Source organism: Pygocentrus nattereri, chromosome 27, assembly GCF_015220715.1.
Source record: "Pygocentrus nattereri isolate fPygNat1 chromosome 27, fPygNat1.pri, whole genome shotgun sequence".
Lineage (NCBI taxonomy): Eukaryota > Metazoa > Chordata > Actinopteri > Characiformes > Serrasalmidae > Pygocentrus > Pygocentrus nattereri.
This window is the reverse complement of record NC_051237.1, coordinates 19,664,480-19,736,178: the sequence shown is the minus strand read 5'-3', so window position 1 is coordinate 19,736,178 and position 71,699 is coordinate 19,664,480. Positions and strand designations below refer to the sequence as shown.

At 39.9% G+C, this 71,699-nt stretch overlaps 4 protein-coding genes and 2 non-coding genes across 7 annotated transcripts; 3 read left to right on the top strand and 3 right to left on the bottom strand.

The window, feature by feature from the left end:
* Nucleotides 1–817: 817 nt before the first annotated feature.
* Nucleotides 818–9,921, bottom strand: wbp2nl (WBP2 N-terminal like). Its single transcript, XM_017694558.2, has 8 exons — nt 9,764–9,921; nt 6,938–7,046; nt 5,080–5,218; nt 4,484–4,576; nt 3,809–3,982; nt 3,145–3,222; nt 2,937–3,022; nt 818–2,057 (listed from the first exon to the last, which is right to left on the bottom strand). Exons 1-8 carry the CDS (start codon nt 9,820–9,822, stop codon nt 2,001–2,003), a joined length of 795 nt encoding a protein of 264 aa, XP_017550047.1. The 5' UTR covers nt 9,823–9,921; the 3' UTR covers nt 818–2,000.
* A 1,562-nt stretch (nt 9,922–11,483) lies between these two features.
* rrp7a (ribosomal RNA processing 7 homolog A) lies at nt 11,484–20,559 on the bottom strand. The gene is made up of 7 exons (XM_017694557.2): nt 20,471–20,559; nt 18,578–18,720; nt 18,247–18,372; nt 16,911–17,034; nt 16,250–16,347; nt 13,061–13,268; nt 11,484–12,311 (listed from the first exon to the last, which is right to left on the bottom strand). The coding sequence occupies exons 1-7, from the start codon at nt 20,529–20,531 to the stop codon at nt 12,226–12,228; spliced, it is 846 nt and encodes a 281-aa protein (XP_017550046.1). The 5' UTR covers nt 20,532–20,559; the 3' UTR covers nt 11,484–12,225.
* Nucleotides 20,560–24,364: 3,805 nt separating this feature from the next.
* poldip3 (polymerase (DNA-directed), delta interacting protein 3) lies at nt 24,365–43,845 on the bottom strand. 2 transcript variants are annotated; one of them, XM_017683187.2, is made up of 11 exons: nt 43,830–43,845; nt 42,113–42,244; nt 39,699–39,841; nt 38,184–38,575; nt 33,058–33,114; nt 32,829–32,915; nt 31,984–32,199; nt 29,452–29,529; nt 27,554–27,683; nt 27,332–27,398; nt 24,365–26,123 (listed from the first exon to the last, which is right to left on the bottom strand). In XM_017683187.2, exons 2-11 carry the CDS (start codon nt 42,160–42,162, stop codon nt 25,907–25,909), a joined length of 1,437 nt encoding a protein of 478 aa, XP_017538676.2. In that variant the 5' UTR covers nt 42,163–42,244; nt 43,830–43,845; the 3' UTR covers nt 24,365–25,906. The 2 variants fall into 2 exon arrangements, with proteins under 2 accessions (XP_017538676.2, XP_017538675.2); XM_017683186.2 differs by lacking the exon at nt 43,830–43,845 and having other exon boundaries at nt 33,058–33,117; nt 42,113–42,248.
* Nucleotides 43,846–43,911: 66 nt separating this feature from the next.
* LOC119262612 lies at nt 43,912–44,064 on the top strand. Its single transcript, XR_005129769.1, has one exon. It is a non-coding gene; the product is annotated as a U12 minor spliceosomal RNA (small nuclear RNA).
* A 2,911-nt stretch (nt 44,065–46,975) lies between these two features.
* Nucleotides 46,976–47,128, top strand: LOC119262613. The gene has a single exon (XR_005129770.1). It is a non-coding gene; the product is annotated as a U12 minor spliceosomal RNA (small nuclear RNA).
* A 2,119-nt stretch (nt 47,129–49,247) lies between these two features.
* On the top strand, nt 49,248–70,507 carry fam234b (family with sequence similarity 234 member B). Its single transcript, XM_017683197.2, has 13 exons — nt 49,248–49,341; nt 52,838–53,296; nt 54,729–54,851; nt 60,564–60,758; nt 60,948–61,063; nt 61,203–61,353; nt 62,166–62,304; nt 63,483–63,677; nt 64,602–64,680; nt 64,794–64,955; nt 65,152–65,260; nt 67,288–67,511; nt 69,197–70,507. Exons 1-13 carry the CDS (start codon nt 49,305–49,307, stop codon nt 69,197–69,199), a joined length of 1,992 nt encoding a protein of 663 aa, XP_017538686.1. The 5' UTR covers nt 49,248–49,304; the 3' UTR covers nt 69,200–70,507.
* Nucleotides 70,508–71,699: the final 1,192 nt, after the last annotated feature.

Below are 71,699 nucleotides of genomic sequence, written 5' to 3'. Positions count from 1 at the left end.
TAACAGGATCACATTCATTCTTTTTCTCCCACCCCGTTATTAAATCTAGCATTTTCTCTCCTTTTCACTTAAAAGCAGCAAAAAGTAAACAAAATGTAAGACAAGTTTAAAGACAAATCATATACAATATATCAATGGGGCTCTAAGAGGCTTAACAAAGTTACTTCAAACAAGTGCACAGATTTTCATATTTATTTATTATTATTAAGTAATATAATATTCAACAGTTAGAAATCATGATAGAAAGCAAACGCTAAAGTTTAAGGAAAAGAAGGAGGAAGGTGTGTGTGGGGGTACACTGAATTAGAAGTCTTCCCATAGTACATTCTCAACCAAGCACACATACACATACACACCTAGCTCAATGTACCCCACTCACATTAGAAGACCGCCAAGTCACATACTATTTGAGGTCAGCCCCACCAGATCAAGGATTATTACTTAATTCTGAACAGGGGAAAATAAAGAAGTCTTTGGACTCACTGTGCTCTTTCTGCAAGCAATATTGAATACACTTCAGAAATGACATACTTAGGGCCACCTGGCAACCCTGTGGAGCTAAACCACCTATAGCAGGAAACAGCATTGGCAGGATCACTGGGAATATAAGGCTACGTTCACATTACAAGCCTCACTCCTCAATTCCAAGACCCAATCCTTCTAACTTGATGGTTCACTGGTGTAGGTAAGCCACTCAAATCTGTCACTGATGTGAACAAACCTGTGTGCTTAAACAACCTGCATGAGCAAATCCTAATGAACAACGCTGGTGAATGATCCACATGCATTATGAACAAACAAACCAGCAGAACAAGACTTTATCGCAAATTTGATTTATTCTGACCAGTTTTTAGCTGTTTATTAACAGAGCAAGTTGAAGATGAAAATTTTTCAGGTGCTTTGATTTCACACTTTACCGACTAATTTCAGGTTAGGCACTGCTGCCACATTAACACTGAAAGATGGTACATGCGCAGTGAAAAAAAAAATAACGATATAACAATTTCCAATAATGCTGAAAAAACATCTGATCTGTCACATTAAGCCAAAAAAATTGGATTTGTGCCATTTAAGCCCAGTAATGTGACCGGAGCCTAAATGTTCATTTCTGGGTTCAGTTAGATCACAATAATGTCCTGCAGTACATAAGCCTGTCCACTAGGGGGTGGAAAATCCATCGATCTGAAAGTGGTGATTTAGTTGCAAATACACAGAAACTTCAGTATAAGTTACAATGCTTATAATAATATAACGCAGTATGTTTTTGCCAGAATAAAGGTTTTGGGCTTTGAGTTGTTAAAAGCTAGGTGCACTGGTTTTACTGTGCTTTCTCACAATGATGTATTCAATGTATTTGTTTTATTATTCTGAATCATGCAAAATAAATCAGATCATAACTCCTGATAAAATGTGAAATGTCATGATGCATAAAGTCTTTCCTAACCTAATCGTAAACAATTTAAATCATTGTGAGGTTAGAGATTTACAGCCCTTCTGATCATTCAATACCAAACCAATAACTTTGTTTCTCTCTCACACACACACAAACACGCACACAGTGCATAACCCCCAACACACCTTCTCCAGGTGAATTTGCCTGTTAGCAAAAGTAGAAATTTAACATCGTTAATAAGAACTCTTCATTCAGTTAAGATTACATGCTAAATAATTATATCCACAATATCTCAATTACATCTTTGTCTCATTGCTTATAAATGTGATTAAAAACTCCAGCTTCTACATTCCAAAAGAAAACAAAAGAGGATGAAGCACTTCAATACCATGGGATGGGCCACAGACACACACACAGACACAGACAGACACACACCCAGACACGCACACAGATTTTGTATTATTGTTCTGATTCAAACACTTAGCAACTCCTAATGCCTGAATACAAGCATCACAGGAATCTGTGATAGCCAAGAGCAATAATAGTAATAATAATAATAATAATAATAATAATAATAATAATAATAATGTAAGTGGGCTCAGAGACTTCAGTTGTTTTTCTTGTCTGGCTGATTCTGAGGAGGATAGTAAGGAGGAGGCTGATCCTGAGGGTGAGACAAAGTGAGAGAAAGAGACAGAGAAAGAGAGAGAGAGATTTAGAATACATACTTAACAAGTTCTACATTGTGGCTGTAGTTTGTTATTAAGGCTGCAACAATTAGTCAGCAGTCAATTAGTCGATAACAGTCAACTGTGAAAAAGGTGTCATTAGGGCTTTGCAATATGGTAATAATAAGACATGACAATACTTTTACAATACATGATAAGCACTCATTTTTCTAAGGTAAAAAACTGGGCCACATTTAAAATCAGTACCAAAAACTCATTATGTTAAACCACACTATGTTAAACCAAATCCAGTTAATTACATTCTCTCTGGAATGCAGCTGGTCAGTGTTTTGACAATTTCTATGATATGGTCAAAAAAAACTTGCACCATAATTATTCACAATATCATTCATTTGATAACTACATGGTAATTCATATGGTCATTTAAACAGATTTGTATTCACTACAGGAAGAGTAGGGGACAAAATCGCTCCTCACGTAAGTGATGAATCTCTTTTACATCCAAGTAATGCATTAAATGTTCAATATTATTACAGAAATAGTGCACTATATAGGGAGTCAGTCGTAGTTGTAGTGTTATAGCGCTGGTGAATTCACAATAATACATATTCTGGTCCATCCAGTTCACTACATAGCAAATACCATGTGGTGAACAGTGAGTTAATGATTAAACTCTTACAAACACAGCAACATAATAATTTTTAATGATGGCATCACAAAGGGAAAAGAACTGAAGAAGGCAGAGTACTTTAACTAAATGATCAGCATAACAGAAACGAACAGCAGCTGATTAATCAAATCAGAGAAAAAATAGTCAGTTGCATCCCTAATGTGTGTGTATTGTGTGTATATACCATTGGCATGTAGACATTGTGGGGGTTGGTGGGGTTGTAATAGGCGCTACCAGCCGCTTCTTGTGCTTTAGCATTACCTGGGGCGACTACGAGAGAGAAAGAGAGAGACATTATTTGTAAGAGGTAAACAATACATAAATGTCTGTGTATGTATTTGTGTGTATGGCTGTGTGTGTATAGTGTGTTTGTGTGTATGTGTGAGAGATACCTGGAGTGTTCCAGTTCTGGGGGAGCCCAGGGTAAGGAGGAGGTGGAGCCATATAGGGCGGAGCAGTGGGGTTCATTCCTACACACACACACACACACACACACACACACACACAAAATATCAATTACACAAACACCTACTTTTGCAAAATTTATAAAGACACCTACAGAAGTGACATTCCATGTTAGGTAGTAAGAGAACTTTATTTTAACTGGATTTCACCATGTAGTTAGTTATAGTAGCAGCAACATTTAGCTAAATCCTTTCTGCTGCAGCTCACAGTTCACACAAGCATGGACAGGAAAAACATAACACTAGTATTAGTTAAATAGTATTAAACATTTAACTTGATTTGTAATTATTTTAATATCTTAATCATAATATTCCTTTTTGCTTTGGTTCAATGACTTATTTTTAGCATCATTATTAACACCCACACTGCACTATGTTATACCTGATGCAGTAGCTGGGTAAGCATGTGGGCTGTAAGTGGGCTGTGGTGCATACCTAGTGCAGTAGCTGAGTAAATGAATAGATTGTATGCAGGCTGTGCTGCATACTTGGTACAGTAGCTGGACAAGCATATGGGTTATAAGCAGACTGTACTGTTCCTGGTGCAGTAGCTGGGTAGGAGTATGGATTGTAAGCAGGCTGTGGTGTGTACCTGGTGCAGTAGCTGGGCAAGCGTATGGGTTGTAGGCAGGCTGTGGTGCATAGGAGTATGGTTGGGGTGTGTATGGATATGGTTGTGGCTGTGGCATGGCTGGACTGGCATAACCGTTCATAAATCCAGCAGGACCATATGCTCCCACACCGGCCTGTGATGGAGCCCGCGATGCTGAAACAAACACACACACACATAAGTGTGCAATAGCCCAAAATAAACAAGCATAAATTTGTTTAGAACATATACACCTTCATATATAAGTAGCCCCTTTATACTGTTATATTTCAATGATGGTCATTATATCCTTTGAGTATAAAGTGTAACAGAAGTATACATTTTATTCATATTTTGCCTAATTTATAGTAAATATTGACTGTTGATCAAAACTTAACAGTTTGAATCAGTTAGCCAGAATGACAACTAATTATATCATTTTAACATGTCTTTATTTTGGATTGAGCCAACCGGCAAAACAAAATGATTCAAGCTGTAATGAAGCTTTATTTACTAAAATCACATGATTTATCCATTTTGACCCACAGCTTGAAGGTCTGTTCAACATTTCAAACTGCATTGCTCATTACCTCCTGAATACAGATCCACAGAACTACATACTTATACAGATGACTAAGAATATATACACACTCTCTCTCACACACGCACACTCCTTACCATTTGAGGCAAGTTTAAAGAGGTGCTGGCCCAGCTCTATAGCACCCCCACTGGGGAAAGACAGTTTAAAGTTGGCCTGGCCTTCCCAGCCACCTGAATTAAAAAAAAAAAAGATGTATGTGAGGTGTGTGCACCGTTTCTCTGGGGATGTGATGGCCCCAGTATGCACTGTGGGAAGAAGGCGTGTTGGATACACCCATTCATGGCAAAGCTATTCACAAATGGCAGTGGCCTCTTTAGCAGGATAATGCACCCTGCCATGCTGCACACATTGTTCTGGAATAGTTTGAGGAACATGAAGAGTTCAGTGTGCTGCCTTGGCCTCCAAATACCCCAGATCTGAATCTGATCTAGCATCTTTGAGATGAGCTGGAACAAGTCTCATCCATGTTGGCTCCACCTTACATGGCGGAGCTTGAAACTTAAAGGACTTAATTGATCTGCCCTCAATGTCTTGGTGTTAGATATCACAGGGTACCTTGAGTGATCTCGTAAAGTCCATGCATCTGCGTGACGCAGCAGAGAACTAAAAGCACATTAGGCAGTTAGCTAAAATGTGTTTGCTAATCAGTGTATATTTACATGTGCATACTTACCGCCAGGCTCTGCTTTGATGGTGCCCTGGATGTAATTGGCAGCAAATACAGGCTGCTCAATGCTGCAGTTTTTCATGAGATAATACGGGAACATGAAGGAACAGAATTTATCCTTCAGATTACTGCTCACAAACACCATCTGGGGAAAAAAAACATACAAATGGTTTAGACAGCAAATACAACTCGATCTGAGGGTTATTTCAAAAAGCAGTATTTCTCAGTTAGCCAGATAACTTAAGCCCGAAGACGAGGACTATCCTATTGGGCTTAAGTTATCTGGCTAAACTGAGAAATCCTGCTTTGTGAAACATCTCCCTGAAGCTCAAAAAACTGATGCTGCAATGGCTGCAATGATGGCAGAACTCCAGATAGTGTATTAAGTGTAAAGTGTGTGTGATTATACTCTATTGTGAGTGTTAATTGTAGTGTTTGCGGTTAAAGAGGAAATTCACTGATTTAAATAAATAAATAATTCTACAATTGCTGACCTACAAACAAAGTTAATTAGAATGGTTTGGTGTGAAATGGTTTATTGCAGAGAACCTGTTTTCTTTACAGTGGTGGTGATAGGAATAAGTTGTCACAATGTCTACATAAAAAAAAATTAAAAAAAAACATTTCATGTACTATTAAAAAATGATGGTGAGGCAATCTAAAAATACATTTTATTTTGTTATTATTTTGCCTTATATCACCCAGTATGAAGCTATCTGCCATGAATGACATGAATAAAAAATACACTTTGGGCAAAAATTCTCTCAAAACTTTAATGAAACAATGAGACATCAGGCAGCGTCTTTCTTACTATTCCATGTAATACCTTTCTCTGACGTAGCTTTTAGACGCATTAACCTCTTCAGTGGTCTGGTTCCCATCATCACCACTGCGAACAGTTCTCAAACCACTCTAAATGAGTTTGTCTACATCTTTACCTTTCAGTTTTTCTTAGTTGCTTTAACACACATTTGTCGATTCAGAAGTCGTATTTTCAAAACTGTTAACATGATACTGAACGGAGGCCCGCTTGCTGACCAAAACAGTGCCTATTCTTTACCAACATCAATCCTCTATAAAACACTAAACACACAATACAAAAGCTAACTTTTCCATCAAGCACTACAACTAACAATCAGCAGAGTAAATTCCTTCACCCATTCGCTAAACACAGACCAAAGAAACACAAAATACAGGTTTCAGCCTTTGTTAGCGCTGTATTTCAGTGCTGTACTGTCTGTTAATCCTTTTCTGTAATACACATTTACAATGTGCCAAAGTATATTTGCTCCCTTTTTCTCACTGTCTATAGTTTTGAAACAAAGGCAAGAGTGGTGGAGCACAATACTGTCCAAAATGATACTAAACCCTACAAATAAGTATACATTAGTCAAGGGTTAGCCTGTGTCAGAGGGACCCAAATAAGGTCTCATGTACATACCTTACTGAGGAGAAATTTTCATTACAAAACAATTCAGAGAAAACAATCATACATCAGCTCATCAAATATGACTTGTCCATGACAAAAGGTGAAAGAACAGTCAAACTCACAGACATACTGCTGCATTAATAGATTTTTTTAAAACTTCAATAAGTCAATCAGACACTGTATAAATCCATAGCACATCCTTCTACTGACAAACACTGTGTCTGGGCTCCTGTTTATCATCCTTTGTGTCGATGTTTCAGTGTGCTATTCTTACTTTTTTCAAGCAGTATGAAAAAAGGCAAAAAGCCCTGTGTGTTAGTTTTGTTTTGCACAGTTATCTAATGAACTTTTGTGCTTTTCTGAGTTCTTTTACCTGGAGAGGTGTGATTTTCCTGTGTGGCGTGTATTAGCTGTAGTGTGTGTATTTGCATTTACCCTGTATGGTGTGAGATACACAGAGCCTTTCTTGGTTCCTTTGAAAACATCACTCTTGTGTGTGGCATCACTGAAGGACAGCTCCACATTCTTACAGTCTCTCAGCACACTGACACACAAAACAGATAGAGAGAAAGGATTTAAAGCCACAGTCCAGCCAAACATCAATAGAACATCTTACAGTTAAACGCTTATGTTAAGATCCTCTTTTCTCTCCTAAGAAACCAATGATCTTTCATGAATGGAATATTAAGATCTGCTTTTATTTCTTCTTAAGTCTTAAGAAAGTAATTTTCCCACTTTGGGTTACCCCAATTTAAGTAAACGGGCCAAGATATGTTTAATGTCTTAAGAGGTCAGAGACAGGACTCAAGGTCAGAATCCCGCTGATAAAAGAAAAAAACTGATAGTTCAGCTTGTTCATTTTGACGGAAACAGAATGGACAGTTGTCAAATCTATCTCATTATACTTGTTCCTCCAAAGAAAGCAAAAAAAGTCGAAAGGAAACATGAGCTTAACAGCAATGAGTGAGAGACTTGGTTACCTAACCTGGACACAGTGCTTATCTGATCGGCTAAACACTGAATAAGAGATAAGGCAGCTTGGTAACAGTTAAAGTCAGCTTTGGACAAATCACTCTTGGGCTCTGTTTGGGATTTTAAAGAATAAACCAGTGTTTTCAACTTAACCTCTGCTGCATTTGTAGTTGCTTGATGTTTACCACAGACAATCATTTCAAAACATTTCCCTGAAGTTAGAAAAGAGCTGAAACCCAACTGACTGTAAACACACATCATAGAAGCCAATAGGCAGGTGCTTTAAAGGAATAGTCCAGTTTATATCTGCTGCATCTGAGTACAGACAACGGCTGTGCCAAAATGCTTCATTATAAAGCCTGGTGAAGCAGCCTTGTCTTATGCACCAAAAATTTACAAATATTCATTATGGTAAATATTTTAAGTTCACTGATGTGACCAAGACTCATAATGGAAATACATACATACATATATAAAATGTGTGTGTGTGTGTGTGTGTGTGTGTGTGTGTGTGTGTGTGTGTGTGTGTGTATGTATGTAAAACCTGTGCCATAGATACTTGGCTGACAAAGGTCATGCAGCAAATGGTACTCCAGCATAACAAGGCTTGCCTAATCTTTACACTTTCAATTCACAGGTGTTTCTTGTCTGGATAATATTTTTATTCCTTTTACTCATTTTTATTACCATTCATCACCAGTGTGACCAGATGAAATCCAGTTCTACTTCTCTGCATAATAAGCACATCAACAAGTGCCGTTTCTGTTATACTTTCATCAGTCTACTGTGATAACGCTTTGTAATCTGTATGAATTCACACAAACATGAGTTTAAAAAAAAAAAAAAAAAAAAAAAAAAAAAGAGTCGACGGAAGGGAGATGGCAAAACTCTGATTTCTAAAATCCTTTATTGCTCAGCTAGCAGATCACTTCCACTAAGCCGGTGTTTCACAAAGCTGGAACCTTGACATTTCAGTGTTTCCCCTTTTAATTCCTCAGCTCGTTAAAGCTCTTCATGATGTTCAAAACAGTACTGCTGGAACAGAAACACTGAAATGTTTAGGCCAGAACAATTTAAATATAATCTGGATTGCAAAGCCCTTCAGGGGAAATTCCACTCACATTTCAACATTTTTAAAGAATTAAATTGTTGAAATAGGAGTGTTTTGATCTTAAAAGTGTCACTGCAGAGAAATTTACTGACTCACTGATGTTGACAGCAACAGTGGTTGCGAAGTCTAGAACGCAAACACAGCCACTTTATTTACAAACTCAGAGTAAGCAAAGGTGAGGATGGTAATTCAGTGGTAAATCTGAAAAAATAAGTTTTTCATGGACCATTTTGCCAATACCACATATGAACATTTCTGATATTCATATATTTTATTCATATATATATATATATATATATATATATATCACACAACATATTAATAAGGATTTCATGTAATAACTTTCTGTGAGTCAGCTTTTAGAGGCCCTTCAGATGTATGGTTCTGTCACCACCACTGTGAACAAACCTGACGCTGAACACTTTTGGGTTTTGTTATGATAATTGCACACAGGGAGTATTTCACAAAGCAGGATTTCGGAGTTAGCCTAATAATTTAAGTTCAAAGTTGCGGGTATTTTCCTACTTGACTAGCTTGACTTTAGGCTGGCTCAACTGAGAAATCCTGCTTTGTGAAATACTCCTGATCAGGTAATTAAGGTACGCAGAAGCGTCAGGTGCGGCCTTGAGCTGAAATTTAATCCTGTAGGAGGTCAGCGGCACAGGAGCTGCTCTAAATCAGGCAAATAGAACACCTGTCTGCTGTATTTGTGTAGACGTCTGTAGATACTGAGTAGGAAAACATAACACGTGCTTTGTAACTAGCTAGAGAATTAGAAGAGGTTTTGGCCCATCATGTTATGTATTTCACTCGTTTAATACCGTTTGTATTTACTAACATAATGCAGCAAACGAGTCTGCCTGTTTTCCAGACTCGGCTCATTCTCACATTCAGAATAAATCTATTTAACCTAATTACTATGACAGCCATTATGTCTACCTAGCAAGATCGTGAAATAAAATGAACAGTTCCGTACATATTCATAAAATACGAGTAACTGCGTCAATTTCAACCCCAGAGAGGGAAACGGTAACTTAAACACTGTCAACATGTAGGTTAATGCTAGCTGGCATTAGCTTAGCGTCAGCTAACAGTAACTTAGTTATATAAGCTGCGTTTGTCATCACATAAGGTTAGCTTGGCTAATACGTCTAAAATATACATGATATACATCTCACCTCTCGCTGTTATCAATGAGGACCCCTCCCTGTTGAGAATGATTGCGGTTCAGTGCCATATTTCTGATGTTTGTGGGGATTTGTTGAGCTCTTTCTGTTTCTGGTGAAGCGGTAGGGTGGCTAACGCTAATAGTTGAATACTTCCGCACTCGTGACTGATCAAAACAAAACGTCAGCGACTAACGGAAAAAAACCGATTTCCCTCAGCAGATTTAGCACCGGAAAGATTTATCCAAACATTTCTCTGATACATCTGGATATAGCGTGTATAAAAAACTTAAAGATGTGTTTATTGGTTTTAAGTGTAGTTTCTCTTATGTACATTTTATTTTGAATCTGATGATCCTTTTAGAGAAACACCGCTTGCACAAGACAAAATACGGTAAATGTAAGCCACTTAGTCGATTTTGGTCTTTTCATTGAGGCCCTTAAATTTCTTCGCAATAAGAAATCTGCTATTAGGAATAAGAAGGATTTGCTGGACTTGTGTTGCTACCCAGTGTTGCTGGGTTGACTTCGTGAATACAGTCTCCTCTCCCCTCCTATTGCTCCTCTACTATCGCTTACAATCAGCTTAACGCTTTAATCATTACATTCGTAGCTCTTGATTCAAGTTTTTTTTTAACCTTTATTTTACCAGGTAAAATGTTTGAGAACCAGTTCTCATTTACAAACATGACCTGGCCGAAAGGCCCCAATAAAAATAGGTCCACGGCACATAAAAACAGATACATACAAAAGCAAGTATACATACCAAAAGTAAAACATAACAAAACAAACAAAAAAATACAGATTTACATAAAACAAACCAAAAAATATGAAAAAAGCAGAAGTAAGGATAGAGAAAAATGAGTATGTATGAGTATGTGCATTATTTTTATCCATGATTATTAACAAGAGCAACAGTCTACTATTGTATGTTTAATTGTATGCTTGAAAGTGGTAAGAGGTGTTAAAATTGCAAGTCTAAGGGTGGTTTGTAAAGTATTCCAATCATTTGCTGCTGAAAAACGAAAGGAATTGCAGCCAAAGTTACTGCAGGTTTTGGGAATGGTGAGCTTGATGTATTCACTTGACCTTGTGCGATATTTATTATTGGCTACGTGAAGAAGAGATGACAGATATGGTGGTGTTATGGCCAAGATCGTCTTGTAGATGAAGTGAAACCAATGAGGGCCACCGAGTATGAAGTGAGGGCAAGCCCACCAGTTTATAGAGATCACAGTGATGAGTATTGAAAGGTGCATTAATGGTAAAGCGGATGGCAGAATGATAAAGTGTGTATAGTTTTCGAAGAACAGTGCATGATGCCATTTTATAAATGATGTCACCATAGTCCAAAATTGGAAGTATTGTCATTTTAACAAGAGTAAGCTTGGCTGCATAAGTAAAAGAGGCTTTACTACGAAAAAGAAAAGCTAGTCTAGCTTTGACTTTCTTCTGAAGGTTATTGATATGTTTGGAGAAAGAAAGAGACGAGTCCAACCAGATGCCTAAATATTTGTAAGATTGAACAAATTCCAAAGTCATGCCATTAGCACAGCTGATCTTGGGGGGGTTAGCAGCATCTTTTTTTCGACTAAAGATAATGCATTTGGTCTTATTAGTATTAAGGCGAAGATGAAGGTTTTGAAAGGACTGCTCTACTGAGGTGAGACTCAATTGTAAATAACAATTATTATAAAAAGTAAATAAAATAATTACAAATAATGAAACAAGATCAAAGAAACAAACGTTTTAATAAAACAAATTTAAGAATTATGCTTAAAGATAAAACAATGATAAGCCAACAGCATCTCAGTATACCACACAAACATCTGAAAGGACCGTTTCAGTGTATGTGCTGTGAGCTGGAATGGACCTAAACGATGAACCAGTTATCCTGTGATGAGTGGAAAGTCTTATCTGCAGCTGGAGCTCCTGACCAAATCTCCAACCCTTAAAGCAATAGTTCAGTGATCAATCACTGAACTAGCTTCAAATGTAGTCCATCAGCAAGGACATGTTTGGTATCTTAAGTCACGCACTAGAGCTACAAGGCTAATATTATCCACCATGAAAACAAGTCTGTTTGAGATTACTTAACAACTTGACATGGTGTGAGGCAAGTTAGCATAGTCCCAAGTGGTAGGGTACAAATGTATGTGTTGCTACATTAGCCTTTAGTTTAGAATCAAACATAAACGTGGTTCATTCAACATTCAGTGGGTAAGCATCATCATAATTCCATCACATGAGAACCCATGCCAAACCCACATATTACCTGGATAACCCATAACACAGTGATGACCAAAGATATTCTGTGATTTATTCAAAACAAAAACAGCACATGAGGCATGTCAGACTGCAGTTCTGCAAGGTATTTACTCTCTGTAATGTTGAACTAAGTTCGGCAGGGCTTTGGAGTGCTGTGGATAGCACGTGACGTTTGGGTTTGACAGGATGTTTGTAGGTAATGCTGTTCAATAGGGTCTGAATTTCCTCTGCGATCTGAGCAGAGCAATGCGTTGTTTGTCCTCCTCAAATTTCTTCCTCAGCTGTGCAATATCTGTGAGAGAAAAAAGGACAGGAGTTTCTTTCAATGTTTTATACACATGCGATTGGAAGAGTAGCATTTGGAGAAGGAAATGAGAACAACTTCAGCACCATAATTCTGCATTAGTAAAAGAGCTAGCACACTATTAAGACAAATACCAAACATCTAACTTAATTACAAACCTGCTGAAAATGTATGCCTTCCTTTTTTTTGTTTAAACTAGTTTTCATTTGATAATAGTCACGAGTAGTAAAATTTGCATTTTTTAACACTATTTTGAGGCTTTCTATCTCATTGTCATTGGGGATTAGGTAACAGCATCTTCCCCATTTTACTTGCTCATTAAAATAAATCAGACAATTTGGTGACAGCCACAGAGAGGCAAAAAGGGTTTTAGCAATATTAAAACACGCCAGTGAACTTTGTTTAATAGGCATGTCAGGTTTATGACATTTTAGTTGATAAATTGCCATATGAACAACTGCAGTTAACAATGTTCTTTTTCCAAAGTATGTAAGTACAAGTGGCTAAACTGGAAAATTTACTATCTGCCAATATTCCCAACAGACACAGCTTGAGCTCAAATAAACAAACATTGCTCACTCATGGTAAAAATGAAAATAGGTAAAAACTAAGTAACAGTTTCTCACAGGTTGAAGAAAATTTTTACCAACGTCCTGTAAGGCTTGTGTAAGGAATGGACCAGACAATTGTCAATTAATGGAAAAGTCTAAAACGGACTCCACATTAGTAAAACTCACGTTCTCTCTGTGTGTCTCGCCGCTGCCATGCGTAGAAGTTCAGAAGCTCTTTTCTTTTCTTCTTCTTGTCTTCCTTCTGAAGAGCCCTCTTATTTGCTACTTCACTATGTGGGCGGGCTTTAATCCCTTTGCTGCCTTTGGTCACTTTAACCCAACCCTCCTTGTCCTCCTGCTGTTGCTCCGCCTCTTTTTGCAGACGCTCCGCCTCCTGAGGGCCACAGTGATGGGTTTATAGTTTATTACAATTATTTCTTTAATCACTTATCCTTGTTTGATTAATCCACTCATCTAATCTTTGATGCTGTTATCATTCAAAGTTCCATCTGTACAGCCAGAATTTTTTTTTCTTTTATAGCATCAAGAAGCCATATCTCCACCTACACCTCCTGTAGCATACTGTAGTTTGTCATAATGACCACACTGACTGAAGCTCAGTCCTGAATGGTGCACTTGCAATCGTACAGTCCATAGTGAAGTGTACATGCAAGGACTGCAAAGCCATAAAGACCCATTTCTCAAATCGCCATTCAAAGGGGGCTCACTAGCACCCTCAATGTGCACTTAGATGATGGACGTAACAATGTGGACTCGGCCGCAGCTTATTACACAAAAGACAACAAGCGATGTCCAATCAGAGATGAAGGGTTTCTTTACAGCTGTCTGACCAACATGGTGGACACGTTCAGATGCGAGTTTAAAATGCAGTAGTTTATTAAATTGAACTTTAATTAAACTTAAGATTGAATTGTATTGTGCCATGGTACAACCCCAATTCCAATGAAGTTGGGATGTTGTGTAAAACATAAATAAAAACAGAATACGATGATTTGCAAATCCTATTCAACCTATATTCAACTGAATACACTACAATGACAAATTTAATGTTCAAATGGATAAACATTATTGTTTTTAGCAAATATTCACTCATTTTGAATTTGATGCCTGCAGCACGTTCCAAAGAAGTTGGGACAGGGGCGTGTTTACCACTATGTCACATCACCTTTCCTTTTAACAACACTCAATAAGCGTTTGGGAACTGAGGACACTGATTGTTGAAGCTTTGTAGGTGGAATTCTTTCCCATTCTTGCTTGATGTGCAACTTCAGTTGCTCAACAGTCCGGGGTCTCCGTTGTCATATTTTGCACTAATGGTGCCTGCAAGTTACCCATGCCATGGGCACTAACACACCCCCACACCATCAGAGATGCTGGCTTTTGAACTTTGCGCCAAAAACAATCTGGACAGTCCTTTTCCTCTTTGGCCCGGAGGACACAACGTCCATGATTTCCAAAAACAATTTGAAATGTGGACGCGTCAGACCACAGGACACTTTTCCACTCTGCGTCAGTCCATCTCAGATGAGCTCGGCCCAGAGAAGCCGCGGCGTTTCTGGGTGGTGTTGATATCTGGCTTTGCTTTGCATGGCAGAGTTTTAACTTGCACTTGTAGATGGAGAGACGAACTGTGTTCACTGTGACAGTGGTTTTCTGAAGCGTTCCTGAGCCCGTGTGGGAATATCCGTTACAGAATGATGATGGGTTGTAATGCAGTGCCGCCTGACGGATCGAAGGTCACGGGCATTCAGTGTTGGTTTCCTGCCTTGCCGCTTACTTGCAGAGATTTCTCCAGATTCTCTGAATCTTTTGATGATATTATGGACTGTAGATGATGAAATCCCTAAATTCCTTGCAATTGCATGTTGAGAAACGTTGTTCTTAAACTGTTGGACTATTTGCTCACGCACTTCACAAAGTGGTGAACCTCGCCCCGTCCTCGCTTGTGAACGACTGAGCCTTTCAGGGATGCTCCCTTTATACCCAATCATGACACTCACCTGTTTCCAATTAACCTGCTCACCTGTGGAATGTTCCAAACAGGTGTTCCCAGTCTTTTGTTGCCCCTGTCCCAACTTCTTTGGAACATGTTGCAGACATCAAATTCAAAATGAGTGAATATTTGCAAAAAAAAAATAGTTTATCCGTTTGAACATTAAATATCTCGTCTATGTAGTGTATTCAATTGAATATAGGTTGAAAAGGATTTACAAATTCTTTCTTATTAAAATAAATAAATATTCTGTTTTTATTTGTTTTACATAATGTCCCAACTTCATTGGAATTGGGGTTGTAGATATGGAATTAGTTCATTTAAAAAAAAATGAGGATGACTGATATGCTGGGTGCAGCACATACAAAGCCTGTACATTGCATGAGTTTGTCCCAAATGCACACATTCCAACCAAGCACCCTTGAGGTCTTTTGCCCTGTAGGTCTGCACATTGTTGACATCACCAAAGTGTAGATGTTGAGGAGGACTGCAAGACCTAGTGCACCATTTGGGACTGGGCTCTAGATGCATTTATGACACTGCAGGAATAACGCATGTTACCAAAAAGTTGATGCAGTCTTTTGGAGAAGAAGGTAACTGAAGTGATAAGTTGGTGAAAAAACAATTTTCAAATATTTAATATTTCACCACAAATGTAGTTGTAGCTAATGAAGCCAAATAGTGGAAGCCTGCACACTCATCTCAAACTACAGTTATTTGCAAGTTTGTACACCCCTGGTAAAATAACATGTTTTGTTGATCTTCTAAGTTCAGAACCCAACATCCAGAGCAACCACACTGCTGCATATTTTAATGCAGTATTACTGTTTATTTGCCAAATTTAACACATTGGGAACGTAATATTCACATTTGCATCACGTTCAGTTTATTATGGTCTTAATACTCCCAAGTCTATAGGCTGTTACACACTGAACATGTGGAGAGGGAAAAAAAAGTACACTACTTGAAGATGCAAAATATTCAGAAGCTAATCAAAATGGTACACACCTGATAATGCATGTTTTTTTTTTTTTTACTGTTCACGATGCAAAAAAACAGTAGAACAGTAATTTCCATTTTGAAAAAGTAAAAAGAGAACAGAGAATTTTACCCTCTCATCCAGGAGCTGAAACTTTATACGCACTTTCACATTCAGGTCAAAAGCTCAGTTAGGGTTACTTTTGAAGATGCTACCATATGTGACAGAGCAGAGGATAAATTAATCCTTTACACAATGTTTGCACAGTGCTGTACAAGTGCACATTATTTAAAATAATTTATCATTGCAATAAGTGTGCAATGCAAATACATGAATGTCAAAAGGTCTTTTACCACAAACAAAGTTTACGGCATAACCCTACCTCCTCTTTCTTTTTGTCGTACTTGGTCATAAATTCATCCACAGCCTCCTGTAGAGTCTCTGGCTTAACAAACAATTGTTTGTATTCATGGATCCACTCTACAAAGAAGGGTTTGGGAATTAGTTGAGCAGAATCAGGTGTTTTAAATCAGGTAAAACTCTAAACCCTGCAGACTTGTGGCCCTCACTGTGCTTGAGGTTATGCTACCTTCATGATCAAGTGGGAACATCCCTCAACCTTGTAATTCCCTCTGAGATTTTAATCAAAAAATTTCGGACTTCTCTGAGTTGCTAATTTTAACATGGCTGCTCCCACAGAACAAGTAATAACAGTTTTATTACTACTGTTTTAAACAGTTTAAACAAACTTTTGAATTTCTATTTGTTTACCATAGGCTATGTCTATGATGCTGATAAATAAAAAATAATAAAAGTTTTATTAAACTGCATGTCTGACATTTTTTGGCACTACATTAAAGTTAATTGTCAGATTTGTTACAGAAAATTTCAAGCTTCTATTTGTAATGAGCGCAGCATTAGTAAACTGAATTAGACTCTGTGGAGAGCTTATAGACTTGTAAAGCCAGTGCAGTTGTGTGTGTATAATGGAGCTGATCAGGTTGTGTAGATCAGTGATGTGTGTTTAATGCAGTATCACTCACTCTGCAGGCCTGTCTGTACAGGTTTTTCTTTGGTGGAGACAATGAGTGGCGAGTCAGGAGGATGAGCTTTAGCTGCTGCTACGCTGGAGGCGTTTTTAAACACGATGTAGCCCACCTTAAAACACTATACAATACAGTGTTTGACAATTTATCCCATTTTACTTAAACAGACAGATCAGTTCATTTCAACAATCAATATTAACTCTGTACAGATTAACAGCATATGCTCATCTATTGATATACAGTTTGTGTTAGCCATCTTCTAGCCCATTATCAGTGATTAGTTTCTGACCAAAGAGCTGCTCCTGACTGGGTATTTTTGGTTGGTGAACTGTTCTCAAGCCAGGATTGAGACTGACATGTAAAACCTCTGACAGACGCTTACCAAAGCCACACACTACCATGTCACTTCTATTTCACTACCATTTCAGTAACAGAGGTTTCCACCCAGCTGTTGAATTTAGTTCAAGTAAATAATGGAAACATCACACAAAATTATGTAAATAAGGTTTCTATCAGCTCAACAAGACAATAAAACTGCCTAAAACTCCCTACCTAGCAACATCTGAGAAGTATAGAGAAACCCTTAAGGTTGAGCAGCTGTTGTTTTGTTTTAATTTTACATTATATTCTATATTCACGTTATTTCTTCTTATCAACAAAACATGTATCCATCTCTAATGAGACGTCAAACATGTAAAATTTTACATTTTATTTAATATTAGCTATTTCTATCATTTTTTTTCAATATATCAAAATATGCATGGACACCTTAGTAGTGCAGTGCTGAGAATGGTGAACTAATTAAATTATACCTGGACAACAGCAGTCCTGCAGTCAGAAAGTAGCCACTTTAATACATTAAGATGTTGTGCATCAGGACCAGGTGTGAATTAAATTTAAAAAGTGTGATTTCTAGTAAACTGGACAATTTCAACTCAACATGGTTAAAAATAAGAATGTCCCTTGTCTCTTCTGCTTTTGTAAAGTCCCAGGAAACACAGAGTAAAATATAAAACAAGGTTAGTATGATACTAAAATTGGATTAAACGTCTTTCAAAGTTCAAAGGAGAAAAAAACAGGATAGAAATATAATAAAACACAGCTTAAAAACACTTATTAGACACATGAGAACAGTCTGAATGCGGTCTTCATTACTGTATTAAACATATGTAATTGAAAGTTCTCAGTCCAACACACTCATTCTGCTACATTCTACCCTACTGAATCAAAACAAACAATAATGCAAGCACAAAAGGGAGAAATGAGTGAAACAGGCTCTACATATGTTTAAGTTATCTAGCTTTACTGAGAAATCCCAAGTGTGCAGAGTTACCTGTTTGTGTGCAGGTCTGAAGTACTTGGACAGACTGTTAGTTTCAGGCTCTGTTGATCCAGGTTTTTCGCTCAGCTCTACAGACTGAACTGAACCAAACTGGGAAAAGAGCTCCTTCACCACACTCTAAAACACAAATGCATTACACGTTTACACAAGTGCACATTTTAAACATTCATTTTCATTTTTAATTTGTCATTTATTAGCTTTTTCATAATTGGTATCATTTGAATGACAGTCCTGTTTTGTTTTTAAAAAATCTTATTGTTTTTACAGCAAAACAAATAGAAAAAAACTTCTTGAGCAAAACACACATCTCCATATGCTTTACCTCTGAGCAGTACGGAGGAATGTTGAGGACGAAAAGCGTTCTGTCCAGCGGTCTCTTCACATTTTTCTCCGCACGTACCCGGTGCTCTTTCACACAGAGCTGATGCTGAGCTACACTGTTAGGCTGGAACTTCAGAGACAAAACTGAAGCACATAAAACATGAAATTTAACACAGGAGTACAAAACACACACACACACACACACAAATTGGTTTCACTTTCTAATCACTAGAATTAAAACGTTATTTATCTGGACAGTAAGTGTTTATTTGCTCAGAAAAACATGAACATTACAATAAATACAAATGCATTAATACAATATGTTAAATCAAGTGTGCTCCTGATATAATTGATCCAATCTGTGTGATGGCTGAAGAGGTCAAGGAGAAATCTGAAATCAAACTTTAGTCTTCAAACAAGCTCACAACAACTACTTTTCGGAAAATATTTTTTACCATTTGTAATTTCTATGTTCGTTAACATTTATTAGTTATTAGTTGTAATAACATATGGTGATTTTACTAGCAAACAGTCGTGGGGCAGTCATGGGCTGGAGGTTAGGGAGCTGGCCCTGTGACCGGAAGGTTGCCGCTTCGATCCCCAGGGCTGACAGTCCATGACTGAGGTGTCCTTGAGTAAGACACCTAACCCCCAACTGCTCCCCGGGGGCCGTGGATAGGGCTGCCCACCGCTCCGGGCAAGTGTGCTCACTGCCCCCTACTGTGTGTGTGTTCACTAGATTGTATGTGGTGTTTCACTTCATGGATGGGTTAAATGCAGAGGTGGAATTTCCCCGGTTGGGGGATCAAAAAAGTATCACTTAACTTAAACACACGAACAAACTAAATGGCTTTCAAAGCGTACACAATAACAATCTTTCTGACAGGATGGTTGACACTCGTTGAAGCTCGCACATGGATAGCTATTACATGAAATGGTTATGAATACACTGTCAGGCCTTTTCATAATATGGTTTTAGAACTATTATATAATCTTTTGGTAATACAATTTTTTTATTTATTCGTGGTGGAGAGGTACATGCGGGGCATTGTGAGGTAGAACAGTCCCTAGATAAAAGATATTTCTTACAAGCTTACTACCATTTTACAATCATAAACAACCCAGTGACTGCGTATACTCATAGATCACAGCATGTTAAATAATCTTTGCGCTGCACTGTTCTGTCTGTTTATTGTGTCTAATGTATGTTTTAATCAGCGTATTTATTGCACTGTCTCTAGTTACATTTTTTTGCACACACTGCACGTTTGCACTTGTACTTTTTTGCACCTTGTTCTTGCAATAGTAACGTGATTTCACTCCACTGTGCTTGTACATAGATGGAATGACAATAAAAGCTTGCTGACTTGACCTGACTTGATCAATATTAACGCGTAATTAGGTTCACTGGTGGTTTTGGAGAGTTGCGATCCCTGGTTCTTATCATCACCACTGTAAAGGAATCCGAAAGTTTCTCTACAGTGAAGCACTCCGCCTCAAACCGCTCCGACTTTCACTACATTTTAAATGAGCACAGCATCGATCGGAGCAGTTCCTCTTTAAGCTCCAACGCTGATGGCGATACTAAGCTTCGCCACAGTTCAACAGCATTTCAGCACTCGAGTAGCTAATCTGGACCTAAGGCTTTATTACAGTTTAAGCTGTTTTCACCAGGCTACGTTTGCTTCTTGTATCATTACTGCACTGTAGCAACACTTTTAACCTACTTCAGTGTGACTCTGGACTCCTCTACACGCAGCGGTGCTACGCTTCCTCGCTTTCTCAGTGTGTACGCCGTGTATGAACCCCCAGATATATCAAACGCATATTAAACTCTTTCATGTGTTTGTTTAACTTAGAGTTAACAATAGTTGTGTATTTAAAGTTAAATTACCTGTAAATCCCCCTAGAATCACACAAGCACCTCTCGCATGTTTCTTTTTGGGCGCCGCCATCTTCTCTGTGTATACGTCACAAACCGGACGTGGCTCTTACGAAAGCTGGGGATTGTAGTTCTTTTACTATGAGGTTACAGCCGCATGTCTGGAGTTCAATCGACCTGGTATAATAAAACGTAACAAATTTTTAACACGATGGTGTTGATTTCAGGGTAAGTTAGGTGGAAGAAATGCGAGTGTTTTTCAGTGAAAATAGGACTGATTAAATGTGTGTGTATAAATATAATTTCCCTTTAAGAACCTCAGAATGGTTGCCTCTTAATTACATAATTGATTTTAAAGTGTTGCTAATAGTTTATATACCTCTCAGTGGAATGCAATGACAAAAGATCTCTGATCTATGGGAAGAATGCAAAGCTAACAGGCCACCATTTAGCTCTTATGCTGTTCAACACCGAATGTTAATATATATATACTGCTCAAAAAAATAAAGGGAACACGCAAATAACACATCCTAGATCTGAATGAATGAAATATTCTCATTGAATACTTTGTTCTGTACAAAGTTGAATGTGCTGACAACAAAATCACACAAAAATCATCAATGGAAATCAAATTTATTAACCAATGGAGTCCTGGATTTGGAGTCACACACAAAATTAAAGTGGAAAAACACACGACAGGCTGATCCAACTTTGATGTAATGTCCTTAAAACAAGTCAAAATGAGGCTCAGTATTGTGTGTGGCCTCCACGTGCCTGTATGACCTCCCTACAACGCCTGGGCATGCTCCTGATGAGGTGGCGGATGGTCTCCTGAGGGATCTCCTCCCAGACCTGGACTAAAGCATCCGCCAACTCCTGAACAGTCTGTGGGGCAACGTGGCGCTGGTGGATGGAGCGAGACATGATATCCCAGATGTGCTCAATCGGATTCAGGTCTGGGGAACGGGCGGGCCAGTCCATAGCTTCAATGCCTTCATCTTGCAGGAACTGCTGACACACTCCAGCCACATGAGGTCTAGCACTGTCCTGCATTAGGAGGAACCCAGGGCCAACCGCACCAGCATATGGTCTCACAAGGGGTCTGAGGATTTCATCCTAATGGCAGTCAGGCTACCTCTGGCGAGCGCATGGAGGGCTGTGCGGCCCTCCAAAGAAATGCCACCCCACACCATTACTGACCCACTGCCAAACCAGTCATGCTGAAGGATGTTGCAGGCAGCAGATCGCTCTCCACGGCGTCTCCAGACTCACGTCTGTCACATGTGCTCAGTGTGAACCTGCTTTCATCTGTGAAGAGCACAGGGCGCCAGTGGCGAATTTGCCAATCCCGGTGTTCCCTGGCAAATGCCAAGCGTCCTGCACGGTGTTGGGCTGTGAGCACAACCCCCATCTGTGGACGTCGGGCCCTCATACCATCCTCATGGAGTTGGTTTCTAACTGTTTGTGCAGACACATGCACATTTGTGGCCTGCTGGAGGTCATTTTGCAGGGCTCTGGCAGTGCTCCTCCTGTTCCTCCTTGCACAAAGGCAGAGGTAGCGGTCCTGCTGCTGGGTTGCTGCCCTCCTACGGCCTCCTCCACGTCTCCTGGTCTACTGGCCTGTCTCCTGGTAGCGCCTCCAGCCTCTGGACACTACGGTGACAGACACAGCAAACCTTCTTGCCACAGCTTGCATTGATGTGCCATCCTGGATGAGCTGCACTACCTGAGCCACTTGTGTGGGTTGTAGAGTCCGTCTCCTGCTACCACGAGTGTGAAAGCACCACCAACATTCAAAAGTGACCAAAACATCAGCCAGAAAGCAGAAAGGTGCAGAGAAGTGGTCTGTGGTCCCCACCTGTAGAACCACTCCTTTATTGAGTGTGTCTTGCTAATTGCCAATAATTTCCATCTGTTGTCTGTTCCATTTGCACACCAGCTGTGAAATTGATTGTCAGTGTTGCTTCCTAAGTGGACAGTTTGATTTCACAGAAGTTTGATTTACTTGGAGTTATATTGTGTTGTTTGTGTTCCCTTTATTTTTTTGAGCAGTGTATTTACCTTGTCTGCAAATGGATGTAAAACACACTCAATAATATAATGAATCAGCAATTTCAGTAATGTAGTAATGTAATAATAGAGGATTATAATTGTAAATAACTGTGTTGTTAAATTTTTCATTTGGCCCCTAAAAAGGAACAGCCCCATCTAAACCAACCTGATGCTGGAGGATCTGTACAAAACATTTAGGGCTGGTTCCCTCCTTTTATATGCACTATGAATATGGGCTACAGCAGCGACCTGCTTACTTGTTATTGCCTGCAGTATCTAGAACGCTCGCCAAGACTGAAAACTGAACAGATTACCCCAGGTGTATAGGGGAACTCCACCAATATTTCAAATCTCCTGCCTAATAAATGATTCATTATGGAGGAACTTTCTTTAAATTTCTTTACAGTGGTGCTGTTAGGAACCATGAGTCACAATGCCTACAAAACAAAATTATTTTATTTACTATACAAAAACACATGTGAACCTTTGCATGCCCTCTACGTTGTTATATGTGATGTTGACCCTGGTAAAACAGTTAAGTCTGAAAAAAAGGTTTTCTTTGGGACTTTTTGAATAATAATTCTGACTGTAAATTTCTAAGAAAGTGGCATTTCTCATCAAATCACTCTGAATGACTTTGTTTACATCTTGAAATATTGGTGAAATTCCCCTTTAATTTGTATATACAATCACTGGCCACATTATTAAGTGTTTTATTTACTGTTGAATTGATTGTTAACCCAAATAGCTAATCAGCCAATCACATGGCCCAACTCAATGCATTTAGGCATGTAGAGGTGGTCAAGACAACTTGCTGAAGTGCAGACCGAGCATCAGAATGGGGAAGAAAGGGGATTTAAGTGACTTTGAACGTGGCGTGGTTGTTGGTGCACGGGCGGGCTGGTCTGAGTATTTCAGAAACTGCTGATCTACTGGGATTTTCACACACAACCATCTCCAGGGTTTACAGAGAACAGTCTGAACAGTCTAAAAAAGAGGAAATATCCAGTGAGCGGTCAGTTGTGTGGACGAACTTGCCTTTTTGATGTGAGAGGTCAGAGGAGAATGGGCAGACTGGTTCCAGATTATAGAAAGGCATCAGTAACTCAAATAACCAACCAAAATCTCTGAGGAATGTTTGCAACACCTTGATGAAAGAATGCCATGAAGAATTAAGGCAGTTCTGAAGGCAAAAGGGAGTCCAACCTTTTACTAGCAAAGTGTACCTAATAAAGTGGCCTGCGAGTGTATATATTGTCACAATTGGCCCCCTACCAGTCCTGCATGTGCTTTCTTTGTTTTGATTCTTCCCTGTCCTGCCCCCTTGTCTCTAGACTCTACCCTTGATTGTTCTCACCTGTGTTTACCACCTATGTCTTGTTAAACCTGCTGTATTGCCCTGTGTTTTTCCATAGCTGTTTGCTAGTCTTTGTATTGTATGGTAATATTTGGCGTCATATCTTCTGGCCTCCGTTATTTGTCCCAGTCTCAGTTTTTGTGTTTAGTCAGTATTAATTTTTGTTGTCTGACCCTCCCTCTCTCCATGTTGGCTCTTTGACCCTGGACTGTTTTGACCCTGAATCGGGATTTGCCCCTAATAAATTTTGCTTCTCTTTGCATATGCATCCACCTCATCATCGCTCCTCCACGTTTTTTACACACACACACACACATACATTTTATATATATATATATATATATATATATATATATATATATATATATATAAATAACATGTAAATATATATATATATATATATATATATATATATATATATATATATATATATATATATATATATATATAAAATTAATGTCAGATTAGGAGATGATTTCTGTCAGAGAGCAGTTGTCCAGGGTGAAACAAAGCTTTACTGAAACAAATAATGACATCACACCATCACGTACAAAGCAAAAGATTTACTGCCAAAAACAAAAATGAAGAAACAGAAAAAAAATTCCAGAAAAAAGGTGTGGCGGCAACTGGCCACAGGACAAACAGCTGTAATCCCAGTTTAACAGGTTTGGAACCGTGCCCCAAACCGCCAACACAGAAGCTCCACAGCCAGTGACGAGCAAACCATACACTATTGAGAAACCAAAGGAAGAGGAGTGGGACACAGCTGCCTCCTCCTGAACACAAAAGACTAACAGAGGCTTTATACACAGCATGTACATCAAAAATCATCGACAGCTTATCCACCGTCATGGGTATGTGTGTGTATATATAAATGAGACATTTTATTAGTGGCTGGACTATTAAAAACAAAATGTTAAAAACTAAAGGAAAAAAACAAAAAACACTTTTGGGGATTGTCATGTGGCTGTCTATCTTCAATGAGAACCAAAACTGAACAGCGCAGGACACAAACAAATCTCTGAAACATCACCCCCCCCCACCCCCCCAAAAAAACAAACAAAAAAACACACACGCAATACACTCCACATCACTGTTCCTATAGGACAATGCACAGATGATGCGCATCCATCAATGGTGTTGGCTTCTTGCTGGATATTGGGAAGGAAAGTGGTCAGATTGCCCCTGCCTGTTCTTTTCAAAATGTAGGCTGATGCTGAATTGGAGGCAATGTATACTTTACAGGTTGTACCACATGAAATGCCACGCTACCCCTATAATAATTTTTTATTTGGAACTATAGAGTTGTATGATTTGAAGACCCCAGGTCAAATTACATGTTTGATTGACAGTAAGTTAAAACATCCTCCACAGGGAACTTAAATATAGCATTTTTAATGAAAATTTCAGTGCACAATGTCTATTTCTTGCTGGGTTTAACATATTAAAAAAAAAAGTGTGGCCACATTTTTTTTATTCCCTAAAATGATAAATTCAGCAAATAAATATTGTGCATAAAAAATGCAGTGTGCATTTGTTAACGTGTTAACTTTTCTCTTTAAAACAATCAAGAAAACACAGAATTTGACCACAGCCACCCAAATTTTTGCATACAACTATTTCAAACATCAAAATAGCTGAAATACCACTAAAGTTTTCCCAAACTTTAGCCAGCCATGAGTTTTGGAGTTAATTTATAGATGTTATATTGCTCAGCAGAATGATCTGCTGTTATATAGTATTCATGTGCATTGTGTTTATATGGGGGGAGGGGGTTCAGCATTAAGTGATTTCTAATCCGTTATAAAAAATTCGACTGTAAGGAAATTTAATAGCAATTTTAGATGTTTTGAACGCAAACAGCAGATGGTAATGGCATAGGTCTGCACTTTCCCTCCCTATAAAGAAGTGTGAAGAAGTGTTTTAAATCAACTTAATATAACACAATGTGTTTTAAATTTCAGCCAGTGCTTGAGTGGTTCAGTGTATGTGCTGTGACTTGTTTTATCATGAGTAGAAAGGCCGGGTTGTTTGGTGTGTTAAATTTTGATGCGGAAGGCTGTAGGATTTGCAGTTGCTGGCTCTGTGGTGGATGTGCTCTGAGTGGAGGATTTGAACAGAGCCTTTAGGATGGTTTGTGGATCCACCTCAGCCTGGGGAGCACTGGAGCGAGAACGGGAAAGAGACGCCGGCAGACCATCCTTCTTGCTGCTGGTGGCGGCGGTCGTGCTCCCTGCAGGAGAGTCACTCAACCTCCTTCAACACAGAGAGAGAGATAAAGTTACATACATACATACATAGCCCATCTACACAATTTCATCCTTTTTATCTATTAAACTACCCAAGTTTTATTTCCCTGGATCTTTTGTTTTTTTATTATTTTATGTCATTTTATTTGTTTTCACTAATCATGTCTGTTTTGTATTATGCTTTTCCTCATTGCATTTCAGCTTCTAAGAATCATGTTCCTAATTTTAAAAAAGGGAAATATATATACACATATATCAGTACGTATTGATCCCATAATTCTGATCTGCTGTCTTCATTTAGCTGGAGATTTTATTTAGCTGAAAATTTTTAACTGAACAATACTCTGATTCAGTTTTAGCCTCTACTGGATACCAAAAGAGCGCCAAGTCTCAGCCAAAACTACCAGTTAGGAGGTCATTTAATCTTTGTTAAATTTGTTATCAGTAGTTCTTATGAAGGTTTATTACACTGTAGTTCACAGCGTAGCTAGACCCAGCTTTTCATAAGTGGTAGCCATCTGTTCCAAACAATTAACTTAACTTAGTCAGCATGAAAGCTAGCAGCCTACCTTAACTGAAGGAATGATACATTAGCTTTACTTCAGCTTTATTTTAGTGTTATTTTAGCTACATATCCTTTATTTAGTAGTTGGAAGGATCAAACATGTAGGGCTGAAACTAATCCTGCCTAATCATTAGGGGGCATTGCCAGGGAAATGCTACTGTCAATCACTATGCAATCAGACAGACCCATGGAGTTCTGAGCATGCAGCGGTTTCAGTTTTAGCACCATCAACATTACATATAAAAACTTGTGAGTGTAGGTTTACTGGTGGTTTTATACAGTAAATAAAATGGCTATACTTGTGTTGTAGACACCACAACCCCCGGTTCTTATTACCACTATGGTAAAGAAATCAAATGCTCACTGGCAAAACACACAGCTTTTTAAAAATAATTTACCCAGGTGCCTTAACATTTGCACAGTACTGTACATCCAAACATACGTGTTTTTTTTTTTCAAAATTGTGTAAAGAAATCAGAATATTATAAGGGCTATTATTTTGTTATTCTTTAATATTTAATCAAAATCCGCATGCTGAGCACTATCAATATAAATGCAGCAATATTTTTATGGCAGGAAACAAGAATTAATTGCAGTGAACTAAATTTGGACACAACTGAAAATTAAACACAATGTGGATGTGGACTCACAGCAGGATTGGTTGGTCTGATGTAATCACATTGCCCTGTATGTGCAGATTACACTTCATTGGCTGACCTGTAAAAGTCAAAACAAGAGAGATGATTATAGAGTGAAAATTCTCTCACTGTAAAATAATACTAAGATTTGAGATTATTCAAAGTAACTGAATGAGTACTGAAACTTATTTTAAAAACTCTCACAAAACAAATTACGAGTGTGTAGTTTCCTACCATCCAGACAGCGGTTGTTGTACTTCCTGTAGGCGCTGATAGCATCATCTTTCCGCACAAACACCACCTCAGCCACTCCCACCTTCACCAGCCTTGCTCTCTTCAGCGCTCCACACACACAGAACAGCTCCTACACACATGCAAATGGAGTGTGGTATTAGGAACATCAATAAACATGTGCATGTGTATAAATATGTGGGGGCAATAGGGATTAAGTGATTATCTTTACTAGGTGACTAGTCATTTAAATTGTTGTCATCACTTCATTAAAAGAAACAAATGTTCTGGAAGTCTGTATTTAGTTATGTAAAAGTATTTAGTTAGTAGCTTGTTACTAGGGGCTCGTTCTATCAGCAGATGTTTTGGTTTGAAGTGCAAGAGGCACACTGCAGAAAAATTTTCGTTGTATGTTCAGCCTCTGTGTGTGTTTCACACATACTACCTCTGTGTGGTGTGATCAATGTGGAATGTCCTGATTTTCATTCTGGCACTCGTGTTAACAGGCCAGACCATTCACGCAGGCTGCATACAGCAGCAGAGCGTCCCAGATGCAGCAAAATACATCTTATTCCGTACAAAATAAGCCTCAAGAATCAATGAAAATGAAGTAGAACAACGCACCAAGTCTTTAAAGAATTGCATTTTTATTGACGTAAGAACAATTGATTTGATTATTTATCCATTTGTTAGAACTGTACAACTTTCTTGCTGCACCACAAAATGCTGTATTTGTATAGGCTGTAGACTGTATAGCAGTCACACTGCCATGTTAGTAGCACATGAGAAACAGGCCTCAGGCACTCTGCCCACAAATTACTGTAGAAATGTACTGCTCTGTAATGTGTTTAGTGTTGCGTTATATGTCATTATATTCTGTATTGGTGTGTGCCGGTACTGTGACTGTATTAGAACATCCTTCTGTCTATTCTTGTTTATCCCTACATGGTCATGTCTGTCACACCTGTCACTTGTCATGTATAGGCTGAGCCTAATCTTGGCATCAGTCCTACTATAAAACTGCATCAGCCCAGTGTCTTACAGGCTGGCTAGGTGTCTGGTACCTGCATGCAAACGAATAAACTTCACTTCTCCAGACACACGGCTGGTCCCCGCTTAAGATAGGGTTTGGATTCTTCAGTACACAGCCTGTCTAATGTAAACGGCAAGCTAAAATCACCACAGCTGTCAGAAATTCACCATTTATAGAATATTTTAACTGGCTCTGATCTGTATACTGTTCAATGGAAAACAAATCACGCTTAAAGCTTCTAGCAAACAGTTGCATCGATTCATTAACAACCCATGCCGATGGAAGATACAGGCCCAGACTCAACCAGGAAATATTCATGATATACCATTTTAAGAAATTATTCTTGAATTGTCTTTGAAACAATAAGTAGCAAGTAAACATGATATCTGCACATTTGCCAACCACAGTTCCAACTCCGTTGCGCACACCAGAGTCTGCAGTCTGTGACTGTATGTTTTGCATGTCAGTCACACAGCCCTTTCCTATCAGAGACAAAGTTCTAGATACCTATCCAGTCTGGCTTACAAGCTTGTATTTCAGTGAACTGTTCCAAAGCTGGCTGTGCAATTGGTTTCACTGATGAATTAGTGTATTTTTTCTTAGTTTATTTTTTTATCTTAGTATTTTTCTTAGTTCTTTATATTTAGCAGAAAAACTTCTGCCTCTTCACTGCAGTTTTTCCATTCCTGTATTTCAATCAGTGTCCTCAACAAGTTGGCTGCCACCCACAGTGCCGACTAGTCAACTAGACTATGCAACCCATAGTGTGCAACATGCCTATGAGTAGTATGTCTAGTATTATAAGTATTTATGTAAAGTGAGTGACTAATGTAACATGTTTGGTTAAGTGTGCATGTTTAAAACTCACCACTATGTCCTCCTCTGTGACACGTGGGTGCAGATTATTCACTGTGATTTTGGTTCCTTCCAATGGACTGAACACCGGCTGCACATGCGCACGCGCACACACACACACACACACACACACACACACACAGAAACATGGAGTTTAGGAGCAGAGGAAATTAGAAAAGAATTAGCTTAAGCTGCGTTAACTACTGTACTGCAGTAGTAGGGGTTCGGTGCATTGTAGATCGGGCAGTGTCCGAAGGCGTGGGCCTTGGCGTTCTGATCCTCGGTTGCTGAAACTGGCTTTTGGAATTTGGAATGTTACCTCACTGGCGGGGAAGGAGCCTGAGTTGGTGCGCGAGGTTGAGAGATACCGGCTAGATATAGTCGGGCTCACCTCAACACACAGCTTGGGCTCTGGGTCCAATCTCCTTGAGAGGGGCTGGACTTTTTTCTTTTCTGGAGTTGCCCATGGTGAGAGGCGGCGGGCAGGTGTGGGCTTTCTCATAGCCCCTCGACTCGGTGCCTGTATGTTGGGGTTTTCTCCGGTGGACGAGAGGGTAGCTTCCCTACGCCTTCAGGTTGGGGAACGGGTCATGACTGTTGTCTGTGCTTATGCACCGAACAGCAGTTCAGAGGACCCAGCCTTCATAGAGTCCTTGGGAGGGGTGATTGAAAGTGCTCCTCCTGGAGATTCGATTGTCCTACTGGGGGACTTCAACGCTCACGTGGGCAACGACAGTGAGACCTGGAGGGGTGTGATTGGGAGGAATGGCCTCTCTGATCTGAACCAAAATGGTGTCACCATGTTTGAACACAAGGATGTCCATAAGTGCACATGGCACCAGGACACCCTAGGCCGCAGTTCAACGATTGACTTTGTAGTCGTGTCATCGGACTTACGGCCATGTGTTTTGGACACTCGGGTAAAGAGAGGAGCTGAGCTGTCAACTGATCACCACCTGGTGGTGAGTTGGATCAGGTAGTGGGGGAAGATGCCGGTCAGACCAGGCAAACCCAAACGTATAGAGTAAAGAAAGAGCTGAGCCACAAGGCAAGGCTCTCGATTTACTGGTCGATCTACGTTCCCACCCTCACCTATGGTCATGAGCTTTGGGTAATGACCGAAAGAACGAGATTGCGAATACAAGCGGCCGAAATGAGTTTCCTCCGCAGGGTGTCTGGACTCTCCCTTAGAGATAGGGTGAGAAGTTTGGTCATCCAGGTGGGACTCAGTGTAGAGCCACTGCTTCTCCATGTCAAGAGGAGCCAGCTGAGGTGGTTCGGGCATCTTGTTAGGATGCCTCCTGGACGCCTCCCTTGGGAGGGGTCACAGGCAAGTCCACCCGGGAGGAGACCCCGTGGAAGACCCAGGACACGCTGGCGTGCCTATATCACCCAGCTGGCCTGGAAGCGCCTCGGAATCCCCCCAGGGAGCTAGTGGAAGTGGCTGGGGAAAGGGAGGTCTGGGCCTCATTGCTTAGGATGCTGCCCCCGCGAACCGAACCGTGGGTGGATGGATGGATGGATGGATGGATGGATGGATGGATGGATGGATGGATGGATGGATGGATGGATGGATGGATGGATGGATGGATGGATGGATGGATGGGCGTTAATTAGATTCTCCTTGAGTTCCTAATAGTCCCTTTCACACATGCGCCTTTACCCGGGTATTTAATGGTATTTAAACAGGAATGGGTTGAGTGTGAATGCAATCAGAAGTAGAAATCCCAGCCAAGTTTATGCAGCACTTCACCTGCTCAAGATTGAGTTCAAAACCCAGGAAATTACCAAGAGGGCTCATGTGTCAACAGAAATGATACATCACCTGGAAATACAATGACATCTAGAACAAAGCCAGTAAAGGGGTGCTTTTGGCTTTTCGGATTAGTTTTTTTTTTTTTTTTTAAGTTTTGTGAGTGAAAACTAGGGGTCAATCAATATGTTGATACAGATTAGTGATCAAGGACACCGCTAATCAATATTTGAGGTTTACAGTATTTAATACAGCTTTGCTGCTCATAATGACAATCAGAGATACATAGTCAGCTGTCATAAGTAGCATACAAATTTTGTGCAAGGGCATCTAGATACATTACCCATGTATGATGTATATAAAGGTTATATACATTTAAAATGTACCAGAAATAATTAATTGTTGTCTTAGACACACATGAGCGAAGCAAATAACGTATCTCATTCAGTAACTGTAGTGTGTTTACAAGAATAGAAATAGAGGCTTTATAATAAGAAAATAAAATAAAATAAAAAATAATAATAATTATTATAATTATATATATATATATATATATATATATATATATATATATATATATATATATATATATATATATATAAAAATCAAAGTAATCACATTCTTCAGCAGTGACTGTGTGCATCTCACAAAAATATGTGCATGAGAAAAATGTGCACATAAGCATAACATATTGTTTAAGGGCCAAATGTGTGAATGATACAAAACTTTACCAATGAAAGTGCTGCTGTGGGTTTTGAGTATGAAAAATACTATAATGAGTGTATGTTTCACCTGTGGAGGCGCAGACTGAGTACTGCCATTTCCACTAGCTCGATGCCCAGTAACCATCGTCCTCGAGACGGGCTGCAGGGTCTGTGCGGGTGGACGGGTGCTGGGACGAGTGGGTGGCACAGCAACAGGGGTGGGAGGGGACGGGGCTGTATAAGAGTCATTCTTTACCACCTTAGTGATGGGAGTGGACATGGAGAATGATGCACCTACACTCGCCTACAGACAGACAGACACACACACAGATGAGTGAAGATTTTAGGTAGTTAGTGATAACAACAGCAACAAAAACCAAAATTTCTTTTAAAAAAATGTTCAGTGAATTTTCTGATAAAATGATTATGCCTGTCTGTTCTTCAATCCTGTATTAACAATTGCTCAAACAGTTGCTACTTCGGGGCACCAAGTGGAACTGTGTGCCTTTTCTTCAACAGCCTGAAAAAGAGAAGTCATCCGGCTATAAGGTGACCCTTAGCTGTAAGCGCTAGCTAACTTTAACCCATTTTATGGTCAGAAACTGTTGGTCATGGGTGCACACACCCAATGAATCATCCAGACCCACTCTAGAGCCCATAAAAAGGCCTTATGGATTACTCTGTGAATGCGCTATCGCTTGCACTAATTGTAATGAAATTCTAACTGAACCTTGATAAAAGTCAGGAACCACTGTTGCACCATCACTGTGACAGCAGTGAGACACAGTTTCTTACTCTCACATACTGGTGGTGAGTAAAATGGCATGTCATTTTTTTCCCAACCAACCTGCAGTTTAACTGCAGCACACACCCAGACTAATATCAAATAGTGGTGATCCAGCGTGTGTGCATACATGTGTGAGTGTGACTCACTCGTGTCTGTGCCATGTTATTGGCTGTGGTGATCTTCATCTGTTTACTAGGAATGGCACCACCATCATCATCTTCAGTGGAGAGAGCCTATAGAAAGGAAAACATACATATAAGCACTGCATTAGTGTGTCAATGCAGAGGCCCAGCTACGTACACACAAACCTGTCTGTATGCGTAAGTAAGCAGGGAGACAAGTCTACAAAGTGTGCAGGTCAGAGATAAGGCTCACCTGAGCTGCTCTGCCGGGGACATTTATACGGATTCCACTGGTCATACCCACAGGCCTCTGCTACAGAGAGACAGAGAGAGAGCGGTTAATGTAAAGAGTTCAGTGGTTAATGTAGCAAATAAATTAAAACCTGAATCATCCAGCTTGTTTAGGCTTTTTGCTTTGAAACAGGCAAACTGATTATAAAGAAGTAGATATCAAGTGAGGTATATTTGATTGTGACACACACAGATGTCTACTTTTTTTTGTTTTAATGGTAGCAACTGAAAGACAATGCTTGTATCCCTGTAATGCTTGTAACAATGCTTGTATCCCTGCAAAATGAATGACCACTAAACACATGTAACTTGGCATACTTTAGCAATAAACCAACCAAACCAAATATTAAAGATTAAATGTCACAAAAACCTAAACTCAGATGGAGACCTTAGCCACAAAAAAGCCTTAATTAGTCACAATTATTAAGAGAAGTAAAAAGATGTGCTGAGAAAGGAATAATTTAGACAAACACAATCCTGATCATCCAAGGGACGTTCAGTTATTATTTTATACCTTACACTGAAAACAAAACAATGTTAAAATTGGTTAGCTAGTTAAATACATTTTTACTAGCCCAGTTGCTGACATTGCTGCTGTCAGCTTAATCATTTAGGCAAGATAAATATTAATGCAAGTATACAGTGCCCTCCACAAATATTGGCACCCTTGGTAATTATGTGCTAAAGATATTCCTAAATACTTTTGATCTTTCCCTCTCCTTGGATCACCACCTTATCGTGGTGGAGGGGTTTGCGTGCTTGAATGATCTTAGGAGCTATGTTGTCTGGAGCAAAAGCTCCTGGTAGGGTCTCCCATGGCAAACTGGTCCTAGGTGACAGGTCAGACAAAGTGTGATCCATAATAACCCCTATGAAGACACAAAAACAGGACTTGTGTACCCTGCCCGGAACAGGGTTACCGGGGCCCCACCCTGGAGCCAGGCCTGGGGGAGGGGCTCGCCAGCGAGCGTCTGGTGGCCGGGCATTTACTCATGGAGGAGCCTGAGTTGGTGCGCGAGGTTGAGAGATACCGGCTAGATATAGTGGGGCTCACCTCAACACACAGCTTGAGCTCTGGGTCCAATCTCCTTGAGAGGGGCTGGACTTTATTCTTTTCTGGAGTTGCCCATGGTGAGAGGCGGCGGGCAGGTGTGGGCTTTCTCATAGCCCCTCGACTCGGCGCCTGTATGTTGGGGTTTTCTCCGGTGGACGAGAGGGTAGCTTCCCTACGCCTTCGGGTTGGGGAACGGGTCCTGACTGTTGTCTGTGCTTATGCACCGAACAGCAGTTCAGAGTACCCAGCCTTCTTAGAGTCCTTGGGAAGGGTGCTTGAAAGTGCTCCTCCTGGAGACTCTATTGTCCTACTGGGGGACTTCAACGCTCACGTGGGCAATGACAGTGAGACCTGGAGGGGTGTGATTGGGAGGAATGGCCTCTCTGATCTGAACCCGAGTGGTGTTCAGTTTTTGGACTTCTGCGCAAACCACAGTTTGTCCATCACGAACACCATGTTTGAACACAAGGATGTCCATAAGTGCACATGGCACCAGGACACCCTAGGCCGCAGTTCAATGATTGACTTTGTAGTCGTGTCATCGGACTTGCGGCCATGTGTTTTGGACACTCGTGTAAAAAGAGGAGCTGAGCTGTCAACTGATCACCACCTGGTGGTGAGTTGGATCAGGTGGTGGGGGAAGATGCCGGTCAGACCAGGCAAGCCCAAACGCATAGTGAGGGTTTGCTGGGAACGTCTAGCAGAAGAACCTGTCAGATTGATCTTCAACTCACACCTCCGTCAGAACTTTGACCAGATATCGGGGGAGGTGGGGGACATTGACTCAGAATGGGCCATGTTCCGTTCCTCCATTGCTGAAGCGGCTGACTGTAGCTGTGGCCGTAAGGTAGTTGGTGCCTGTCGGGGCGGTAATCCTCGAACCCGGTCGTGGACACCCCAGGTGAGAGATGCCGTCAAGCTGAAGAAGGAGTCCTACCGGGCATGGTTGGCCTGTGGGACACCAGAGGCAGCTGGCAGGTATCGACAGGCCAAGCGATCTGCGGCTTCAGTTGTCGCCAAGGCAAAAACCCGTGTATGGGAGGAGTTTGGTGAGGCCTTGGAAACTGACTTTAAGTCGGCTCCGAAAAGATTCTGGCAAAGTCGCTAAGGTAGTTAAGAAGCTCCTTGGTGGCAAGGCTCCAGGGGTGGATGAGATCCGCCCTGAGTTCCTCAAGGCTCTGGATGTTGTGGGGCTGTCTTGGCTGACACGCCTTTTCAACATTGCGTGGACATCGGGGGCGGTGCCACTGGATTGGCAGACTGGGGTGGTGGTGCCTCTTTTTAAAAAAGGGGACCGGAGGGTGTGTTCCAACTACAGGGGAATCACACTCCTCAGCCTCCCTGGCAAGGTCTATGCAGGGGTACTGGAGAAGAGAGTCCGGCTCATAGTTGAACCTCGGATCCAGGAGGAACAGTGCGGGTTCCGCCCTGGTCGTGGAACACTGGACCAACTCTTCACCCTCTCCAGGATTCTGGAGGGTTCATGGGAGTTTGCCCAACCAGTCCACATGTGCTTTGTGGATCTGGAGAAGGCATTCGACTGTGTTCCCCGGGGTATTCTGTGGGAGGTGCTTCGGGAGTACGGGGTACATGGCTCTTTGCTACGAGCCATTCAGGCCCTGTACAAACAAAGCTGGAGTTTGGTTCGCATAGCCGGCAGTAAGTCAGACTCGTTCCCAGTGAGAGTTGGACTCCGTCAGGGCTGCCCTTTGTCACCGATTCTATTCATAATTTTTATGGATAGAATTTCTATGCGCAGTCAAGGGATGGAGGGTGTCCGGTTTGGTGACCTCAGGGTCACATCGCTGCTGTTTGCAGATGATGTGGTCCTATTGGGGACATCAGGCCGCGAACTTCAGCTTTCGCTGGATCGGTTTGCAGCCGAGTGTGAAGCGGCTGGGATGAGAATCAGTACCTCTAAATCCGAGACCATGGTTCTCAGGCGGAAAAGGGTGGAGAGCCCTCTCTGGGTCGGGGATAGGCTCTTGCCTCAAGTGGAGGAGTTCAAGTATCTCGGGGTCTTGTTCACGAGTGATGGTACAAGGGAGCGGGAGATTGACAGGCGGATTGGTGCTGGGTCAGCAGTGATGCGGGCTCTTTACCGGTCTGTTGTGGTAAAGAAAGAGCTGAGCCATAAGGCAAGGCTCTCGATTTACCGGTCGATCTACGTTCCCACCCTCACCTATGGTCATGAGCTTTGGGTAATGACCGAAAGAATAAGATCGCGAATACAAGCGGCCGAAATGAGTTTCCTCCGCAGGGTGTCTGGACTCTCCCTTAGAGATAGGGTGAGAAGTTCAGTCATCCGGGAGGGACTTGGAGTAGAGCCACTGCTTCTTCACGTCGAGAGGAGCCAGCTGAGGTGGTTCGGGCATCTGGTTAGGATGCCTCCTGGACGCCTCCCTCGGGAGGTGTCACAGGCGAGTCCATCTGGGAGGAGACCCCGGGGAAGACCCAGGACACGCTGGCGCGACTATATCGCCCAGCTGGCCTGGGAGCGCCTCGGAATCCCCCTTGGAGAGCTGGCGGAAGTGGCTGGGGAAAGGGAGGTCTGGGCTTCATTGCTTAGGATGGTGCCCCCGCGACCCGAACCCCGGACAAGCGGAAGATAATGGATGGATGGATGGATGGACTTTTGATCTTTCATTTTAAATAGCAAAAATCTTACCTTATTTAATAATAATAATAATATGACTGAAAGAGAAATCTAAATCTGGTCATGAAGAAATGTTTTTTTTAGTGTGTGCCACTATTGTTGGCACCCCTAGAAATTTTTAACAGTGAAATCTAACTGACGTATACTCCTATTTTATGTTTTAAAGTTCACCTGAAAAGTATACAAATAGCCATGCAGAAAAGTACCTCATCCTCACTGTAATCTGTATACTGATCCGTTATACTGTGAAGCTGTTGTTCTTCGAACAACTTTCGCCCTGGACAATTAGTTTGGATATGGTATCACAGACAATTGCGTAGCAGATATAAAATCAAGACCTGACAGTTTAGCCAGGAAGCTTGCTTGGATCCTCCAGCAAGATAATGATGCCTCAAAATCAACACAAAAATTGTCAACTGACCACAGAATTAAAGTTTTGCCATGACCACCCCAGTCCCCAGACCTAAATCCCATAAATCCCATAAAAAAAACCTGTGGAAAAAGCTGAAAAGTTCAGAGGCATGCCCTTAAACCAAAAAAGAACAATTCTATCTACTCGAACTTCTGCTTGCAAGCCAAGAACTTAGTAAAGCAAGATTTCTCACTGAAGCCAAAACCTGAGGACTGTCCAGTACAAATGTTTTTTATTTTTTATTCTATTATAAAGCAGGATTTTTTTGCTTAGCTACCAAACTTAAAACTTCAATCTAACCCCAAGTCACACATGGATCAGTTTTGTTTGGGCTACATCACAAAGGCAGGTAAAGTAAACCAATCAGGGACAAACTTCTGACCAATCAGTGACGAGCTTCTGACAGGAGCTGTCTCTTTTGTTTCTTGTCATGTCACAACCTACTTTGAGGTACCTCATGTCAATTTGTTTTCATGGTTCACATAAAATAAAAAACAATAAAAGAATTGTCTTGATTGGACAGCAACCACTTAGACACCCAATTGTGACATTTGTAACAAGCACATTAAAAATATGACTTTTTAGCAGAGGAACACAAAATTATAACACACACAGTGTATGAAAAATACAAAGTAATTAACAACAAGTACCACTGTTATCATAATGGCATTCGTCTTTATAATTATGTTCTTTGTATTTATGTAATATGATTTTATGTTCCTCTACTAAAGAGTAAATCGCTCATACTACCAGTGTTTCATGTGACTGGCTGTTACTGTCACGTCATGTCATCTAGATGAGATGGTTTCGTATGCAATTAGGTATACACATTCAATATCTCCAAGTTCATAGAGAAAGCTGTCAATCACTGCCTTAACAGAGTTTAACCACTGCATTTTTGCTAAGCTCACGAGAGACAGACCCTCAATTAATAGCTTTGAGAAATACTCATATGTTCTGTCTTACCTGGATGGTTTTAGTGATCTTAAGTGGAGCTGCTGGTCCCTGATTGAGTGATGAGATACTCCTCTTCAAACTCAGCCTATCCCGTGCATCCACCACTTTCGTGAGCCCACCTCTGGGCTGGATGGCCACACTCACTTTGGAGTTAAGTCCTTGATTGGTGGGAAAGGCCCTGGTGGTGGTGCTGACTGGAGAGGTGTTGTGGATGTGGATGTGGGGTATAGGCGTGTGCTGGCTGCTGGTTGTTGGGGGTTCCGGTTGTTGCTGCTGTTGTTTGCGGGAGTTTATGGTCTGTCTGGCGTCTTGCACTGCGCTCACAGTGCCCCCTCTACCCCAAATACGGAAACGTGCGTCCTTCTGCCCCAAGCGCTCCCGTGCATCCTTCACCTGGAACACTGGAGGGAAAAACGGGGCAAATGAATGTGTGAGAGACAGAAGTGCTGCCCCACAGCTAGGTCAGGTTCCTACACCAGAGCACCTGTGTGGTGTATGATGTACATTACAGGCCAAAAGCAACAATAACTTTATATTTTTTAAGAATTTGTTTGTTTGAAAAAATCATAATGCCTCAGATCACTTCCGAGCTTGATGGGAAGACTAATTGTTTCTTCTCTAACGTACCAGATCATCAGTGGTGTCAATCCAATTGCAAATTTATGTATAGTTGTGAAAATTTCTCAGAAGGGCCAAGTCGCTGCTAAAATATGCCTAAAAATTAAGTGATACTTTTTTTTTTTCATGTAGTAAATGCATAGCTTAAACATTGATATGGCAGTTTATCTGCACAAGACCTTGTACAATTCCTGCTAAACTGCTGGGAGAGCTAATGTGCGAACAGAAGCTGATTACCAGAAAAGTTGATTAAAGTATTAGCTAATAAATGTTTTTACAGCGTTGAGGTTTAGTTTGTCATGCTACTGTATTCTGTACTTTATTTAGTGGCATATAACTTGAGAGATGAAAACTGACCCTGTCTGTAGTAAAGCAACACAACAAGAGCAGCAAACATGATGCTTTTGTTTTCACAGTGGGCTTTTCCATTTTGCAAAAATGTTTAGATTAATCTAGAAATAAGGGAAATGTTTGTCATTCCTATGTCACATTCTGTTTAATAGGACATTAGTGGTAAAAAGTATATGTCAATAGACTTCATTGTGTAATGTTTCATGGGGAAAAAACAACTTGTTTCCACACTTTTTGTGTGTAATGTACATGTTATATTATTTAATAACTGACATATACTTTCAGCATAATTCTGATGTATAATATTCTGATGTACTTGTGTGTCTTGCATTGTCCAGTACATCACAGTACACAGTACATCATGTACACACATTGTCCAGTACATCATGGACACAGCTTTTATACTTTTATATAATGTCTACAATATTTCATCCTGCAGTTTTCCTGCTGTTGTATCAGTGAATATGGTAAGTAAGAATTTTATATGGTGCCTGTATAATGACAAAGATAAACTAGATTAAACTAAATTCAGTTGGATTTATCTGGGTTCTTTACCTCCGCTCCCTCCTAGTCTCTGTCTCACATCACTGGTGCCAATCTTCTGTCTGGCATCAAACGTCCTGCCCACCATCCCTGCCCCTCTGCCTGCCAAACCTGCCCCTCTCCCCGCTGTGCCCGCTCCTCTCCCAAATGTCGGCCTGTGAAAAAACAACAACAAAAAACGAAAGTGTGTGATATGGCCAAATAAAACAGTTTCACAATACTTAAGACATATTGATACAAGGTAAGTATAATGATATATAATTTTTCTAATGTTTGATAAAAAAAGAACTTCAGAACTTCAGAAAAGAAGTTCAGAAACTGAAATACTGAACTGCACTAAATTTAACTAACAGGACTAATAATGATCTAGTTGCAATGAAACGAGCAAGTTGGTCAGTGTTATGAAAGTACTGATATACTCACAACAGCCTTCAATCATGGAATGCTGAACTTTTTTTGATGGTTTCAGTGAGCACCTTGTCTTTAGTTTTGTCCTAGATTTTTTTAGGCTGGGTAAGTGGCCCTTCGTGCTTTAGCTAGCACGTTAATTATGAAAGAATATCAGTGCAACCTTCAAAACAAGCTGTGAAGGCGCTCTGACTAACAATATGCTAAAACAGCTGCACAAACCTCATTAAAGAATGGCAGGTCAAAGTGACACAGTGGGAGCCTGTGACACTACAGCTACTCTGATGAAACTGCGGCTTGTTTGACTAAATGCAGTAACTGTATTTCATGGTGTCTACGATAACAATACTGTGTATGTTGAATATCACAGTATAGATTATTACTGTATATCAGCACAAGTCTAACCAGCACACTGGATTTGAATTAAAGTCTTTTTAAATTGAACAGTGGCTTCCATCGTCATAGAGCAGCCTACTAGAAATGCAGCTCTACGAAATTCTAGGCATGCTCTCTTCTGAATTAAGTTAATAATTACTGTCCTCGACAGAAACACGAGTAAGACTTAAAAAAAGAGTAGTCTTTAATAAAAAGAAGACGCTAGCCCACCAGAGCTAGCTATATAAACATTATTTCATCAACACTCGGACACAAATCACACACTGAACACCCTACAACTTCACAATAAAACAAAATGTATACATTACCAAGTGAAAGCATTAAGATTTTACCACCGTACACAACCGACACAGACTGGGTGCACGACTAACTTAACTAGCTAACAGTCTTTGAAGGTAAAAGACTGGACAACTATTCTGATACGGGCTTGTGACTTCTTCTTCTTTCGGCTGCTCCCTTTAATGGTCACCACAGCAGATCATCTGCCTCCATCTTGCCCTATCCACTGCCTCCTCTACTTTCACACCAACCATCTCCATGTCCACCTTCACTACATCCATAAACCTTCTCTGAGGTCTACCTCTTCTCCTTCTGCCCGGCAGCTCCATCTCCAACATTCTTTGCCCAATATATCCACTATTCCTCCTCAACACATGTCCAAACCATCTCAACCTTGCCTCTCTGGCTTTATCTCCAAACTGCTCCACCTTCACTGTCCCTCTGATCTGCTCATTTCTAATCTTGTCCATCCTGGTCACTCCCAACGAAAATCTCAGCATCTTCATCTCCGCCACCTCCAGCTCAGCCTCCTGTCTTTTAGACAGAGCCACAGTCTCTAAACCATACATCTACGTGATACATGATACGGGCTTGTGACCGCGATCTTCAAAAAAGTCCAACAGTAACATTAACTAGCTAACTAGGTTAGCTACCTGCTTGACTCCACCGACCTGCTGACCCGGCCTCCGTTATGAACGCTGTGGGTTAGAACTGAGCTAAATCAGATCAAGAAACGGTGGATAACCTCCTTAAATGGGATCGAGGAGTCGGAGACTGAACACATTTAATCAAACAGCCGAATGAAGCGGTCTTGTGTTTGATAATCAGCCTTTTCCTAGTAGAAGTTTCCTTAGCTGGTTAAGTGACAGGCAAAGTTTAAACTGGATTTGTAGAAATACAGCAGCAATCAGACAAAAGTCACTCGAAATGAACTGTCTCTTTATCTCCTGTGTGGGTTTAAATGTTATTTCTCGGTTTACTTTAAACATCTGACTAAATTTGTAATGCTACACGGTATTTAGCGTAGCGCTAGCCTCTGCTAGCTTAGCCACGCGTGTCGGACTGCAGAGTGAACCAATCACAGAGTAGCGCACTGCATAGCCACCCAATCACAGCAAAGGACACTACGGTGCGTCTACAACTTGACCAATCCGAGGAGAGGATGGAAGCAGGTCGATAAGCTGCAGCGGCAAAACACTTCAAAGAGGCGTTACATTCCGTCTGTTCCCGTTTAATGTAGCAAGTAATGCTGGAATAGACAGAGTAAATAAAGCGGCGATGCTGCTCACCAACCCGCTGACTTTGTTTATTCTCGGCATTTTATTTTAAAGCTATGTTTTTACCTCTTAGCGCCGCGGCGACGGATCAGCTCATCCAAAGAAACATCCGCCATCTTCCTCCTCAGTGTAGAATGCGCATGCGCCGGATGAAAGGCTGGAGTGACGCCATCGGGTTGACTAAAGCTGATAAAACATCTCGGAGAACGTAAAAAGAGAAAAACATTGGGAAAACGAAAGAAAGAAAGAAAGAAAGAAAAACGTCTCGGATTACATAAGAAAGTGAGAAAAACATCTGGGAGAACGTAAGAAAGAGAGAAAAACATCTGGGAGAACGAAAGAAGGAAAGAAACATCTCGGAGAACGTAAAAAAGAAAAACACCTGGGAGAGCGTAAGAAAGAAAAGAAAACATCTGGGAGAATGTAAGAAAGAACAACGTCTCGGAGAACGTAAGAAAGTGAGAAAAACATCTGGGAGAATGTAAGAAAGATAGAAAACATCTGGGAGAATGTAAGAAAGAGAGAAAAACATCTGGGAGAATGTAAGAAAGATAGAAAAACATTTGGGAGAACGTGAGAAAGAAAGAAAAACATCTCAGAGAATTTTATTTGCAAAAAATAATAAAAGTCCTACATCCTCCTTTCTGCAGGGAGCAGCCACTCGTCCCTGAGGCGGTCCAGCTGTAGCAGCTGTGTTGTGGAGTGGTGTGAACCTTCTATGGCTGTTTTATCACTGGATTTTTATTTACTGGATACTTTTATTCATGCTTTGTGCTTTTTTTTACAGAGCAGCAACGTGATAACGACAAAATAAGGGCTTTACTCCTGAAAGAAAGTCATGATTCTTTAATGAAAGTTTAGCAGTGTGAACATATACTGATAAATACAAATAGTTGAAATACTTTATAACATAATTTACCAAGTTTGAAGATTAGATTTATTATTAAATGCCTAATTACCGTAGGGGGAAATTAAGAAAATGAGCTTGAGCAAACATCAAGAGATCAGACCAAAACTTACGCAGATGTGAGGATGGTGTTGTAGAGAGTATCTCTTTGTAAAAAGTGAAAAGTGTGGTCCTTACCGCTCACTTTCTTACTTTTTAACAAAGTGAATGGAGTTACGCTTAAATAACGCTTAAACTAACATCATAGCCAGAAAAGACTTTCCCTAAGAGACACAAATCTGACATTAAACCTGACTGCTCCTTCGGAAGGTAATAAACAGCCAAAGGAAAATGTTACTCACCCGGTTTGCCAGTGTGCTCACACAAGTAGACCGAGTTCTGACCTGATCTCATTGTTTAAGCTCATTTTATTGCTGAGTTTGTCCTTTTGTTTAATAAATAGATATTCTTTATTATGCTTAAGTATGCAGAAGGGAATGAAGAGAGAACATGAATCTAATATGAGAGAACATCATAAGCTTTCATATTCATTTAGGTTTACGGCATTATAAAAGCGAGTTTAAACGCATAACCTTGATAAACATCGACCAGATTTTTCTGTTTCCCCCAATCAACGACCACGGAACTCTGTTCACAGAGAACGAATGGAAACCAGGCAGAGCACAGAAATAAACGGAGAGGTCGTAATGATCAGGGGGCGGGCCCTACTGTGGGAGAGACGATGACGTCTGCTCGATCCCACAATGCACCACCATCAAAAATGATATTACGTGAAAGACAACAACGTTAGAATTCCATATATTAAAGTTAGATTAACCTTTCATGTATTTATAATATCATGTGTGTGAATAAAGTTAATAATACAGAAGAACCAACCAGGTTCCGCGGTTCTGCCTCTTCACCGTCCCCGAGCAGACCGGTGTCGTGTGTTAAGCTCGTGGTTCGGGGGTCGCTCTTCATGCCTTAAACTGATGAGTAAGGAAAATAACGATGCGGGGTGACGCCCGCGTCCTCGCACAGATTCGCGAGTTGAATTTTTGAACGGGTACAGGTCTGACCGGAGGGTGACCAGCCTACTCTGCTGGACGCCCCAGGCACCAGGATCTGCCCCGATCCACAAACACTAACGGTGAATAATAAGCGCATTAAACGTTGCGGGGGAGATGATGTGGTGCTGGGCTTCGAGGCTGCGGGTGTTTCAGCGTTCGTTCCTCTGATTGCGCAGTTTAGAGATCGATGAAGTCTCCAAACTGTGCTGAACATCTGCCTTCTAGGACCACACATGAAAAATAGCTAGTAAAATGCTTTATTTCAGTGACAAGTCTTTTGTGGCGTCGTAAACGGTGGATATTTTTTTTAAAGTTTTAAAGTACAGCACAATGCGCTTTCAGCCTTGTCTGCCATGCCTGCAAGATACACGTCTACCGCGAGGTGGCGGTGTAGTACAACTAAAGCAATTTCACTCTGTGCATGTACTTTCGCGACTAAAACAGGTAGAACGACAGAGCACTGACGTGTTAAGGCAGAGAAACTGCAGTGAGTCTCTGGGATATATTGAAATCTGGGATTTCCTCACTGTGAACTTGAAATCATTTCTGATAAAGAGATACAGTGGATACATGTGAAGACCAACACAGTCCTTACCATGTTCTATAGGGGGACTGTGGAGAGCATCCTGAGCAGCTGCATCATCGCCTGGTTTGGGAATTGCACCGCCTCAGACCGCAAGACCCTACAGCGTATAGTGAGGACAGCTGAGGAGATCATCGGGGTTTCTCTCCCCTCCATCATGGACATCTACCACACACACACACACACAACTCTTTTGATGCTCTACCTGCACTATCTGGCACATTGCTGCCACACTGTGTTTTCACTGTTTTACTCAGGTTTTTCTACCTCAGTAACTGCTGTCATCTGACTGCGTGACTCACAGTTAACAGCATGTTACATATCTACACCTTATTCCACTACCTCATGTCCAGAATGAGTGCTGTTTCGGTGCTGCACTGTCCTTTTTAATTTATCGTATTTATTGTTTCTAGTTTAAGCACCATGTTTTTTCCTGGAGGAACATAATAACTCCACTGTGTACCTGAACATAGATGGAATGACAATAAAAGCCTCTTGACTTGACTTCACTTGACTTGACTTGGGTTTAGCAGAGAGGCTATGCAGTTGTTTCAGTGTGATCGCTGCAGCATTATTAAAGTTACGTTATGAAATGACAGTGGGCGTAAGTGACTGAATAAAGTTATACAGGCTCCGGATGAAGATAAAAGGTTCTTGATCTTTTCAGAAGCTATACAGTATATGATAACTGTGGGGTATGTAGCTATGGTATTGGTGTCATAGCAATTTGGCTGCATGTTCTACAAAAACTGAACTGAAATGTACCCAATTATCCCCTTCACCCCAAATGTATTCAAAGAACAAACATGTATGAGATGTGAGCTGCTTCTTTAGTTCTACACAGTAGCTATGGTGTTAATGAGTAGCTGTAGCAGAGGCAAAACTCAGGCTTTGAGATGTTGCTGCTACTATGTTTAGCTGTTTCAAACTATTCCTTATATTCCTTGTGCCAGAGTTTAGCTGTTTTTCAACATTTGTGTTCTATCAGAGTCTCTGTTACTGCTGTAATTTTTAGGTACGTCCGGCAGAGGTTGGCTACTCCACTGAATCTGTGGATATGCAAATATGGAGCTTACCTAGTGACCCTAAAAGAAGAGAAGATATCCCATAAAGCCATACACTATAATTCTTATTAGCACAGATGAGATGAAAAATACGTTTTGTTATCTATAGCATTTAAAAACACAAACAACTAAGCTACTTTAAACACAATTTAAATGTTTTTGGACAATCCACCACAACTTCAGTTCATGGCTCCAATAGCACAGTTAATTCTGCTGTTGACTACTAATGCCTTGAGTTTATATACTTTGGACAATGATTTGCTGGTTAATAGGTCTCTGTCGAGCAGTGCTGGCAGGGCATTCTACAAGCAGGATCTGCTCTGTTAATAATGCTTGAAAATTAACACAATGCCACCTGTAGTTGTCACTGGTTATTTTGTTTCTATCTTAGAAAAACTGTAGTAGATTTTATGATTTGTTATGATAATGCTAATTTTGTTCAATAATGATACTTAGAGACCAATGTATCAAGATTGAGCCTAACTGAACTTTTTTCACTTCTTTTACTAGCAATGCTACATTATAAGCTGACCAAATACAAATGAAATGGCTTTTTGTGGCTGCAATACACATAGCAATTACACCAAACATCATCCACAATTGTGGCAGGACTGGACAATCACCACACACGACTACATTTGGATGATACCACAGCTACATTAGTTGAATAACTTAGCAAAAAATCTAATTTGCACAATGTTCTCTTTAACTTTCTAAATGCCGTCAATCAGCCGAGACATGTTTGTGTTTGAATGTGTCTAAAGTTTGTTTCTTTAGCACAACACAGTATCCATGAAGCTAATGTAGCTAACACATAAAGCACTGTGCTAACTCAATATAACACAAAAGGACAGACTAAGTTCAGGCATCAAGATTGCTACTACCATTGTTTACTTTTTTAGTTACTGTAGCTATTTCCTAGTAAACTATTCTTTTTATTTCTCGGGCCAGGGTTTGTCTCTATCTTCTCTTTCAGCCATTGATCTGTCAGAGTCTCTATAATTTTCAGGTTTACCTCAGGTGGGGGCCCATCTCCTCGGCTCTGAAAATCTGCATATATGCAAATATGGAGCTCATCTCAGAACGAGATGCCCCATTAGGCCCTGTGTGCTAATCTTAGTAGATGTTTTTACAAACAAAACCTACACTGTATAAAATAGGATTATCTATAGTGCAAAGCAACATAAACACAACTTTACAGTTTAAAACACAGTTTAAATAGTGTATTAGTAAGTGTGCTGTGTTTGGAGAGTTGTTTGGATAATCTACCATGACTGCAGTTCAGTGGTTCCAGTATGGAGTGATTTATTCCACAGTTAGAGAGTTATGCCTTAAACTGATGAGTAAGGAAAATAACAACATGGGGTAATTTCTGTGTGCTTGCTTACTTTGTAAGTTGAATTTTTGAGAGGGTACAGGTCTCTGTACAAAGGAACTCACCTACTTTGTGAGAAGCTTTGTACAAGTAGGATTTGCCCTTTGAAATAATGGTTGTAAACAGACAGTGTACTTTGTTTGAACTGGCATACTACTATATGTGGAACATAGTGTTTTGACCTGGTTTAAGATCAAAGATGACAATATGGTACAAATTTTAACTGAGTTGGACTTTATAATAAAATTGTTTATTTTTGAATGACCCTGTACCATGATTATATACAACTTTATTAACAGAAATGTGTGCGTTCTGTCATTGCCAATATAATACTAACACTACTGAAATGGTATCAACTGACAATTTTAGTTCATTTTAAGTATGACTCAAAAATACTAGCCAGTACATGACTAATACAGCTTTTCTACACACATAAAATAATAATTCTCATTAAAACACAAAGAGTGACAGTTCTCAGTGTTACACACTGATTTTCAGACATTGGGACACATTTCCTTTAAAACAATGGGATCTAACTGCTTAATTTGTGGATGCAGTCTCACTCCCTGCTCACCCCTACTACTGGTAAGTTCAAAAAAGTTCACAAAACTTGAAAAATTTGAAGTAACCCATTGACTTAAAAGTAGGTTAGGCATTATTGAACAAACCAGCAAACAGCTTTTTAGAATCACTCACATTTTTGTATTAGATAAAATTATATACAGCACAGACATTTTTATTACTTCATTTTCCAACTAGCTCCCACATGCACATTTTTATATATTCCTATTACAAAATTAACAAGTCTTGACTTTTTTTTCCTTCCCCCAAATACTGATAAGTCTGGTGTTAATGCGAAAGGGATGGTAGCATGGGTGGAATGAAAACTTGGTGATGGTAAGTAAAACAAAGGGAAAGCAACACCTAGTATGCAAATAGATGGAGCAAGGAGCCAATGAGAAAGAGTTACTCCTTGGCCAAGCAAGACTGTTAATCAAACAAACATGTCACCGTATTTCATTTAAACAACACTTACTTAACATCTTACTTAATTTCACTCAATTAAACACATTTATTCAGTAACATTAATGTAAGAGAAATGAAATGATTGCAACCAATAGCAGTACAGTTTAATTTCTTGAACGTGGCAGTTTATACCTGCCACTGACAGCATACTCAATTTAACTAAATAATTCAGCTTGAAAAAGCAGTTTGAATGAATGAAAGAAAACATTCCCATTATCATATTCTAATAATAATATAATGTTTTTTATACATATATATATATATATATATATATATATATATATATGTGTGTGTGTGTGTGTGTGTGTGTGTGTGAAAAATTGTTATGAGAACCAAAAGGTTTCTCATATTGTTATAAGAACCAAAAATGGTTCTTCTATTGTTATAAACACCAACAAGAATTCTTCTGTCATTATGAGCACCAAACAGGGTCCTTCTCTTGTAAATATGCTGTATAGGACCATTTTCAAAAAAATGTATATGTTAATCTATACACAACACATTCTACATTAATCTGAAGAACAATTTCACCATGAAATGAACCATTTAACCATGAAAACTCATGTTTCTAAATACAGCCATTGCCTTCAACAACCTTTGAAGAACCACCTTTTTAAAGTTTGTAGAACTTTAAAACATTCACTCATATGACAATGTCATAGCTGGTCATGTTTAAAAAAGTGCAAGAAGTCTTACAGGCTATGATGAATATGAGAAGCACAGTATGAAACATTGCAGATAGGAATTGTCAGAGATATGATTCATCTTTATGGCAGGTTAGAGACTGACAGGCTACTGGATGAAAGCTGTTATCAGTGACCAAATAAGTATGCCAGTGTTGTTTTGTAAATAATTTCTAGTGCTTGTGTTTGTATTTTCTGTGTGAGGGAAAACGTGAGGCTGTAAATTCCCATCATGGCTCCATGTTTGTTATTACAACCACACACCTAATTTCAGTAAATACACGCAAAGCTCGTCTTTCAGCCTTAAAGTGACAGTCAGGGAGAAGTGAGATGAAAATGCATTAAAAGCTCATAACCATAATTCAAATGCTGGTAATATTTTAAATCACTGCCAGAAATCATTTTAAAACCAGATCGATTGTTTAAAAATACAATCAATATACGTTTAAGCGTATGAGCACAGGGTACACCTCTGAAAACCTACGCGCTTTAAAACTGAACCGACTTCATCTCCCATGATACCTTGCAGCCCGCAGCCCCGCTCCGTAAACAGGCCCCGTTATTGTCCAGCATGGCAGCGGCGCTGTCTAGAGCTCTGAAACTGCCCGGTAAGGCAAACAGCAGAATTACATTTTTATTCATGTATAGAGTTTATTATCTTTGTAGTGGTACAGTTAAAGAGGATGCTGCTTTGTTTGGTGTGTTTTTGCTGTAGTACCGTTATAGCTAAGTTAACCGTTAAGCTGGGGCTTCTCATTACAGTGACGAGGATATACATTATTCAGCACACTGTAGGAGGTTTACATCCTATATTTTTTATTGTACATTTTTAGCTATGTCATGGGTATTTAAAGGTTTTTATCCACCGTTTGTGGCGAGAACGCTATTTGATTTAGTGCTTTAATATTATAGCACTTTTGCTGTTATTAATAATCTGCGATGGTCTTAAACTGTGTGTGTGTTCGGGTACGTATTTCTCTCTTTACCGGGACCAGATGTCCACAGGATGATGAAAAACATGAACGTTTTGACATTCTGTGGGCATTACGTAATTTTTCAGTCCTAAAAACTACAGCTTTTATTAGAAAAGAGTAAAAGATTATCGTTTGATGGCTGGAGACAGGGTTAGGGTTAAGCAACTGCTAATACCTTAACGTTAGCTAGTAAAGCTAGCTAGCTGGGCTGTGTAAGGTAGCTGTGAATGTGGGGATCATAAAGCAGCAGTTAATAGAATAACTTCTTACAGAAGCAGGAGACAGAAGACACAAACATAATCCTCACTTTCATTCATTTTCCAAAATACTAGTGGTTGCTAATTTTGCGAGATCATTGGGAATTATTTTCTATTATATTTACAATTACACACTATATTGTACCTTTCAGTGTGGAAACTCTGTCACTGGTATGATACATTCAGTATCTTCAGTATCTTTAGTTAGGGAACGCAGTGGTGCCATATCTCATTAAAGCTATATTTTTAAGTTACATCGACTCCGTACACCCTGTTTTGCCTCTAAGCAGTCTAGTGTTATTTTAGTTGTGAAACGGTACAATTTTCCCTTGAAAGTGAATGTATTGTAAAATTCATTAAAGGGCCCATATGCTACAATGTTCTTGCATTTCATTATTTCCCTTGAGGTCCAGTTATGACGTTTGGTGTTTTTTTTGCACTAAAAATAGATACATAATTCGTTTTTACACGACCGTTAATCAACCTCTCTGTTCCTTAAAATTAAACAGAGTTACTGCTCCTTTAAGACTAATATATGTAAATGAACTTTATTTTGATTGGCTCTCCTGTACTGCGCTTCATTCAAAAAGCAGTCCAGGCTAAAATACTCCTTATAACTTCAGTGTGAATGGGACCGGCTTATCTGCTGTAGATATATCTAATTGATTAGCTTTTTCATGAAATGTACAAAACAGTGACCTCAAAACAAGCTGTTTTTGCAGCTTAGTTTCCATTTGTTGGCTGCATGGACTGAGGAGTGTAAGTACATAGAAGTAGAACTTACCTAGACAGTACCATATTTTCTGATAGTATAATATACTATCTGTTACACATAAATTAATGCTAGATAATTGACTGGCCACATGTGGAAATTTAATGAAGAAATACCCCATTCAAACAATTAGTTTGTGTTGGTTAGTTGTATGACTGTGTGCCTGCAATACTGGTCTTGCAGTAATGTGAATAAACATCTCAGTGAACCAACACGTGGGTAGTGGTGGGTAGCGCTGTCACTTCACAGCAGAGAGGGCCTGGGTTCGAGTCCCTGGTCAGGCGGCCACGGTCCTTTCTGCGTGGAGTTTGCATGTTCTCTCCGTGTCAGCGTGGGTTTTCTCCGGGTTCTTCGGTTTTCTCCCACAGTCCAAAGTCGGGCTGTTTGGACATGCTAAATTGCCCCTAGGTGTGAGTGAATGTATCTGTATGTCTGTCTGCCTTGCGATGGACTGGCGACCTGTCCAGGGTGTATCCTGCCTTTCGCCCAATGACAGCTGGGATAGGCTCCAGCACCCCCTGCAACCCTGAAGGAGAACTGTCTTAGGAGATGTGTGTGTGTGTGTGTGTGTGTTTTTGCTGAACATTAATGAGACTTCTAAGGGTCAAGGTTCTCTTGTGGGAATTTCCCTGCTTGCTGGAACAATAAGCCCAGCTTTGAAAGTACTGAATTAGATCTAGCTAATAATACGTGTGAGGGTTTAATTGCACATTGGTTGTAACATGTTTGGTAAGCAGCTGCTGTTTCTCATGCTCTAGTACCAAAGTGCTTGGAGTTTTATTGCGATTAAATTCTTCAACAGAATCATTTATACAACTACTCTTATCTATATTTTATAATATTTTGAGTAATATGGTGTTTGACACTTGCAACAGCAATGGAAAAACAGTGTAATAGGTAGATTACTTTTGAGGAAATAAAAATGACTTATGATAAACATAATAGTTATTTTATCTTGCATAAATTGGTTAATTTTTTTTTGGTGATTAAGATTTAGATAGGCTTACATTTAAAAAGGAATTTTTTCCAACACTTCTTTCAATAATGCTACTACTAAAATATCAACAAAGTCATTTATAGTGGTGACTGTCTCATCCTGCTTTCTGGGAGATTTTTTTGCTTTACGCACCTGCAGTAACTACGTGCTCAACAATAATCTTCATTCTTACAACATAAATATTTCCATCCCATCACCACCATTATGAACAATTCTGAGTGTAAGTTTCTCTAGAATGCAGCATTTCACATCAAACTGCTCTGAGTGACTTTATTTCCATCTTAACCATTTAACTGGATTTTTGAAAGATCTATGAACTTTATAAAGTAGTTACAGTTATGTTTAGCAGTGGATGCAGGCTCATGGTAATGGTTAAGGCTGAAGCCACTCCTCGCTGCTCCACTCTTCTTCATGGTTTCGGGTTAACAGCTGCTGGTCATAATCATGGACGTAATAATGTTAGCTAAGTTACTAATAGCATGGTAGAAATGGCAAACTGTTTTTGAGAAGTCAGAGCGTAGCATTCATAAACTTTGGGAATAATTCCCTTGGTTTAAATGTGGTGCATGGACCTTATTTTTTCTTGTTGCTATTAATGTAGCCCATATCTTGATAACTAGCCAGCAGAGCTTCATCAGTAATATCAATTTAGATTAAAGTAAATGACAATTTTGAACATAGCAAACCAATTATGATAGTTTTAAAATATTAAGTAATGGGAAAAATGGATGTTGCATTAAATAGCAATGATATCTTGGCAGGTTCTACTCCTGAAGTCTATATTTATGTTGACCCAGTTCCTCACTGTCTTTTGAGGTAATACTGCATTGGACTGGTTCTAAAGATAGCATTGGGAATTTCCCTTCTGGGAAACAGTGAGACAGGCATGTTATTGAAATGGGGATAGATATGAGAAAGTGTCTAGAAAGTAAAATATACATTCCTATATAGGGCAGTTTCCCAAATACAGAGAAGGAACAAAGTGCTTCCAGCCCACAGGACCCTTTTTAAGCTTTCAGAAATTCAATGAGCATATTTTTTCAGAGATAAGCTGCTGAAAAGTCAGTCTAATATCTGATATTTCCACTCTGCATGGGTTTTTAGGTAAGAAGAGCTCAGAGCTGGGTGAGTATGACCCCTTGACACAGGCCGACAGTGAAGATGACAGTGAGGAGGATGACCTTGTGCTTAATTACCCCCGGAACGGGCTGGGTCGGGGCAGCTGCCTGGGGCCAGGGGCAACAGATCCACGAGGCAGCAGGACAAGACTGGGGGAGGAAGAGGAGCTGGAGGAAGAAGAAGAGGAAGAAGAGAGGGGAGGAGGGCGGGGTATGGGTACAGGGCTGAGGCAGGATGGGGCAGGAGGAGGGGCAGGACCAGGGCAGGTGGGGGATCCAGAGGGTAATAAGGCAAGGGCGCAAGGTGCCATCCGAACCGCAGCTTTTCTTTTGCCTCTTGCCTGTGCCACACTGACTGTGCTGCTGTGTGCATTCCTGGTGCCCTGTAGGCAGGGAGCACTACAACACCACCCGCAGTGGGAGACCCAGTTAGGGGACGTGGGAGGTGAGTGGACTAAATGTACCTTTGTAGTAATAACATATTTGCTCCCATGAGAGTTCTAGTGAGGAAAACTGACAATCAGTGTGTTCTGGGTTGAACAGACACTAAATGGTGCTCATGAGAGAGTCCAGAATAGATGGGGGACCAGTAGACCTCTGTAATGTCTTAATTCATATCTTGACTCATTAATGACCTCATAATTCAGACGACACAGTGACATTTGGTGGGAATGCGTGTTATGATTCCTACCATAATGACCCCTATTTCAGAGGTCTATAAAGTGTTTGTGCAACAGTGCAATTTATTGCTAGTCTTTCTTTGTACTTATATAATGACTAGGAGCATTTTAATAAACACGCTATGGACTTACTATGTTTTTGTGTTTGATAATTACCCTGCTAGAAAACTGGCATAGACTGGCTGTTGGCCAAACAAATGAGCAAATGTTGTCATTTGGATGCTGGTCTACTGGTCAGCAGCAATGAAAGCTGCTGATTATGCTGATTACTACCAAAACCAGCATATGTTGTCTTTTAATTGCTGGTAGAACAGCCAAACCAGCACCAGACCAGCATAGGTCAGCTGTTTTTTTCAGCAGTGTAGCTAACTGATGTTTGCTTACATTAACAATATTTATCATAAGTTATCTAGCAAGCATAGCTAAGGCTAAGCATGTGTGTTTTAGACCTCTGTGTTTAAACACAGTAACCAGAAGCAGTTCTCTTTTTTTTTACTTGGTGTAGTTTTAACACTGAAAATAGCTAACTAGCTGACTCTAGCTGTTTTGCTGGTTTGTGCTGTTGAGGCACATGAGAGAATAGTACTGTGAATGTTGAATAACTTGAACTTTGAATAAATGTCACTGAAAGCAAGTGTTCAAAGTTCAAGACTTTTCTGCTAATATTGTATTGAGAAATGGAATGACAAACACTGTACTGAGCTTACGCAAAATGTGTATCATTAATATAAAAAAAGGTTGATTTTATTAGAATTTTTGTTGTATCACATAGTTCCAGCAGTGACTGACTTCATGCTGACCCAGTGTTAGTAACTTGCTGATCCTAACACTAGCACCAGCATGGACAAAGCCTCTAAAGCTAGAGTCATGAGATTGTTTTGGGGATTTCTGGCTCAGCAGCATTTATTCTACCAACTCAAACTGACAGTGAAATAAGCATTAATGCTGTAAAGGTTTCACTGCTCATGCTTTCTGTTTTTTGTGGTTAAACTTAGAAAGTCCTGAAGTCTCCTCATTCAATACCAGGACAGGGTTATTCTTAAAGACTGGAATGAGGAGTTTCACATTATTTGCCTTCTACTATAAACAGCTGTTGCATACTGAAGTATGGTAATCTTTAGAATAAAAACCTGCACAGTGAAACTGAATGAGTGAACTGATATTATATTCTGTAACATCTGGCTGTGACTCTTACAGGTGTGACGTCACCTCCTCTGGCATTATGGGATGTTGATGGTGATGGAAAGGAAGATTTGCTCATCGCAGTCACTAAAATCTCCAACAGCAGCCAGCCAATCAGTTCCCTAGGCACCAGTAAAGGTACCACACATACACTGTTGAGATAAAAGAAGAGAGAGAAGCCAAACCAAATTCTTTCGCTGTGTACACCAGAGGCCACATTTATAAAATGTACTTGAATTTGATTATTACACACCGGCATGCCTGTTCATACGTCAGGTTGGGAACTTCATACCTACATTTTCACATTAAATTCACATTTTATAAATCTTGACGTAAACATAAACTTTTGCATACGATCATTTTAACGTCAAGTCTTTACAACTGGTCCTTTCATAAATGAAAGCATTTGGTAACCCAAAGCTGGCCAGAGTTGGCCCAAGTGGACTTTTGATTTGGCCCACCAGAAACTCCACCACCTAACTCAGTGAGTTATACTACATATAACTTATCAAATTCTTAATTATTTTTAAAATTGTATTTTTAGTACCAAAATATAGTCATTTTATAAAATAAATTTTTAGAAACTCTTATTTGAAACCTACCTACTTTCTTTATTTGTATATTGCTTTGTCGTTTTTGCCCTTGGCCCGCTACAAACATTGCATCCAAAAAGTTGGCACCGCAAGCTGTTCTGTGTTTGTTTAATTGCACAGAGATGTTATAAATGAGGAGCCCAGTCACTGATTGAAACAAGAGTGGAAAGCTTGTAACACTCAACATCGTGTCTGTTCATGGAGAAGGCTCTGCCCTTCAATAAAAAGAGCCAGTCAGCTCGTTGGTTATGCAGCATGTTACTGCTGGTTCCGAAGGGTCTACCATAGATGGGTTTCCTATCTACATTAGTATCTACATTATCTACAACATTAGTGGGTGCATGCTGCCAGGGGCAAAACCACTTTAGTAAGTTAGAGAGTCATAAGATAATGTTATTCAACTGTTGTAACTGACACAGATTTCACATTGTTTGTAAATTCTTGTTCACTCAAATATAAAATGACATTTCTGAGTTGAACTCTGTCTGTCAGTATGTAAAATTTTAGCTGATAGTTGATTGTCAATATTGGCTAGTCATCAGGGGCTGTATTACAGAAACTTCCTAGGTTAAGATGAAGACTAAGAGGTTAAGAAAAATAAGATTTTTCACAAATTCTTATTACAGAAGCAAACCTTAATCTAGGAATCTTATCTTACAGCTTCTTAACTGAAGTTGGGAAATCTTAACTTACTTAATTGAAGTCGGCAATCAACTGTCACGCCTGTTACCTAGCAACCAACATGCAGTTAGGACAAAATTTAGGAAATGCTGTCTAGACTAGGATGTTTCTGTAAAGCTATTTTCTTATATCTGGAGTTAGGGTAAGATTTTAAACTTAAGAACTGTTGGTCTGTAATAGCTTCTATTATAAATTCAGTTCTAATTGAAGTTGTCTTGGTGACTAAGCAGATAAGATTTCAGACTTACGAAGTTTTTCGAAGATTAGAAATAACTGCCTGGTGTTCAGAGATGGGAGCTGGGTGAACAGACTTTCCTATAAAGACTTTGTTTGTGTCGCCAAGTAACAGGAGAATGCGTGAGTTTTGTGCTAGTTTCGTTTCTGCAACTACATAAAGTTGTGTAGTGTGTGATCTCCAATATTTTACTCACCCAAAAGAAACCAGACGGATTGCAGAACACAGACTGTTTACAGTCTCTTAAGACTTTAAAAGGTTTGTATCCAAGCCTTAGGAAAGAGAGAGAGAGAGGAGTGAAGAGAAGAGGACAGAATTTAAACGCTAACATTATGTTTTTAACGATTAGTTTTTGCAAAACATATTTGCAATTCAATGTTATTGTCTATTGTTATAGTTGCGCAACTATACTGTTATCCGATTCTATTTTATTCTTTCTGCCGTTTCTTTGCTGTGTAACTAGTCCCGCAGTTATCGAGATATTGACGCCGTTCCAACTCCAGATTGTCCGGCTGTGTGATGCGTGCTTATATACAGCTTTATGATCGGATGCACCGATTCCGAACAGCAGCCCAAAATGTGGAATGAAAATGAATGGGGAGGCTGTTGGCAGACTGCCAGACATGATGTCACAATGGCCCCCTCTCTCACACAACACCTACAATCCACGCAGTGAGCTCAATGTCTCACCTGCTCCCAGCTCCCAGGGTTAACTGCTTTTAAGGTGGAACTGCACCAAGATGGCACAGAATTCTAAGGTGGAACTTCAGTTTAAGGTGGAACTAGCCTAACAATAAATTTAAGGTGGAACTTCAATTAACATAGCGCTATGTTTAAGGTGGAACGGTTATTAACATGTCCCTAACTTTAAGGTGAAACAATTAACATAGCAAAAAATTTAAGGTGGAACTGCTGTTAACATAGCACTAAATATGGCACAGTGTTTAAGGTGGAACCTTTTTAAGGAGGCACAAATATAAGGTGGAACTTCAGTTCACATAGCACAAAATTATAGGAGGCACAGAATTTAAGGTGGAACGTTAATTAACATAGAAACAAAATTAAGGTGGCACAGAACTTAAGGTGGAACATGAAATGACATGGCACTAAATTTAAGGTGGCACAATGTTTAAGGTGGAACCTTTTTAAGGAGGCACAGTACTTAAGGCGGAACTTTAATTAACATAGCAATGAAATTAAGGTGGCACAGACCTTACAGTGGAACTTGAAATGACATAGCACTCAATTTAAGGTGGCACAATGTTTAAGGTGTAACCTTTTTAAGGAGGGACAGATTTTAAGATGGAAGTTTTTGTGAGTTGGCAGAGAACTTAAGGTGGAACTTGAAATAACATTGCACTAAATTTAAGGTGGCAGTGTTTAAGGTGGAACTTCTTTTAAGGTGGCACAGATTTTAAGGTGGAACTGCAATTAACCTAGCACTAAATTTAAGGTGGCACAGAAATTAGGATGGAACTCTCTTTAAGGTAGCTCAAATTTTAAGGGGGAATTTCAGTTAACATAGCACAAAACTAAAGGAGGCACAGTATTTAAGGTGGAACTTTTTGTGAGGTGGCAGAGAACTTAAGGTGGAACTTGAAATAACATTGCACTAAATTTAAGGTGGCACAGTGTTTAAGGTGGTACCTTTTTAAGGTGGCACAGACCTTAAGGTTGAACTTTTTGTGAGATACCACAGACCTTAAGGTTGAACTTGAAATAACAATAACATAGCAGTAAATTTAAGGTGGCACAGTGTTTAAGGTGTAACTTTAATTAACATAGTGATACAATTAAGGTGGAATCTTTTTAAGTTGGCACTAAATTTAAGGTGGAACTTCAGTTAACATAGCACAAAATTAGAGGAGGCAGAGTAATGTACATCTACTCATTCAGCGCAGGTCCATAAGATCAAATCCACCGCATTACTGACCCGCACTCTTCCATATGTACGTTTTTCATCTCTCGTTCCTTGTATTGACTTCCATAGTATCCGCTGCCCAACTATCCTGTGTTTCCTTCAGGAAAGGCACATTTCTAGTTATTATTGTTACTGTTATTATTACTATTATTGTTGTGGTAATTTTACTTCAATAAATGTCAATAAAATAATTGCAAACAATGTTTACACTGGAAATTTGAATTTTAGTACCTTTTGATATGCACCTCTTGTTGGTGGGGGATGTCAGAGTGTGGGCTTGCTGCTGCTGCTCAAGAAATTCTAGATGTAACTGCATACAATTATACAAGCAAAAGTGCTATAGGCCTTACTGTAACTAAACCACAGTATTTTGGTCTGCTGCTGGATACTGATTACACCTCATCATGTGTGTGCATGTGTGTGATCTGCTACAATTTACTAGCTGCAGCCCAGTATTAGCTAATCCTTCTCTCTCGCTCCTTTTTTTCTCCCAACTCAAAAATTATTGAATTGTTGAGACTGTTAACTTACATTTTTACCAAAGCATTTAAATCTGTTTATCATACAAGACTCTATTAATCAGTCAGAACATACACAAGTAACTTACACGTACACAAGTAACTTATTTTATTGTAAACAGTACATACACCAATTAGTCACTTCCTTCCTACACTCATTGACCATGTTGTCAGGTTCACTTTACACACAGGTGCACTTTATAGTTCTACAATTAGGGACAACAGTCTGTCTGGTCCACTGCATACTTTGCTATCCCCCTTTAACCCAGGATCCCCATAGAGTAAGTATTAATTGGGCTTGTGTTGGTCATCCTCTGCTCCTTCATCAGTGGTCACAGAATGCTGCCCACAAGACACTAGTGGCTGGATATTTTAGTTGGTGGATTATTCTCAGTCTAGCAGTGATACTGAGGGGTTTAAAAACTCCAGCACTACTGCTGTGTCTGATCTGTTGAGACCAGTACAACACACACTAACACACCACCACACCAGTGTCACTGCAGTGCTAAGAATGATCCACCACTTAAATAATTCTTGCTCTGTAGGGGCCCTTTGGGCATCCTGACCATTGATTAACAGGGTAAAAGGAGCATAACAAATTAACTCAAATTATGCAGAGAAACAGGTGGATTACAGTCTGTAATAGTGCATGCTCATTACACAAGTGTAATGAAGTCTACTGAAGTGGTACATATACACACATACGTCTAAATGAATATATATATATATACACTATATTTCTAAAAAGATTTCACTCACTCATCCAAATAATTTAATGTAGGTGTTCCAATCACTTCCATGGCCACAGGTGTATAAAACCAAGCCCCTAGGCCTGCAGACTGCTTCTACAAACATTAGTGAAAGAATGGGTCACTCTCAGGAGCTCAGTGAATTCCAGCATGGTACCGTGATCAGACGCCACCTGTGCAACAAGTCCAGTCGTGAAATTTCCTCACTACTAAATATTCCACAGTCAACTGTCAGTGGTATTATAACAAAATGGAAGCAATTGGGAACGACAGCAACTCAGCCATGAAGTGGTAGGCCAAATAAAATGACAGCGGATGCTGAAGCGCATAATGAGCAGAGGTCGCCAACTTTCTGCAGAGTCAATTGCTACAGACCTCCAAATCTGCATTGTGCCAAGTATAAAGTTTGGCAGAGGGGGGATTAAGGTGTGGGGTTGTTTCTCAGGAGTTGGGCTCGGCCCTTTAGTTTCAGAGAAAGACCTCTTAATGCTTCAGCAGACCAAGAGATTTTGGACAATTTCATGCTCCCAACTTTGTGGGAACAGTTTGGGGACGACCCCTTCCTGTTCCAACATGACTGCACACCAGTTCACAAAGCAGGTCCATAAAGACGTGGATGAGCCAGTTTGGTGTGGAAGAACTGGCCTGCACAAAGTCCTGACCTCAACCTGATAGAACGCCTTTGGGATGAATTAGAGGGGAGACTGCGAGCCAGGCCTTCTCGTCTAACATCAGTGTCTGACCTCACAAATGCAATACAATTAGGAAACAAGTGTTGTGATAACTTGCCACAGTGTGTTACCTGATACTGATTTAACACCTGCAGAACAGTGGGCCTCGTTCAGTAACCAGTCTTAAGAAGACGTTTCCTCTTGAAACCCACTTATGCAATTTTTATGAAGATTCTGACATTGACCACTGTTTTCTTATTTTCTTTATTCTTATATAAAACATAATCTAGACACACTCAAGAGCCCAAAGGTATGAACAGTTCTGCAGTTTAAGAACACCTCATGAATCTGACATAGACTTTTTCTGTGGACCTTTCTCAAGAACAAATTTAAGAAAAACTTATGAATATATTGGTGAATGAGGCCCATTTTTGTTTTTTTTTAAAGTAATAGTAGTTCTCTCTGTGTCTTTTTCTCTGTAGAGTACAGTGTAGTAGCTCTGCATGGAGTGAGTGGAGAGATGATATGGAGTCGATCTGTGAAGGAGCCTGTGTTCTCCATTCAGTGTGGCCTGCAAACTGCTGCCACTGAAGGTTTCGTGGCTCAGAGAGAGAATCCTCCACCTGTCTGTCTCCTCGTCACTCCGTCATGCCTCACCGCCATCAATGCATCCTCAGGTAACACACCCAGTACTCACTGGCCACTTTGTATGCAACTTCTCCTTTGTATTTCCACTCACTTTCACTATCCAACCAAGAGCTGCTCTCTGGTCAGAAACTGACCATTGATAAAGGGCTAGAGGATGGTTTGATAATTAGCAATTCAATTGAATCTGCCATTGATGCATTGTTTGGTCATTGGTTCAGGTAAGAAGCTGTGGAAAGTCCAGGCAGGGGAGGTGGAGTCTCGGGCTGTAGCTGTTCCTAATCTGCAGGGAGACGTTGTTCCAGACCTGCTGATCGCTGCTCTACCTGCAGACCAGGTAAAATCATGCACAAATGCATGTAAACACACATATACATACACACACACATACACACACACACACACCTTATGACCTTGCATTTTTCCTGAAGGCTTTTTTGATGACATTTCTGTGTCTTTCTGTTACTGAATTTCAGAATTCAGATCTCTCTTTAGTCCTGCACTCAGGGTTGGATGGCTCGTTGATTGGACAGCCAGTGAACTTTACCCTCACAGCACAGGGAAAGCTCATTGGTCCATTGCTGCACGAGACAGCAGCAGGAGCGTACTACATCCTATTTGGTTTAGGTAAAAGTGGCATAACCCCCTCCCCCACCCCCCCTGTCATTTCAATAGTTTTAGCTTTAGCTTGACAAGATATAGTAGTTTGCCATAATAAAATGATCTCTTACCCTGAATGGAGCTGATAAGCCAAGATATGTTTGGTCGTGTTTCAGACATGTACTGGAGCTAGGAGGCTAAAGTAGCTAACACTAAAAGCCACCAGTTTAGTATCATACATTTTTTCATTGCCATACTTTTTATTGCTATATACATACATAATAGTATGTCATACAGCAGGAGTGCCAAATTCTGGAGATCTACAACCCCAGATAATTCATATTTAACACACCTAGATCTAATATTCAGATGTGCCTGAAGGCCTTAACTACATTGATCAGTTGTGTCAGATAAGGACAGGAGCTAAATTCTGCAGACTGGTGGATCTTCGGGACCAGGATAGGATGGGTACCCATGTGCTACAGTGTCAGAAACCACATAAGCAAATCTAATTGAGATTAATTAACTCCACACTATTTGAGGCAAATGTGTTATGACTCAGACATGCACTTTGCACTCTGCTAATTGGTACACTTACTGTATGTTACTTTATGGTACATTTTCATGTGATGAGCCACAACAAAACATGAATGTGACAAAGCATACTGCCAAAAGTGAAAACTACTTAGCTGAGTAACTAATTGTTTTGACTTGAATCCAGTGGATCCCATTGTAGACCTTTACATAGGGATACTACAATAAAGTATCTCTGTGTTAGTGGCAATTGTTATGTGATATGTGATTTCAATGGTAACGTGCAAGCTTTTTGTTGTGTGCAGGCACTGTAGAGGCCATCTCTCTGAGGGATATTTATAGAAAGGCAACAGGCCGGATACCGCTGCCCCCCAGCCTCAGCTTGAGGGACCCCCTCTGGGAGAAACAGAGCAAGACCAACCAGTCCATTCTACACATCTACAGGTTAATATCACACAAATATTTGTACAAATTTATGTATCAATATGGAAACTGTAGCAAAACTGACCCTTAACCTGATCAGGTTTTTCCATACAGATTCCCATAGAGTAAACAGTTTCCAGTTTTCAACAGTGATGTCCAGTTAGAGCAAAAGTGGCTGCATGCTCCAACCACTGAATCTACATATCATATCATCATATATATTGTCTGACTGCTTCATAATTGTAGCTTCTCACTCTCATTCATACAGCTTGTGGATTCTTGTTAACAATCACGTTTTCCACATTGCAGTTACTTTTATTGGTTTATGGCTTGTTCACGTACCCCTACGTCTCCTGCACTGTCCAGTGTAGTCTGTTGAAAGTGCTAAAAGTATCAATCTAAAAGTTATTTAAAGGCTGGGCTACAGTCACAGATTCTGTCATAGCAACACACAGCACAAGTGCAGCTGGGCTTCAGCCTGGACTGCTTGATTTAAGGCTCAAATTAGGTAGATGCATTAACAGGGTAAAATTTTTTTAACATCTTTTTGGACAAACCTAAAAATCTCTGCAGTTCTACACCGATCAGATCACTGATGCACTGCAGTGATACACTGATCAGAAACAAGGATATAATGTTATGCCTGATCGGTGTATGTAGAAGTAGAAACTGATCTGACTTGCTTTTAGTTTTTGAAAGAGATCTTCAGGGATATTTTCCACACCTCAAAAGTACAAGTTGGTTGTACTCTCTGCTTTTCAAAAGTAGTCCCAGTTACAAATTCAGACTTATCAGGCTGTAAAACTCTACATCTCGGCTGTCCAGTTTATTTATTTATTTTTTTGGTTTTGTCTTTTTCTCGGTAACTGAATCAAGTTGTCTTCTCACAGTAGAAGGATGGAGTGAAACACTATTGGATATTTTCAGATCTGTAGCAAGAGTAAAGCTTAATTTTGTCCTGTCCTAAGTACTGTTTATCTGATGGGGACAGTTATGGTGGTCTGCCATGACTTGCAGGATCTTCTTTATGCAAGTGGATTATCTTATATCTAATAACCTCAGGAAAATCTCTAGGAAAATGTTTATGATTTTATTAAATGATCAAAGGGTGGTCTTTGACTTTTGCACAGTATTGTGTGTATATACATAAAAATGAATTACATTAATGAAGTGCATGCCTCCCAAATTTTGTCTTGCAGTGGTTCTGAGCCAGCTGAGTATTTGCTGCCTCTGGTGGCTGGAGTGTGTAATAACCATAACAACCTAGATCCTCAGTCTAACCGTAACTCGAGCCGCAGTGACTGGGTGTTGCTGAACTCTAACAGCAGGATCTCCATTATCAGAGAGAGGGACACTCACAATGCCTGGACAGTCAACTCTTCCGCCATACACAGGTATCACTGGGAGTGTGTGCGAGGGACAGAATATGTGTTAGTGAATGAGTGGAGTTTGGCCTTTGTGTGAGTAACTAAACTTTGGCAACGTGTGTGGAACACACGGTTCAATTTTAATCTAAAATATCTACAAATAGAGTTTGTAATTCATTACAAATGATACTTATTTTGTATTTGTGTGAAAGATTGCAGTCCCTATGTTTCTATGCAAAGACTTTTTTGTGGAAAACATTTTAATGCTTAGGAGCATAACGCATTTACATATAAATGTAGTCTTCTGACAGATTTCTCTCACGTGCCTCTTACAACAAACACAAGCAGCATGGCAGAGAGGCATGGCTGGACTGAAAAGGGAACAAGAGCATTTGTAAATGGATCACTACCACTTTTTATCACTTACAGAGAGGTGTATGCCAGAGAAACATGATCTCTTGTGCAGTGGTTCTGAGAGAAAAAAAAAACATAACATTGGTGCCATATTCTTGCATCTTAGTGCACAGCCTCACTCACTGACTCATGTTTAACAAGATTGTCCACACAATAATTTACCAGTACACTATACACAAACTCTCACACAGTAAAACACCTGGAGACACTAAAACTTCATACAGTAAAATTTTTAGCTTGGGAGCGCTTGCGAACTTGTAGAAGGTACTGGGTATTGATAACAATTAATGACTAGAAAATGACTAGAAATTTAACTTGTAGATGTGCAGAAAGTACTGGACATTAATTAAGATTATTGAGTATGGGTAGAAAATGAGCTTGTTAACATGCAGAAAGTACCGAACATTGATAAAGGTTATCGATTATGAGTAGACAATGAGTTTGTGGAGGAAGTGTAAAAAATGCAAAGAACACTTTTGTGGGTGGGGCACGGACATGTCCTTTGAATCATACCTGAGCCGCTGTCTGTCTCTGTAGCCGTCCTGCTGTTGGTCATTTTAATGATGACGGAGTTCCTGACTTGCTCATCCAACAATCTGCCAATGGAGTCCGAAAGGTATTACACAATTACACCTGATACACACACCTTTACTTGCGGATACACATACTTTCACATATTAATATACTTCTACACCTGCTCATTTTTCTCACTCTCTCTCTATATCTCAGGTTCAGATTATTGACGGAGCCCGAGGTGTGTGTGTGTGGGAAGCAGAGTTTGTGTGTCCTCGTCTCGTTCTGGAAGGTTCCTCCATTTTGACCACAGGTGGCCTGTCTGTGTTTCTGTTCTGGGCTGGAGACCCTCTGCCCCCCTCCAGGAATGCTACCAAGGCAAGACTTACTAATGTAGTAACTCTCTAATATGTAACATTTATTTTTTTAAAAATCAGTTAATGAAAGTAAGTTAGCTTCCTTTCGACTTTCATCACATGACTGTCCACTTTGAAAAATCTAAAGTTGTGCAACCCCTAGTGCGGAATGTTTAATGGTATGATTACTGTGTGTATTTGTGTTTTCCGTGTAACAGGTGAGCACATCTGAGCCGGTTCTCCGCAGGCTTTTTCTCCTGCACCCAGCATATCCCACAATCCTACAGCAGCTCATCACCACCACAGACACAGCGCTGACAGCTACAGGTAACACATACACTCACTAAATACAACAGCTTGACTCCATGACCTAAAAATATGTTTTGTTCTTGTTATTTACAAAAGTTATCTGTAAGCTAAAAGATTACTATGTAGAAAAAATCCAATATGATTTAGTTTCTGTTCCATCTGAAAGATAACAGATTAATTTTTATTGCAAACAAGAAATCTTCATGAAAGAATATTATATATTACTGGTGACAAATAATTGTCTGTCTCAACCATTCACACCTGATGTAATATACAATTGTGTGTGTGTTAGGGCACCCTTGTCCTACTCACATGTTTTTGTTTTTTGAAGAGAAAATAAATAAACACAACCTTTGCAGCACACTTTTAAAAACAATGACACTTTTCTGCAAATGTTAATGCACTCTTACTTTATATTTGATTAACTTAGGCCAAAATTGACTACTTAGGACTCATTAGGCAGGTCAAGAATTGTCATTAGGAATTGTCAGCTGTTCCGACATGGTGGTGTGGTGTGTAGCACTGTCGCCTCACAGCAAGGAGGGCCTGGGTTCAATTCCCTGGCCGGGCGACCGGGGTCCTCTCTGTGTGGAGTTTGCATGTTCTCCCCGTGTCTGCATGGGTTTCCTCTGGTTTCCTCCCACAGTCCAAAGACATGCAGTCAGGCCAATTGGGTAAAATGATCAAATTGTAAGTCGCTCTGGATAAGAGCGTCAGCCAAATGCCGTAAATGCCGTCAGCTGATGACTATTCCAGAAATAAATTCTATGACTTTTCAAACTTTGTTCTAACTCTCAACAACCATGGGCTCCTCTAAGCAACTGGCTGAGGATCTGAAAATGAAGCTAATTCATGCCTGCAAAGCAAGGGGAAAGCTATAGAAAGATACCAAAGTGCTATCACTGCTTTAAGAAGTAGCAATTAATGGGAAATGCAGAAGTCAAGCCAAGATGTGGAAGGTGTAGAAAACTCTCAGAACAGCTTGTATTCTGGCCAGAAAGGCAAAGTAAAACCTCCATTTGACAACAAAGGACCTGCAGAAATATTTACATTCAGGAACATAGTGCAATTCTACCATATAGTGTTGTTTGAACATACATGATATTCATGGATGAGTTATCAGAAGAAAACCTTACCTGCAGCCCTATCACAGAACACTGTGGACTAATGAAGTAAAAATGGAGCTCTTTGGCCACAATCATCAAGGGTATGTCTGGAGAAAAAGTGTTTGATGAAAAGAACATCTTGTCAGCTGTTGAGCATGCAGGTTGATATATTATGCTTTGGGGTTGTATGGCAGCCAGAGGAACTGGAAACATTGCACAGGTAGATGGAAAATTCTGGAAGCAAATGTGACACAGTCAGTTAAGAAAGCTGAGAGGAGGCTGACTTCAGGACCAGTTTAAGAAATGCAAGCAATTTCCCTCAGAGTATCTGGACTTGAACAACATTGAACATGAAAGGTGTAGATCTTAAACATACTGTGGATGCATGATGGCCCACGAGTAGAACTAAAAGCATTTGGCGAGGAAGACTGGATGAAAACAACAATAGAAAAACTCCTTGTTGGCGATAAAAAGCGTTAGCAAGCTGTGATATCAGCCACTAAGCTTAGTGGCATATTAGTACTTTTTACTAAGCACTGACTTTTTGCCACAATTTAATATTAATGTTTCAGATTTTTTTTTGTTGTAATTCAACCAGGGGTGCCTAAATATTTTAATAAAACTTATCTTTTGGTGACTTTATCTTCAAGGTAAAGTTAGCTTCAACTGCAAGTGTTAAGATACAGTTTTCAACTATAGACAGAAACAGCTATAGCAGAAATAAATAAACCTCACTCACTGCTGTCCTCTAAAGTTGTTACTGGGCCTGTTATATGTTCCAACTTAAACTGTTTTCATGAAAACCTGGCTTACGTGATGTCCTTTGCTTTTTCTCATTAATTATATTTTAGCTTTATATTGGGAGGGGACAAAATCACCTCAGAATAAATGTGCAAAAAAGGCTTTACACTCATCAACCTCCGCCTCTGTTCTCTTTAGTGAGCTATCAGAACGTGCATAAGGACGCCTCCTATGTGGTGGTTCTGTCCCGCCCCATTTCTGGCCTGGGTCTGGGGGCTCAGGTGGTGAAGAGTTTGAGCGTGAGAGCATCTCTGACATCTGCGCTAACTGTACGTCTGGGACAGGACAGTAAAGCCAGTGGCCCACTTACACCCACCGCCTTCCAAATCAACAAATTATTCAAACAGCTCTCCTTCAGACAGGTGAGAAACCCTGAGACTTTCACACCAACCCCAAAGAATAAAACTGAATCAATCTTAAAATCCTAGGAAACCGTGCAAAACATGAAAGATGATTGTATGATACTAAAGTTAAATTACACTAAAATATATGATACTACATATTGTTATATTAAATGTCCAGCAAAGTTTAAATGAAATGAGACAGAAGTATAAAAAACATGACTTTATCTGACCTATCTGAGAACTGTTGGGGCCTAATAATCTGATGAGCCTCATAATTGACAGCTGTCAGTACAACAGTCCTAGACTGCTACATCTTTGAAGCAGAAAGAAATTAGTGAAATGGGCTCTACTTATACAGCTTGTGTTGTAGACTGCCCACTGAGACCACTCACTAAAAACATTATCCAGCTTTTATATGGCAATCTCTTAAAAGAGGACAATGTTCTTTCCCGTTGAATTTGCATTCAAGGAACATTGGCATGGCCAATTGACCAAGCTTGCTAGGTTAGCTTTTGTTTGTTGTTAGCTTCCTTGCATGAGGTTTTATTGATCTTGAACAAATAGAGACTGAGGTTGTTGGGGAAGATAGTTCTGTTACAGATGTGTTGGTGCGACAAACCACATAAGCCGTTGGGGCTGAGGAGGGTACTGATTTCGTATTCATTAACTAAAACTATTATGTATCCCATAATACATTGAAAAATACAAACGACATAAGCCATTCTTTGGGCACTGGAGAGTCATTGCCAGGACAAACTTTATACATGTAGTTTGTGTACCCACAAAATGAACCTACTTAGAACAACGGATTTAAAATACGGATTTAGGTTTCCTGGGGGTTCAGTTTTCTGCTTCCTTCAAAACCACAGCAGTAAATTGATAATTTGGTGAAAAATACCAAATTCCCCCTCGACCCCCACTTCTTTGGTTTTAGCACTGTAACTACAAGGTTAACATAGCTAAGAAGCAGAGCAGAGTATTGAAATGTAACACTTTTATGGTACTGATCAAATCACTTTAATTTAGGGATGCACCAATCCAATTGATTTTTATGGAAGATTGTAATTCCTGAAAAACACACTGATCAGCCAAAATAAAATTAATATATTTTCCAATTGCATGTTTGTCCCACCGCGACCCTGACGGAGAAGCGGCTTAGAAAATGGATGATGGATGGATGTTTGTCCCAATTGTGCACTGGTGTTGATTGTGATGTGTTTATTCCGATCTTGACAAGTTACAGTCGTGCTTCCCAAACTTCAGTACCATAAAGTCAGTCTTCATGAGCCAATGGACATGCTTGTTCCAAAATGGACTTGTGACTGGTGTCAAAGTTACATTTTGTTTGCATGATATTAACCTCATGATTAGTCTGCGCTTAATCTTACAGTCAGTGAATTTGGTCACGTCCAATTAGCTCTAGTGAGGAACTGATGAGTAACATTCAGGAATCAGTCTCAATATCAGATATTAATATCAGTTCAAAAGCTAGCAAGTAATGGAAGCTTATACCCAAACAATTAGCATTATGCTTACTTCATGCCTAAATCATCATACACCTGCCTCAAACTGTGCGGTGTAGTTAAGTCATTTCAAATAGATGTGCTTTTGCACTTTCACAATATTGTTTTTATTATTTATAACACTAACATACTGTTACCTATAAAAATGCAATCTCTTTTGTTTTGTTTTTTTATCTGCAGTGAGAGACTGTTAAAGCTCCTCCATCACTAGCTATGGAAACCTGCCACCAAGCAACAAGCAGACACCCATATGGATCCCTTTGAACCCCTTTGCAGTTCATGCAACTATAGCTCTGCTTTTAAATCCATTTTATCCTGCAGCATGTTGTAAAATTGTACTAATCACTACCTAAGTGGCCATTCCACTTTGTTGTTTTTTTTTTTTTTTTTTTTAAAGTGCGTAAGTGCGATTGTATTTATTGGTATTTATTTCCTGGGTGCTGGTGATGAAGTTTTGCTCCTTTAACTTGAATGCAGAACTGACCGTAAAGACCACTAATAATGGTATGTGATCCACTGACTGTAAACAGTTTTTGCGATTTTTAAAGAAATATGTATATATGGGATAAATGTAAAATGAGGGCATTGAACACGTTCTGAACCTAATGTAAATATAATATTTAAATCAGTGTTTTTGGGATGAGCCACTGCAGGCTAAAAACTCTATTTTTACTTTATTTGGTACCCTTTCATCTGAAATAGGAATTGTTCCTTTTTTCCCAAATTTCTGCATAAATCAATCATTGAATAGTAAACAGCGTCATTTAGAGTGGTTTAATCTGATTTTCTTACAGCGTTGGTGATAGGAACCAGAGGCCTACAGTGCAAATACAGCCATTTTATTTACCATTCAGAATGAGCGATGAACTGACATGTCCTCATGTTTGTAATGTTGATAATGGTCAGTGGTAAATCTTTTAAAAAAAACTTTATTCCTTGCCTGTGTCTTTCCACCATGAATGTTTTTAAAAATGGTTTAGGTCAGTGTTATTTCAGAACTATCATAAAACAATATCTAAGATATCAGATAGCATATTTGTAACCATTTTGTGTAACAGCTTTTTTTGTGACAGCTTTTAGAGGCACTAAACACTCCAGATGTCTGATTCCCACCACTGTGAGCTATTATGAGCACAACCAGAACATATCAAACTGAATGAATTTTATTCTTTATTGAATTATGCAGAATCTGTATTTTCTTGAGTATTTTATTTTTTCTTTATTCACTCGAGCTGATGTTCTTTTCTCTCTGTTAACTCCATCTGAATGTGATATGTAGATATGTGGCTCTAATGCTGTACAGTAGACCTATTTATTGCACTCATCAAAGCACTGGAAAGTAACTCTTCCTGAATTTTTTGTGTGAGAAACTAAACAAGCTCTTGTAGAATAGAGACTTTTGGTTCGTGTTCTGTTTGAAATGGATTTCTAATTGCTGCAATTTTTTGAATTAGCTGAACAATAAAAACCATCGAGCTGCTAAAGTACAGATATGTTGTTTAATAGGTTTATTTACTGTATTCCACAGTATTTACAGACAATACACCAATTGCACATACATGAAGCTGAGTTATAATGAAAGTGCTGTCCTATGTTGTGCAGTGAAATATCAATATGTTAATATTTAAGAAGCATGAAAATGCCTTAAAAGGTTATACTACAATACAGCAAACTAAACATGATCAAACTTAATTACATTTAAATATACATTATATTTCAAAAGTATTCACTCACCCACCCAAACCATTGAATTAAGGTGTTCCAATCACTTCCATGGCCACAGGTGTATAAAACCAAGCACCTAGGCCTGCAGACTGCTTCTACAAACATTAGTGAAAGAATGGGTCACTCTCAGGAGCTCAGTGAATTCCAGCTTGGTACCGTGATAAGGATGCCATCCAGTTGTGAAATTTCCACTGTCAGTGGCATTGTAAGAAAGTGGAAGCGATTGGGAACGACAGCAACTCAGCCACGAAGTGGTAGGTTACATAAAATGACAGAGCAGGGTGAGCGTATGCTGAGGGGCATAGTGTGCAGAGGTCGCCAACTTTCTGCAGAGTCGATCGCTACAGACCTCCAAACTTCAAGTGGCCTTCAGATCAGCTCATGGAATGGGTTTCCATGGCTGAGCAGCTGCATACATCACCAAGTACGATGCAAAGCGTCAAATGCAGTGGTGTAAAACGCTGCCATTGGACTCTAGAGCAGTGGAGACGTGTTCTCTCCCCATCTGGCAATCTGATGGACGAGTCTGGGATTGGCGGTTGCCAAGAGAACGTTACTTGTCTGACTGCATTGTGCCAAGTGTAAAGTTTGGTGTGGAAGAACTTGACTGGCCTACACAGAGTCCTGACCTCAACCCGATAGAACACCTTTGGGATGAATTAGAGGGGAGACTGCGAGCCAGGCCTTCTCAGTGTCTGACCTCACAAATGCGCTTATGGAAGAACGGTCAGAAATTCCCATAAACATTCCTAACCCTTGTGGAAAGCCTTCCCAGAAGAGCTGAAGCTGTTATAGCTGCAAGGTGTGGGCCGACATCATATTAAACCCTATGGATTAAGAATGGGATGTCATTCAAGTTCATATGCATGTGAAGGCAGACGAGTGGATAATTTTGGCAATATAGGGTACATTTACAGCATTTATCAGATGTTCCTATCCAGAGCATCTTACAAAAAGT

Coding starts and splice junctions, on each gene's coding strand:
- fam234b (XM_017683197.2), top strand. CDS start 49,305: ATGGCAGCGGCGCTGTCTAGAGCTCTGAAACTGCCCG. Junction 61,064..61,202: donor CTGCTCTACCTGCAGACCAG/GTAAAATCATGC, acceptor ACTGAATTTCAG/AATTCAGATCTCTCTTTAGT. Junction 65,261..67,287: donor CACAGCGCTGACAGCTACAG/GTAACACATACA, acceptor TGTTCTCTTTAG/TGAGCTATCAGAACGTGCAT.
- poldip3 (XM_017683186.2), bottom strand. CDS start 42,162: ATGGCGGATGTTTCTTTGGATGAGCTGATCCGTCGCCGCGGCGCTAAG. Junction 29,530..31,983: donor CTCAGTCTGCGCCTCCACAG/GTGAAACATACA, acceptor GCGCATGTGCAG/CCGGTGTTCAGTCCATTGGA. Junction 26,124..27,331: donor TCAGACCAACCAATCCTGCT/GTGAGTCCACAT, acceptor TCTGTGTTGAAG/GAGGTTGAGTGACTCTCCTG.
- wbp2nl (XM_017694558.2), bottom strand. CDS start 9,822: ATGGCACTGAACCGCAATCATTCTCAACAGGGAGGGGTCCTCATTGAT. Junction 7,047..9,763: donor CTCATTGATAACAGCGAGAG/GTGAGATGTATA, acceptor TTTGTGTGTCAG/TGTGCTGAGAGACTGTAAGA. Junction 2,058..2,936: donor ACAATGTCTACATGCCAATG/GTATATACACAC, acceptor TCTCACCCTCAG/GATCAGCCTCCTCCTTACTA.
- rrp7a (XM_017694557.2), bottom strand. CDS start 20,531: ATGGCGGCGCCCAAAAAGAAACATGCGAGAGGTGCTTGTGTGATTCTA. Junction 17,035..18,246: donor TCAGACCTGCACACAAACAG/GTAACTCTGCAC, acceptor TGTATTGTATAG/TGTTTTAAGGTGGGCTACAT. Junction 12,312..13,060: donor GCGAGACACACAGAGAGAAC/GTGAGTTTTACT, acceptor TTTCTCTCACAG/ATATTGCACAGCTGAGGAAG.